Source organism: Nicotiana tabacum, chromosome 12 (genome assembly GCF_000715075.1).
Source record: "Nicotiana tabacum cultivar K326 chromosome 12, ASM71507v2, whole genome shotgun sequence".
Lineage (NCBI taxonomy): Eukaryota > Viridiplantae > Streptophyta > Magnoliopsida > Solanales > Solanaceae > Nicotiana > Nicotiana tabacum.
In genome coordinates this window covers 40,695,298-40,767,386 of record NC_134091.1, presented here as the reverse complement: position 1 = coordinate 40,767,386, position 72,089 = coordinate 40,695,298, and the positions used below count along the sequence as shown (strand labels likewise).

Below are 72,089 nucleotides of genomic sequence, written 5' to 3'. Positions count from 1 at the left end.
TTCTCTTTCAAATATAATTTTCTCAAATAATTATTTTTCAAATATAATTATTTCAATAAATCTTTTCAAATATAATTTTCTCAAATAAATATCTTTCATATAATACTTTCTAAGTAAAAATCCTTCCAAATAAATATTTTGAATATAATCCTTTCAATTAAAAAGTCATCATGTGACACCTCATTTCAAAATCATAAAAATACGGGTCTCAGCCCATTTTCATAATTTTCATAAACACGGGCCTCAGCCCATTTTTCATGTTTCCACGGCACCTCGTGCCCAGAATTAAATCATCATATTTTCCTGGCACCTCGTGCCCTCATTTCATATCACAACTGCACGGACAACTCACGTGCCAAATATCATTATCATTTCATCACAGCACCTCGTGCCCACATTTCATATCTCAACTGCACGGACAATTCACGTGCCAAATATCCTCATTATTTACTCACGGCACATCATGCCCACATTTTATTTTATAATCCTTCTGGCCATAGCCATAGGCTCTCAATTTCAACATAAATCAGATTGTTATCAATTTACCAACAAAAAGATAAATTGCACAAGGTATAAAAATAAACACAAGAAAATCACAACATCACATGAAAATCATCAACACCACAATCCCACATCATCACATATCGTCCCTGACAATAGCCACCCTTATCGCTCCTATTGCCACCCTTATCGCTTCTATAGCCATCCTTATCGCTCTGCCCAGACAATATCAATAGCCACCATCATCGCTCCTATTGCCACCCTTATCGTTCCGCCCAAACAATATTCCAACAACACAATAACAGTGAAATGCCACCCTTATACCCATATAATATCAACGGTGAAATGCCACCCTTATCTCCTCAAAATAATAATTCACACAACATAACAATTTACACGGCAAGCTATCACGGCAACATAACAAAATCAATTCACATTACAGTTTGCTCAATGGCCACAACAAATTTCAAGGATATAACAAAATTAATTAATTTCACAATAAATATCCAAAAGCTCCACACAATGTATACAACACCCAAAAACAACCAATAGAGATAGAAACTACTCAACATAAAGCAAAGTCTTCATTAAATTTAAATTTTTAATAATTATATAAACACCTCTTCTTAAGCTCATTTAATTAATTATTTGCATGGGAAAAAATCCATAATGAAATTCAATTCCAATAATTATCAAACCAACAAATTCACGAAATTACATAAATAATCAAGTAAAAATCACATCAAATTGTCATATAACGACAGATTCAACAACAAGGATTTAGGCACGACAAGTAGATGATTAAATATATGCCAACAATTATCCAATTTACTACACAATATGCTCAAAACTTTAACTCAATAAAATTTGCACATATAAACCAAGTACGTACTCGTCACCTCACGTACATGGTTTTAAATTACACAAATTGCACATAAGACTCAATGCCTAATGAAAAATTCCCCCACTCGAGGTTAAGTAAGACACTTACCATTTTGAAATTATGCCGATATTTCAAAATAGCCTTCTTGCTTGAATTGACCTCCGGACAGCTCAAATCTATCCAAATTAATTGTATAGCTTCATTAAAATTCACCGGAAATAATTCTGGATAATAATATATCGACTTAAAAATTTATTCCAAAAAGTCAACAAAAGTCAACACGGGACCCGCCTCTCGAAACCCCAACACCCATTTCGATACGAGTTCAACCATACCAATTTTATCGAATTCTAATAACAACTCGACTTCCAAATCTTAAATTTTCATTTTTGGAAGATTTTACAAAAAATCTTAATTTTTCCTCCATTAAATCTGAATTAAATGATAGATTCAAAGACATAATCATGAAAATTAATCAAAACTGGATAAGAATCACTTACCCCAAACACTCACGCAATAATCTCTCCAAAAATCGCCTTCTACCGAGCTCCAAATTTGATTTTGAGTTATGAACTCAAACCCCCGTTTTTGGGACTTTGAATTCTCCCCAGATACACCTTCTTCGCGTTCGCGAAGGCCAAAATCCAGCTACCTCAAATCCTTCTTCGCGTTCGCGTGACCAGAGTCGCGTTCGCGAAGGCCAACTGTTCTTGCCCCATCATTTTCTCTTCATGTTCGCAACCTCCTCATCGCGTTCGCGATGACCAGCTGACCAGCTCTTTCGCATTCGCATTCGCATTCGCGTTCGCGTTCGCGAAGGTCACACGGATCTCAGCCCCAACTCTTCCTTTTTTCTTTGCGTTCGCGTTGCCTTGGCCGCATTCGCGAAGGCTTGCCCTGCTCCTTCTTCGTGTTCGCGTTCGCGTTCGCGTTCGCGTCCACGGCTTCGCATTCGTGAAGGCCAAACCATTAGTCTCTCAAATTCCTCTTTGCGAACGCGGGACTCCCTTCGCGTTCGCGAAGAAGGAAACCAGATGACAGAAAACAACAATTCAAAAATAGAAGAAAATGGCCCGTAGCCCATCTGAAACACACCTGAGGCCCCCGGGACCCCATCTAAACATACCAACAAGTTTCATAACCTATCACAGATTCGCTCGAGGTTTCAAATCACATCAAATAATGCCAAAAATACAAATCGCACCACGAATTGAACTTATGAACTTCCAAAACTTCCAACTTCTAAAACTCGTGTCGAAACCTATCAAACCAACCCAGAATAACGTCAAATTTTGCAGGCAAGTCCCAAATAACATAACAGAGCTGTTCCAACTCTCAGAATTGCATTCCGACCCCGATATCAAAAATTCCACTTCCGGTCCAAAACTCCAAAAATTTGATTTTTCGCCATTTCAAGCCTAAATCATCTACAGACCTCAAATTCACAGTCCGGACACGCTTCTAAGCTCAAAATCACCCAACGGAGCTAACAGAACCAACGGAACTCCATTCCGGAGTCGTCTTCACATATTTCTGACTACGATCAAAATCCTAAGACTTAAGCTTCCGTTTTAGGGACTAAGTGTCCCAAATCACTCCGAATCATCCGTAAATCAAACTCGACCACACCCGCGGTCATAATACATATTGCGAAATTGCTCGAGACCTTAAACCACTGAACGAGGTGCTAATTCTTAAAATGACAAGTCGGGTCGTTATATATGCCGAGGTTGTACGGCCCGGTCCAACATAATATTAAATTGTGCACTGCCAGAGCATCGAACAACGCAAACCATAGATGCATCTATTTACTACCGAGGCGCTCTGCCCGATCCACAAATAGCAATTATTTTTAAGGAAACACGAATTCTCATTTTACAATCAAGTATTCTAATAAACTCTTTAAATAGGTGAACTTAGCCCTTTTTCAAATTCTTTTGTCAAATTCTAACATGATTCGAGTAATTGAATTAGCAAGTAAGGGCACAATCATTTCGAATAAAGTATGATACGGTTCCTAAACTACCCGGACAATAGCACAATAGTAGCTACGTACGGACTCTCGTCACCTCGTACGCACGTAGCCCCCCCCCCTCCCTCCCCCTACAAATAGGTACACACATTTATTTAATTCGCCTATGGGGTTAATTCCCTCTTACAAGGTTAGAAAGGAGACTTACCTAGCCTCAAAGCCTACTTTCCAATTCAAGAACGCGCTCAAATGTCCAAATTTGACGCCAAACGACTCGAAGCTAGTCAAACATTACATAAACTAATCAATATATGCTCAAAAATTCATAATTTCACCATTTAAGTGATTATCCAACCTAAATTGCAAGATTCCTAAAATTTACCCCCGAGCCCACATGCTCGGATTTCGGAAATTCTTAAAGAAAGCTGTTACCCATAACCTTAGGAACATAAATATATGATTTTTACTAAATTCCATAACAAATTTTGTGGTTAAATCTCATTTTTATCAAAAACCTAGGTCTTCCTCTAAACCCTTATTTTTCACTAATGTCCACACGTTAATCTACCCATAATCTAAGTATTTAATTCACATTTGGTGAAAATTACTTACCTCCAAAAGTTAGGTGAAAGCCCCTCTCAAGAAGCTCCAAGAATCGCTCAAGAAGTGAGTGAAATGAGTAAAAATTGGTCTAAGTCCCATATTAAATGAATCTCACTGCCTCCAGCTTTTCCGCACCTGCGGTCAAGGGACTGCATCTGTGCCCTCACTTCTGCGGACAAGAGTCTGCTTCTGCGGAAGTTCCTGGACCGGCTGGGCCGCTTCTGCGGGCGTTTTACCGCTTCTGCGAAATTTGGGGTTGCCCTCATTGGCCGCATCTGCGAGGCTTGGCCCGCATCTGCGAGCTCGCATCTGCGGCTAACCAACCGCAGATGCGGTTATGACAGATCTGGTGCACTCAGCTGTAGTTCCAAATTCTCAACTTAGTCTGAGCCTCGTCCGATTGGGCATTCGGGGCCCCCGAGGCCCCGCCCGAACATATCAACAAGTTTGGAATCACAAAACGAACTCGCTCGAACTCACGGAACGCCCGAAACATCATTAAAACTAAGAATCACACCCTAAAACCAATTGAATCAAACTTAAGAACTTCAAGTTCTTTAATTTACTTCCAATATGCCGAAACATACTTATATTACTCGGAATGACACCAAATTTTACGTGCAAGTCTTAAATGATACTACGGAACTATTCCTGATCTAGGAATTCCGTTTGGACCTCGATATCACCAAAACCCGCTCTAAACCAAATTATAAAGAACTTCTAAAACCTTCAAGAACCAACTTTCACTATTAGGCGCCGAAACGCTCCCGGGTCATCCAAAACCCGATCCGAGCATACGCCCAAGTCCGAAATTATTATACGAACTTATTGGAACCGTCAGATCTTGATTCCGAGATCGTTTGCTAAAAATGTTGACCAAAGTCAAACTTAGCATTTCAAGCCAACCTTAAGGAACCAAGTGTTCCGATTTCAATCCAAACTCTTCTAAATCCCGAACCAACCATTCCCGTAAGTCATAAATTAGTAAAAATAAGTACGGAAAGTCTTATTTAGGGGAATGGGGTTCTAGTAAGTAAAGCGACCGGTCGGGTCGTTACATTTTTTGTATGACTTTTTAATTTTTGTCATAAAAATAATATCAATTTCATAAGATATCTCAGAGAAGTCGTCAGAAATCACGATAGAACATCTAAGAACTTTTATGGGACATAATATTTTCCTTTATAGTGCTAGCTAAATGGGATCAATATTCATCGCTTTCAAAGCTTACACTTTTTTTAAAAAAATACTTTATTTTATAACTCAAACACAATATTTATATATGATTGATGTACATAAATTTTATAATACTAAGTATTAAGTGATATGGGTATACGCGCAAAGCGCGTATCTTAAAATAGATTTTATCTATGTATAGTATATTAAAAATACGAAGACCCTTAGCAAAATGTTGTTCGACTTTTTTACTCCTTTAAAATAGAGTTATAAAATAGTGATTTGATATTTTTTTTAACTATTTCCCTAATATTTAGGAATAGCCACTTAATTATCCCTAATATTTAGTACTTTGACTTTTTAGTTCCTTTCGGTTCTAAAATTCTTACGCTTCTCAATTGGAAAGTTTAACCACTTTGTAAGATTTTTTTGTTTTTTAATAAAATTTTCACTTTCAACTCTATTTTGATAAAAAGAAAAGGAACTGGAATTTTACATCCTGTTGGGGTCACTTACTTTTCTACCGCCTTTAAATTTACATAAGGAGCACTAGACATGGACGTATTTGCAATTCAAGAGTTATCAAAACCCTTGTCTTCTTCTTTCCTATAAGTAGTTGTCAAACAAATTTACAGGGTTTGCTAATGAATAGGTGACAATTAGTGGATTAGAATAGTGATGAATAGCTAATTAAAAGCTTTAGATTTTTCTTATGAGATACTTAATCTTCTAATAGACTTTATTCTTAAGTCCAATCTTGATTAATATATCCCAACTCGTGTGATCTATATTTCTTTTGTCATTACTTAATTTCTCTTATGATGTAATAGAATAGTAAGATAAATCTCTATGTCACGACCCAAAATCTCACCACAGGCATCATGATGGTACTTAGTCTCTAATACTCGGTAAGCCGATTAAATTACATTTCTGTCACGACCCGAAATTCTCTCCTTCGGACCGTGATGGCGCCTAACATTTCACTTGCTAGGCAAGCTAACGTTAGAATAATATTAATCATTTTTAAATAATATTTAAATTATTAATAATTAAGAAAACAAAAGCGGAAGCAAAGTTTGAAATATAGTGAAATAATCCATAAAAAAATAACGGTATCTAAATACCATCCCAGAATTGGTGTCACAAGTGCACGAGCTTCTAGAATAAATACAAATAAAGGTCTGAATAAAATAAAGTTATCTGAAAATAAACACACAGCTAAAGTAAAATAGACGGGGACTTCAGAACTGCGGACGCCATGCAGTTATACCTCAAGTCTCCTCTGGTAGCTGGAATCCGAGCAAGTCTATGGTACGCCGCTGGGACCAACTCCAAAATCTGCACAAGAAGTGCAGAGTGTAGTATCAGTACAACCGACCCCATGTACTGGTAAGTGCTGAGCCTAACCTCCACGAAGTAGTAACGAGGCTAAGGCAGTTCACTTACACTAACTCGTACGCGATATTAATAACAACAACAAATAATAGAAATAAATCAGGTAATTTATTTATAATAATTGAAGCCAACTCAGCAGTCATAATCCATTATTATTTCAACCAATTCTGTTGCAACGTGCAACCCGCTCTCACAATATATTCACATTCAATTATGTTTCAGCGTGCAACCCGCTCTCCCAATATATTCCTTTTAATCAAGTCTGTCATATATTTATTTCAATAAAGTATATATATAAAGTTTTAAATAAGTCTGTTGCGGCATGCAATCCGATCCCCCAATATTGACTTTTATAATAGTCTATTGCGGCGTGCAATCCGATCCTCCAATATTGACTTTTTAATAAGTCTGTTGCGGCGTGCAACCCGATCCTCCAATATGGACTTTTTCATAAGTCTGTTGTGGCGTGCAACCCGATCCTCCAATATGGACTTTTTAATAAGTCTACTGCGGCGTGCAACCCGATCCTCCAATATGGACTTTTTAATAAGTCTGTTACGTCGTGCAACCCAATCCTCCAATATATCCATTTCAATCAATTCTTATAGAAGAAATTTCCCCAATAAATGCAACAATTAATATAAAATTATAAGACAACAAGCTTTCAATAATTATGATTTAATTATGAAACAAACAATGACAAATAGCAAATTATTATAGAAATCAGGGAGAAAATAGGCAGTTTAGTATTTAATATGCTAAATGTCAAATAACAATTAAAACATATAATTCAAATAGCATGTAACAATTAATACAGAAATTCAAGAATTAATATATGACAAAGAATAGGAGAGAAATAATTATTATAATAATTAATTTATGATTTAAAATAATTTATGATTTTTCAAGTAAGCAGGCAAACAATTAATTTCACGACGTATAACCACTTGTCACCTCGCCTATACGTCGTTCACATGCTTTTCACATAACAAATAATTTAAGGGTTCTATTCCCTCAAGTCAAGGTTAACCACGACACTTACCTAGCTATGCAAATTCCAATCAATTACTCGACCACAGCTTTTTCTTTTAAATTTGTATCCAAAAGCTTCAAATCTATTCACAAACAATTCGATATACTCAATACGAATCATAGAAATTAATTCCATATGAATTTACAAATTTTCCGGATAAAACTCCAAATATCATTAAAATATTCGGCAGTGGGACCCACGTCTCAAATCTCGGAAAAACTTACAAAATCCGAACACTCATTCCGAGACAAGTCCAACCATACAAAAATTATCCAATTCCGATGTCAAATGGACTTTCAAATCTTAAATTTTCATTTTTGGAAGATTTTATAAAAATATGACTTTTCTTCCATAAATTCACAGATTCATGATATAAATGAGTATGAAATCATGAAACATAATCAATATAGGATAAGGAACACTTACCCCAATATTTTCCCGTAAAAATCGCCCAAAAAGCACCTTACCCGAGCTCAAAAATGAAAAAGGGTTGAAAATGGGACGAATCCCATTTTTCAAAACTTAAGTTCTGTTTCTGGGACTTTTACCCTTCGCGAACGCGGTCAGTGCCTCGCGTTCGCGAAGCACAAATTTGTGATGTCCCATTTTACACTTCGCGAATGCGAGGTCTACTTCGCGAACGCGAAGCTTGCCTAGCTTGGCCTTCGCGAACGCGAGATGCCCAATTATCCTGACCAGCCTTTTTCCCTTCGCGAACGCGAAGCTTTGAACCTCAAGCCTTCGCGAACGCGGTCACTCTGTCATGAACGCAAAGCACAAACATGCCAGTCCCAATTTTCTCTTTGCGTTCGCGAGAGTACCTTCGCGAACGCGAAGAAGAACACACCAGAAGCCTGAAGTCTATAGAAAACCAGATTTCCTAAGTCTGAAATCATCCCGTAGCCCATCCGAAACTCACCCGAGCCCTCGGGGCTCCAAACCAAACATACACCCAAGTCCTAAAACATCATACGAACTTGTTCGGGTGATCAAATTGTCAAACTAACACCTAGAACTACGAATCAGACACCAAATCAAAGGAAATTTTCAAGAAAACTTTAAAACCTTTATTTTTACAACCGGACGTCCGAATCACGTCAAAATCAACTCTATTTCTCACCAAATTCGGCACACAAGTCATAAATATTATAGTGAACCTATGCGGGACTCCGGAACCAAAATACGGACCCGAGATTAATAAATCCAACATCAGAAATTTCTTAGAAATCATTAAGCTTTCAAGCTTTTAATTTTTTTATCAAAATTCCATATCTCGGGCTAGGGACCTCGAAATTCGATTATGGGCATACGCTCAAGTCCCAAATCACGATACGGACCTACCGGAATTGTCAAAAACTGATCCGGGTCTATTTGCTTAAAATATTGACCAAAGTCAACTTAGTTGAGTTTTAAAGCTCTATTTCCCATTTTAATCTATTTTTCACATAAAAACTTTTCGAAAAATTGTACGGACTGCGCGCGCAAGTCGAGGAATGATAAATAGTGCTTTTCGAGGTCTTAGAATACAGAATTACTTATTAAATTTAAAGATGACATTTTGGGTCATCACAATAGTGCTATTTTTTTTAAACATATAATTTAATACAAGTGTCGAAACCAAAAGAGGAAACAAATATAACAACCTCCCAAGACTGATAATACTGAGTCACAAACTCTAACTAAATACATGGAATGATCTCGAGGACCGAATATACAATACTGTTCGAATAAGAAATTAACAGTACAAAAAATCGAAAGACTACAAAGGACTGCGACGACCAAGCAGCTCTACCTTAAGTCCTTGCGATCACACTCTAACTTTGTCCGAGCCCGATATCTCCAATACCTGGCTCTACACAAAAATGTGCAGAAGTGTAGTATGAGTACACCACAGTCGGTACCCAGTAAGTATCAAGACTAACCTCGGTGGAGTAGTAATGAGGTACAGTCAAGACACTCACTAGTTTAATAACCTGTGTAATATAGTATACAAAAGTAATAAAAAAATAAATAGCAGTGATAGCAACAATAATTAACTAGTGATGTAAACAACAAGGCAGCAAGAACACCATAAATATTGCTCAAAAGAATAAGGAACCCAAATACAACCAAATTAATCAAGTCTCTCAAATATACGTCTTTCAAAGATAAGTACTTCAAGTATAAGTCTTTAGAATATACTCATTTCAAATAATATACATTTTGGATATACTCTCTTCAAATAAAAATCTTTCAAATAAATAATTTTAAATATAATTCTTTGAAGTAAAAGTCACCTTGTGACACCTCATTTCATAATCATAAATAATACGGATCTCAACCCACTTTCATATTTTCACGGCACCGCGTGCCCATATTTCTATCACAACCGCACGGACAACTCACGTGCCAATATCATTATCATTTACTCACGGCACCTCGTGCCCATATTTCATATCACAAATGCACGAACAATTCACGTGCCAATATCATCATCATTATATAACCACGATACCTCGTGCTCATATTTCATATCATAACTGCACGGACAATTCATTTGCTAATAATAAATTCATCATATTTCCACGGCACCTCGTGCTTATATCATAATCCGCTCGGCAATATCCACAGGCTCATAATTTCAACATATATTTGACTATTATCAATTCTACTGAATTTATAAAATAAATTACACAATATATTAAAGAAGTCACAAGGAAATCATTACATCATATAAAAATCACCAACACATTAATCCAACATCATCACATATCACCCATGACAATAGCCACCCTTATCTCTCCGCCCTGACAATATCAACTGCTACCCTTATCACTCTTATAGACACCCTTATCACTCCTATAATAGCTTCCCTTATCCCTATGCCCTGACAATATCAATAGCCACCCTTATCGCTCCGTATAATAGCCACCCTTATCACTCCGTTCATACAATATCCCAACATACATAACCACCGTGAAATGCCACCCTTATACCCATACAATATTAACAGTGGAAAGCCACCCTTATCTCCTCATAATAATAACTCAAATCACACAACAATTCATACGGAACATTATAACGACAACACAACACAATCAATTCATATCACAAATTGCCCAATGGCCACAAAAAATTCCAAAGATACAACAAAATCAATAAATTTCACAACAAATAGCTCAAGGCTCCACACAACGTATATAACACCTCAAAAACAACAACAACAACAACAACAACAACAACAACAACAACAACAACAACAGAGATAGAAAAATAACTTAGTATAGGACAATGCCTTCATTAATCCAAATTCTTGATAATTACATTAACACCTCAATTTAAACTTATTTAGTTAATTATTTATAGGTGAAAATCTATAAGGTGATTATTTTCAAGGAATATCAAATCAACAAATACACAGAATTCACATAAAAATCCAAGTAGCAATCACGCCAAATTATCATATAAAAACAAGCTCGGCAAATGAGGAATGAGGTATGACACATAAAGGATTTAATAAGTGCCAATAATTTCCAATTTAATACATAAGGGCGTCTACAAATTTTAACCGATATAATTTACACATATAAACCAAGTACACACTCGTCACCTCGCATACATAATTTTCAATTACACAATTACTACATATGACTCAATGCCTAAGGAGTAATTCCCCCACTCAAGGTTAGGAAAGATACTTACCTTTTTGAAGTTAGGCCGGTATTCCAAAATAGTCTTCTTGCTTGAATTGACCTTCGGACAGCTCAAATCTATCCAAAGTAATTGTATAACTTTATTAAAATTTATCGAAAATAATTTCGGATAATAAAATGTCGACGTAAAATTTTATTCTAAAAAGTCAATGCAAGGCCCGCCTCTCGGAACCCGACAGAATTTTTACGAAATCCGAACACCCATTTCGATACGAGTTCAACCATACCAATTTTATCAAATTTCGATAACGAATCGACCTCCAAATCCTCAATTTATGGTATAAAAATTTCTATCATTTTCAACCCAATTCACTAATTTTATGATAAAAACAATAATAGATTCATGTATTTTAACCAAAATCAAGTTAGAAATTCTTACCCCAATGTTTTCCTAGAAAAACTCTCGAAAAATTGCCTCACCCGAGCTTCCTTCGTCCAAAAATGGAAAAATGAGACTTCCGTCTCATTTTTTGACTTTATTCTGCTGCCCAGAGGTTTGTTCTTCGCGTTCGCGGCCATCCCCTCACGTTCGCGATGAATAAATTCTTCAACAACTATTTTCAAACTCTTCTGAGATAGCCTCTAGTATAATGGTCATAACTTTTTGTACAAAAGTCCAAATGACAAATAGTTTACCTTTTTTAAAACTAGACACCAAGAGCTACAATTTTTTTATTTTGCTCATCTCCCAATTCCTTAAGATTTCGAGATATAAGCTTCCAAAGTCAGCCCTGTGTAGCAGCAATTTCTTCTTCGCGATTTCTAAACTCTACCCGGATAGCCTGAAGTGTATCCACCATAACTTTCACAATTCCAAATTCCAAATGGTTTATATATCTGAAAACTAGACACAAAGGTCTACAACTTTCATTTTTGGATCATCTCCAAATTTCTTATAGATTGCAAAATATAAGTTTTCGAAGTCAGTGACGGACAACATCATTTCTTTCTTTGCGAACGCGAGAGCCTCTTCACGAACGCAAAGAACAGAGTCCCAGAAGCCAAATCCTTCTTCGCGAACGCGAGAGACACCTCGTGAACGCGAAGAATAACACCAGACATCAGAAAACCAACATCAAAAGTAGCCCAAAATGATCGGAAACACACCCGAGGCCCCCGAGGCCCCAACCAAATATACCAACAAGTCCTAAAACACGACACGAACTTAGTCAAGGCCTCAAATCACATCAAACAACATCGAAACTATGAATCGCACCTCAAATCAAACTTATGAGTTTATAAAATTTCCAAATTCTATAACTTGTGCCAAAACATATCAAATCAATCTGGAATGACCCCAAATTCTGTACACTAGTCCTAAATGACATAATGGAACTGTTTCAATTTTCGGAATCGAATTTTGAACTCGATATCAATAAAATTAACTCCCAGTCAAACTTTCTAAAAATCTTCTATTTTCGAACTTTCACCAAAATGCGTCAAATTGCCCTACGGACTTCCAAATCCAAATCTGGACATACGCCTAAGTCCGAAATTACCATACGAAGCTACTGATATCATCAAAATCCTATTTCGAAATCATTTGCTCAAAAATCAAACTACGGTCAACTCTTTTCATTTAAGCTTTAAAAATAAGAATTGTTTTTTAAATTTAATCTCGAATTATCCGAAAATCAAACTTGACCACACACGCAAGTCATTATACATATCACAAAGATGCTCGGGACCTTAAGTCGCTAAACGAGATGCTAATTCACCAAACAACAAGTCGGGTCGTTACACTCTATTATGGCTATCTTTCATATTCCCTTGATTCATCATCTTTTAAACTATAAAAATGTCTAGAGAATATGTATTTTATCGCGCTCTAAATTCTATTAGCGACTCTTACATGATATTTTAAGAAAATTTTACCAAACATTAACCAAACCGTACCGACACCGAAGAGAAATCGAGATGATCGGGACGGTTTCAAAAAGTCTTATTTTTGTTATACAAAATAGAGTAATCGAAAAATTGCTATGATATAAATTTAATAAAATAACCGGCTGAATCGAACTATTAAATTTATCTTGCTTGCTTGGGTTTTTAATAACGTTTTAACTTTTGTATTTTATTGTATAAAGTGAATATAAATATAATACTTAGGTGAATTTTTTTTTTAAATTAAATTTATTAAGGCAGTGTACACACACAAAATACATAGCTTGTTAAAACACCAACGTATGCAAAGTAGCAGTAAAAAACTTTTAAAAAAATTTAATAATAACAAATTGCAACTTTTGAATCTTATTACGATGAGTTGGATCTTAAATACTGATTCCCTTTTGGTTAGCTTTCAAAATGCAATCGATTGATTGTCCTGGGGTTATCATAATATATTCTCGTGTCAATGGCTTTGTGTAGCTTCCATCTATTCCAACTGCTGTTAGATTGTGATTTGCAATTTTAACGAACATAAGTTCATTCATTACAGCACTTATAAATCTCAGTAGATAAGTCTTCCCAAACTCCACCTCTAGCTTGAAAGTTCCTACACAACCATTAAAAACAATCAAGAAAATAAAGTGGCCTAAAACGGGAGATATATATATATATTAGGCTTGATATTATTAGCTTATTTTTAAGTGTTTATTGGCTTTTAAGTATTTTTCTAGTTTTTATGATGTTTAGCACTGATAAAAAGTGTTTAAAAGTACTTACTTTTAGGCATGAAAAGTACAAAAATAAAAATTGGGTATTACTAACTTATGACTTTTGGCTTTTAGCTTATAAGCTACTTTTTAAAAGTCAACCCTCTTACGTATTATTGTTGCAGGTTAACTTAACATGATAGTTGTGAAATTTTATTTTTACTATTAGTGCATAGAACTCTAGTTGATATAGTGAAAGGTCATATCTTAAAAGTTACTTTCAAGTTTCAACTACCTAATAGAATGGAAAAGTTTGAGTTTAATACAAAGATTTCTATTGCCAAATCTGTTATCTAATTTTTGTGGGTAACTAATGACTATGATGCAAGAGGATTGAGAATATAAGTCAATGTCATTTACTCTGCTGATGTATATAGCCAAGGATTTATTTACCATTCTTTGAGCAAGGATAAAGATCACCTGGCTGACCATTGATAGTGAAAGCATCAGAGGTTCAAATAGATAATTTAATTTCCCAATGTTTTTTTTTTCAGTGGGGTAGAATAATGGATACTGTATGTGGAGGTCAGGGGTCGAAAAAGTTATGTGTAATATGTTTTCGAATCCTTTGACGTTGCCGGTTAATTCTCGACGGCAAAATCAAATTAATAGAAGATGTTGATGAACAAGTATCTCCTGATAAATTCAGTCTAACACTTTTAGTTTTGCACTCTCTAATATTTGTTTTATTGTATACATAATTTGTTGCTTAAATAGTTTTGATTTGCCAGTCAAGTAATTATTGGTAAGTTTATGATGGAAGTAATTTCAGGAATCACAAGGATTCGAAGACTGTAATGGAAAAACAAGGAAAATAAGCTTCCTGAGTAATATATTAAACCAAACTAAGGATGCATTTTCATTAATTCGATATCCGGAAGAAAGAATACATAACAGTCAATATAGCAAAGCAAAAAGTAACCATTGTAACCCACTACATCTCATACACAAATGAAACTAACTCAAACTATCTCCTAATTTCTTGCATCAGTGTACAATCAATTTTTGTATTGTTGACAAAAATTACAAAAAGATACATTACCTTCTATTTGGATTTGTTTTTAACAGTTTTTTTGTATGTATCTTTCTCTTATATATTATATGTATATGTCTAATTATCATATATGTTTGTTTCCTTTTGTTGGTATTCTCTATATGTTTGGAAAAGTTTTTAGACTTACAGCAACTTTTTAATGTAAATGTTTGAACTAATTCTATATTTTTTTATGTTAGACCGCGCGAAACTCGGATAAGTTCTCTAGCATATACATATATAAAGAAACTTTCCGGGAAAAATCAGCATGGTGGCATATCTGGGGGAGGAGGCAACATCCGTTCTTCTGGGTACTCGCCATCTTCCACCAGAAACGCAGTCTTCATACCCCATGTTATATGACGTTCAATATGGCAATGCATAAACCAAACTCCTAAAAATTACAAACAACATTATATTTATAATAAAATAAAGTGATAATTAATCACATAATAATAATTAAGCTATGAAAATAAATGTTTATGAAGAAATTAAAACTTACCAGTATTGTCTGCTTTGAATCTAATTGCAGTCCAACCATTTTTAGGAACAGCAATTGTGTTTACTCGAGGAGGATCAACAAGATTATAATTCAAAGGATCCTTTTTTTCGTCGAAATTTCCAAATCCCCATCCGACAACATAGTAATTGTATCCATGTAGATGCATTGGATGGTCTAAGGAACCGACCAAATTAGTATCCTGTAGAACCATTTCAACTGTAGTATTATACTTCAATACTTTCACTTCTGTCCCTAAATCCGATATTTCAAGTTCCAAAGGCATGTAATCAGCAGTGTAATTAAATTTAAATGGCGGAAAACTAGGAAATTTTGTCCCAAAAACACCGTTAATGTGATAATAATAGGCCTCTAATATATCGTACGTTGGCTTGACAAAACTTATGTTGTTCATACTAGCCGCAAATCGTGTCCCGTTAGGCCCTTGGCATGTAGAGTTTGTACCATTTGCAGGACAGGGGAATGCATTAATTGAAATAGTGGAAATCATTCTCTCTTTTATTTCGAGGGGGACAAAAATCGGATGTTTTTTGGAAGCTAAACTTCTTAGGCTACCACTGAAATTCACGGCAGCAGTGGTGTTATAGTAAGAGGGAAGATATGGAAATAAAGGAGGTGATGAAGTTTTGTGATCTTTCCCTTTATACTTCAAAATTGCTGTAGTAGTTGTGTTATCAAAGGTAGTCCCATTGGAATATGCTCTAGCAGCTAAATAGTAATATTGATCACCCTTTTGGTTAGTTTTCAAAATGCAATCGATTGATTGTCCTGGGGTTATCATAATATATTCTCGTGTCAATGGCTTTGTGTAGCTTCCATCTATTCCAACTACTGTTAGATTGTGATTTGCAATTTTAACGAACATAAGTTCATTCATTACAGCACTTATAAATCTCAGTAGATAAGTCTTCCCAAACTCCACCTCTAGCTTGAAAGTTCCTACACAACCATTAAAAACAATCAAGAAAATAAAGTGGCCTAAAACGGGAGATATATATATATACACTGAAAGTGCAATTAATTACATCGTTATTGAATATATTATTATTTTATTTTTCATGTTATTATATATATATATATATATATACACACACACACTATGCTTGATATTATTGGTTTATTTTAAGTGCTTTTCTAGTTTTTTTTGTGTTTAACAATGATAAAAAGTGTTTAAAAGCACTTACTTTTAGGCATGAAAAGTACAAAAATAAAAATTAGGTATTACTAACTTATGACTTTTGGCTTTTAGCTTATAAGCTACTTTTTAAAAGTCAACCCTCTTACGTATTATTGTTGCAGGTTAACTTAACATGATAGTTGTGAACTTTTATTTTTACTATTAGTGCATAGAACTCTAGTTGATATAGTGAAAGGTCATATCTTAAAAGTTACTTTCAAGTTTCAACTACCTAATAGAATGGAAAAGTTTGAGTTTAATACAAAGATTTCTATTGCCAAATCTGTTATCTAATTTTTGTGGGTAACTAATGCCTATGATGCAAGAGGATTGAGAATATAAGTCAATGTCATTTACTCTGCTGATATATATAGCCAAGGATTTACTTACCATTCTTTGAGCAAGGGTAAAGATCACCTGGCTGACCATTGATAGTGAAAGCATCAGAATTTCTAGACTGACCTCCTGATGCTACAAATTCATCCACGAGTTTCTTAATATCTTCCTTCCACCACTCACCTTTAAGCCAAACAAAAATGGAATAAGTAGTAAGTTAGAGTTGGTGACAAATCTAAATAAAACCCACATGCATACAAAATTTGAAGACAATCACTAATTATTAGTCTAAAAATTGTAGATAGAAACGAAACAATAATCTAGAGTTCGTAAGTTCAGAATGAACGTAAATCTTAAAATGTAAGCTATATATATATACATATATATGTGTGTGTATTTCAAGCCTAAAGCAATGAATGAACAAAACTCGATTTAGTTTTGCCTTTGCTTGTACAATCAAATCTATCTATAGCAGTCTTTTGTTATGATATATTTTTTGGTTGTTATAGTGAAGTGTTGTTAAGAAGACATATATTACTCTATAACATTACATAAAAATCGGTTCCAAGAAAAATTTGGCTTTTGTAATGAATGATTGTCAGTGGCGAAGCCACATGGTCACAAGGGTGGTCAAATGACCACCCTTCGACGGAAAATTGCACTGTGTATATAGGTAAAATATTATGTTTTAATTAAAGGTATATAACACATATTGAACACCCTTTGTGGGAAATTTTTTTTCGCTTATTTCAAATTTGAATACCCTTGAAAAAATTTCTAATTTCGCCACTAATAATTGTTATATGGGAATGTTATTATAGAAAGATCTGGTTGTACCTATAATGATGGGTATTTCGCGATGAGGCTTCGGGAAAGGATAAGTAGTCCCTTGTTTGGGATAGACAACAAGTGCACCATGAACTGTTGAACGTTGCCATCCACTGTGTGCATGCCACCATAGTGTCCCTTTCTCATCAGATAATATGATTTTTTGCTTGAATCTACCACCTGCTTGTATTGGACATTGGGTTATATATTCAGGACCATCTGACCATGGATATCGTGGTTGTTTGACTCCATGCCTACAAGTTTTTTATACGTCGTCAGTATATAAAAGTTAAAATCAACGAAAATAAGTTATTTGGCAAACTTCTATTGATCATCGTTGGCAATATATTATATTTCATGTAAAATATAATACGTGTCGAGTCGCTGATACCACTATAGTGACGTGCGAAGCTTATTTATAAGGGGGAAAAAAGAGATAACACCTATACCAGTGAATAGTGACGTTGTATTTCCCTTTGTTGTAAACATCAACTATAATAGTTTCCCCTTTGTGAGCATAGATAGTTGGCCCCGGAAATTGTCCATTGACAGTAAGAATTTTCTTTGATTCACAGAGCCTATTAATAGAAACTTCTCTAACCTGTGGCCACGCAACGTTATTTAGCCAAATCTATATATGATCAGATATTCAGAAGATGAAAAGAAATGCAGATTAGACTGATGGCCTTAACCGAAAAACATTAAAAGTTAAACTCACAATGAAACGATAATGGCGACCATAAGCAACAGAAAGGAAGAAAGTGGCAAGAAGTATGAATGACAAAGTAGATTTTTTCATAACTAATTTTCCAGCCATAAGTTTTTAGACAAGTTTTCTCCTTTTCTTTCTTCCAGTTTTCTCTACCTTGTTGTATTTATAATGGAAAAATATATAGTGAAGCCTCAAGAGTTTTTAGAGTAGCCAACTTAAAGGATTGAAGCTACGTAGTAAAACTAGCAGCAACAAAATGTTAAGACTTTTAACTTAAATGGATATATGATTGTGAAAATTTTAGGGTGTGTTTGGTACTAATAAAAATATTTTTCAAAAATATTTTTTAATTTTTTCATGTTTGGTTGGCTTAAATATTTTAGAAAATATTTTTCTCATGAACTCATTTTCCTCCAATTGGTGTAAAATATTTTCCTTATCAAGAGAAGGAAAAATATTTTCCAAAACTCTTTTTCAACATTCCATACCATATTCCTCATCCCCACCCCCACACCTACCCACCCCCACCTCCACACCTACCCACCCCCATCCCAACCCCCAACCCCTCACCACTGCCCCACCCTAAATAAAAATATTATTAATAGTACATTCTTTCCATATTGTTATAGATAGCTTTTTTTGTCTTTTCAACAAATGAGTATTTTCTTTTCGTGATATAAGAAAGCAGTTTTTTTTATTTTAACAAAAAAAATACTTTTTTTTTATGATGTAGAAAAAATATTTTTTTCATTTCAAGAAAATGATGTTGAGAAGGGATTTTTTTTTATTTCAACAAAGTGAGTATTTTCTTTTCATGATGTAGAAAATGTATTTTTTTTTATTTCAATAAAATGGGTACTTTATTTTGATGTTGTAGAAAGAGTACTTTCTTTTTCAACCAAAAAAAGAGTATTTTCTTTTTAGTTATGGAGCACAAATTTCAATATTATTTTTGCATAAAAAATAAAGCAGCACATTAGTTCCTTTGGGTTTGTGTGAAATTTAGAAGAATTATTAAAGTCTCGAAGAAAATATAGTCCTGAAAATGTTGGGTATTTGGAGGGGGAGAGCACAGAAACATGGGGACTTGGAGTGAGGGAAGTAGCATAAAAAAATATTTTCGGAAAAACTTTTTCACTCACCAACCAAACAAGAAAAAATAAATGATAAAATCACTCATTTTCCATGAAAATATTTTTTAGGAAAACATCTTTAAACCATACGCAAGAAATTAACCCTTTAGAGAGTGGCTTTTCAATTAATAATGCTCCAAAATGTTCCCAAAAGTTGGCCAATAATAGAACGAACCTCGTCACTTTTCGTAGAATGGATAATCAACATTAACGTAACTAACTGATAGTGTGTATTTTTTTTACACAATCGAGTTAAATGATATGTGAAAAACAAATTAAATATATAACTGTCTATAGCTAGTAACCCTAGTTTTGTAACCTAGAAAACAATGATATATGTAAAAAAAAAATTACCCTCTTCATTTTAGATAGTTTTTTGATTAACACATTATATGTTATTATTTAATTGCTTTTTTCTTTTTTCTTTTGTTTCCTCCTGGATTGGACTAGTTGAATGCCAATTCTATTCGGTAATTGTCCTCTGTTTGTTACCTTCATTTTATAATACCGAGTAGATTCAATTTCTTTTTAATCGAGATTGATACCTCAAAAGATAATCATTGGATCAGCACACAAATCTTGATAAGATTATGCGAAGTTTACTGGTGGAAATGACATTAGCTAGCCACTTTTAAGCATGTTATTTAAAATATATTTACAGTTTACAATGTATTTAAAGATTAGCCAATTTCACACAAATTTCAGGACACAATGTCCTAGAGTTTAAAGCTCAAAATTCAAACTTCAGGATATCGTGCCCTAAAGTTCGAAAATTTTGTCCTGAAGTACGAATTTTATGTCCTGAATTTTAAATTAGTAGTTCAGAAATTTAGGACATCGTGTCCTAAAGTTCAAAAATTGTGTTCTGAAATTCGAATCTTATGTCCTGAATTTTAAATTAGTGGTTCACTTAGTCCTGAATTTTAAATTAGATAAAAAATTCAGGACACTAAGTCCTAAATTTTCGGACACTAATAGCGTGTTTGGCCAAGCTTCTCCTAGTTCAAAAGTACTTTTTTCAAATTTGAAGTATATGGTCAAGCTTTTAGGAGGAAAAAAAAAGTGCTTTTGAGGAGAAGCAAGAAGCAGTTTTGAAGAAGCAGAAAAAAGTAGTTTCTTCCCGGAAGCACTTTTTTTAGAAGCACTTTTGAGAAAAATACACTTAGAAGCACTTTTTAAAAGCTGGTCAAACACTAATTGATGCTTAGAAGTACTTTTTAAATTAATTAGCCAAACACAAACTGTTTTTCACCAAAAGTACTTTTGAAAAAAAAAACACTTCTCAAAATAAACTGTTTTTTTCAGCTAGGCCGAATGGGCTATAAGTCCTGAATTTTCAAATCCAGGATACTTAGTCCTGAAATTTGGATGAATTAGTTAATCTTTAAATACATTATAAATTGTGAATATATTTTAAATAGCGGACTTAAAAGTGACTATCTCAATTTACTACACGATATAAAAAGAATTTTGGGAACCACAATGTGGTGCTTAAGGAAAATAACAAGTCTTGCCGAGGCACTAAAATTCCTTAAGTGGAAATTATGAAAATCCATAAATGCGAATATGCGAGTGTTTTTGACGTAAATTTCTCCTACTGAATTTAGACTTTTCTTTATCTCCCATTTAGGAATATTATATGCGTAATAAACTAATCTTTGTTTGAATTTTTTCGAAACTTCTCTTAGAATTGCCAACTCAGTATGAATTTCTTCTTTATCTCTGAGAATTGGATTTAAGACTTCAAAACTCAGGTAACTAAAAAAGGGAGAAAAAAAAGAGAAGAAAAAGTAGCTAGGCGGATTTATCAAGACAAAATAAGTCATAGACGGAATTAATGCTATTACAAATTACATGGTTTGAAAATGTCACTTTAACTGCTAGTTAACATTGGCACAATTAGCATGCATTTGATCACATCATAGTAAAACTAGCTAATATATACATGCGAAATTAGTACTGATTAAATCTGCTTCGGAGCTCAATTCGCTGTTTATGAGGGAAAATGAAAATTAATAACAGAGAATAAATTTTGGATGTCAAAAGAATAATACGTAGTAAACAAGGAAAAGTCTCACCTAGTTTATGAAAACCTGGAAAGCTTGCCGTGAATGGATATTTGACAAATGACTCCAAGTTTATGATCAGGTCACATAAGCCATATATTAACAACTTTGTAAAACAGAGGCAAATAAATTAATGTTTTTGTGAATTAGTATACAAAACAAGGGAGTTGTCTTTTATGAAAAGAAAGGTTTTCTCTGAAGTAGTAAGGGTTGATATACCAAGATTAACTGCAGGTGTAATTTCAAAAATGATTTTGTTTTTTTCAACTAGTAAAAGATTATGCCAGAGGCAAAAAGAATTTATTGGTTCATTGATGTAATTTAAGTTACGGTCAAACTATCACAATTTTCAACACTGATATAATGTGAAACTAAAGTATGAACTTAACTTATAGTGATCTATATACCCCGCGCGCATAGCGGGCACGGGCTGCCTTTTTTTTTAATAGTGATTTATATTTAACTTTTTATTAATTTATTGATTCAGAATAAAGGAACTTTAATTCGAGCCAAATACTAGAAGGTATAGGGCGATACATTTTTAAGCAGATATAAGGTTCTAGGGATCAACTCTCAACCCATACTTATTAACCTTAGTGATGGATGAATTGGATATCCAAGGGAGATGTCATAGTGCATGCTATTTGCAGATAACATAGTATTGATTGACGAGACGTAAGGCAATGTTAATAATAGGCTGGAGGTTTGAAAACAGACCCTAGAGTCTAAAAGTTTCCAGTTGAGCAGGACTAAAATAGAATACTTAGAGTGCAAGCTCAGTGACGTCATGCACGAGGCTGACATAGAAGTCACGTTTGATACACAAGTCATCCCCAAGAGAGGAAATTTCAAGTATCTTGGGTCTATAATTCAAGGCAATGGGAGATTAATAAAGACGCCACACATCGTCTTGGAATGGGGTGGATAAAATGGAGGGTCGCATCCAGATCTTGTGTGATAAGAACATGCCACCAAGACTTAAAGATAAGTTTTACAGAGTTATGATTCGATCGATATTGTATGGGGCGAAGTATTGGCCAGTCAAGAATCTTCATGTCCAGAAGATGAAAGTAGCGGAAATAAGGATACTGAAATGAATGTGTGGGCATACAACAACAACAACCCAGTATAATCCCACTTGTGGGGTCTGGGGAGGGTAGTGTGTACGCAGACCTTACCCCTATCCTGGGGTAGAGAGGCTGTTTCCAATAGACCCTCGACATCCTTCCCTCCAAGAACTCCCCGCCTTGCTCTTGGAGTGACTCGAACTCACAACCTCTTGGTTGGAAATGGAGGGTGCTTACCATCAGAGCAACTCACAACCTCTTGTGTGGGCATACTAGGAGAGATATGATTATGAATGAGGATATTTAGGACAAGGTGGGACCTCTATGGTGGACAAGATGCGGGAGGCAAGGTTGAGGTGGTTCGGACATGTGAAGACTCTAATAAGGTGGTTATTGCGGCGGTTATTTATGCATATAGTGGCGGTTCAAACCGCCATAATCTACCAAAAATAGCGTTCCCAGCACCGCCAAAATCGTTGTCGCCACAAGTATATTGCGGCGGTTATATCGTAATCGCCGTAATTTGTTCAAAAATTGCCGCAATATGCACCTATTGACGTCGCTTTCTAAATCTTTTATTACGGGGGTTGTAACCGCCATTATTGCAATAATGTATCGTTAAAATCCTTTGTTTTTAGTACGGCATTATAACCGCCATTATTGCTTTAATTATATAAAATATTTTTGTAAATATAATATTTTGGCATTTTAAACCTCTATAATTATAATATTGCAGTTTTAACAATTTAATTTTGTAATTCCACATCTAAATCTTTTTTACTGCCTCCTTGTGTAATCAAACATTCATCATTATACTAATTTTAACACAAACAGAGAACTAAATAAACAAAATATATTCATCATATATAAAACACAAGTATCCAAAAATTATATCATCCAGATTGTTACCTTCAAAGAGTTGTTCAACAACAATACCCAGAAAATAAAGTTTATCCTAATAGATTACTAATTGTCATTCGCCCAATTCACATTGTTACTTTCATCAGAGGATCTTCTTGGCCCAATTGGTGATCGAGCTACACTTCCTAAATCGTGTGCCTGCAAAAACAAAATAGTAATTTCAGATTTCAATGCGACGAAGCAAGAATTCACCGACTTATAAAGAATGACTCATCCTCCATGTTCATCATGAAAGAGAATGAGTTCAAAGAATTTACGGCTCAGCAGAGTTATGATTTGCTTGTTGAGAACATGTTTCAACAATGAATGATTGAAATACTCAAGAATAATTTAGGCACAAGCAAAAAATTTAATAAAGACTATATAGAAGAAATTTATTAAACTAGGGAGAGAACGTGGTAGGAGTCTTTTTCACAACTCATAAACTCTTGAATCTCTCTACATCATAGTTATCTCTCTACAATAGAAAATATGTAGTAGCACCCCTATTTATAATATTACAAACCAAATTTAACTAGACTAACAAAACCTATTCCAATATGAATTTGGTAAATAAAACTTAACTAGACATGAATTAAGTAACCTAGTAAATACCAAATCCTAGACAACTTAGGAATAATAATTAATCTTGATTTAATTTCCAGCAGCCTCCCTTAAACTAAGATCTTCAGACTTGAGCATGCCATGAGTAACATCAAACCTGGTAGAAGTTACATACTTTAGGCTATCTATTAATTTTTTAAAATATGTTGCATCAACAAAGTCACGAGTATCATCTTTAGTTAACTTCAATTTCTCTTCAATATTGCTCATGTATGATTTGTCTTTACTCATGGTAAATCCCTTCAAAATATCATCAATATAATTTTCCTTTACTTTGAAATCATCTACTTCTTCAGTTGCCTTGTGGTTGGACTTGTACACCCATTCAACTCCAATTAAACATTCTACAGGTTGTAGAGTAATGCCAACAATAGACATTTCGTCATGCTCTTTAAAACATGAAATTTCGAACAATGGCATAAAATTTATTCCATCTTCAATATCTATTGTCATGCATTGTTGTGGTTCTGAATCCCAAGCTATTTTTGCCTCAAACTTGGGTGGATCATTAGAAACTTTCTCTTGATGAACTATCTTGCTTCTTTCATTACCCGGTTCATCTTCAATACCATCAAATAATTTTTCTTGTGAAATACCAACATTTTTTGGACTGGCATCCTTTGCAACTAAATCATCCTTTTTATCAATCGCTTGAATTTTTGAAAGATCAATTTGAATATTATTTGACTTTCCTTTGCATTCAATATAATCTCTATCACAACAAAAATTACATGTACCTTCTCTTCTTTTCGCCTCTGTTTTTTAATTTTGGCCTTCTTGATTTATCTCCGCCGGATTTGATGTGTCTTCTTTTTCTTTTGGTTGATCATCCTTTTCTTGCGATGCATCCTTCGTTGTCTCATCTTTCTGTTTATTCAATGATCTCTCATATGTCACCAATTCACCTTCTAAATCATCAAGTCTGAGAGTGCTAAGATCTTTGGTAGCCTCATGAGAAACTTTAAACTTAGAGACTGCAATATTTTTTCAATAACTTTAACTTCTTCCAATACTTCTCCATTGGTCCTTAGATCATTGACTATTTTTTCAATTCTTGTAAAGAATTCTTTGATTGACTTTGTTAGTCTCATACGAGCCAACATAAATTGACTCCTAAACTCTTGCAGTTTCTCCTTCTTTATTTCAACAACTTTTCGATATGACTTCACCAAGATTTTTCAAGCCTCCTTTGATGATCTTGCATGCAAATATTTTTTTAGATACATGCAATTCAACCTTGATAACGAGATAGTAGAGTTTAATCTAAATGTCTTTTCTTCTCCAATTTCGTAGTTATATCACCAATCAACGTTGTACCTTCCGGGGGTTCCTCAAATCCTCATCAATGGTGGACCATAATTCAATAGCCTTAAAAAAAGTCTTCATTTGTTGATACCAAGTTTCGAAATTACTTTTGCCATCAAACACAAAAACGGGACAATTAGGTAATAGAGTATCCATATTTATTTTTGTTGGATCTCACACAGGCTCTGACAGAATCTCACACAAGCTCTGATACCAATTTGAAAGATTGAAATACCCCAAGAATAATTTAGGTACAAGCAAAAAATTCAACAAAGACTATATATAAAAAAAATCTATTAAACTAGGGAGATAATGTGATAGGAGGCTTTTTCAAAACTCATAAACTCTTGGATCTCTCTACATCATAGTTATCTCTCTACAATAGAAAATATGTAGTAGCACCTATATTTATAATACTACAAATTAAATTTAACTAGATTAACAAAACCTATTCCAATATGAATTTGGTAAATAAAACCTAACTAGACATGAATTAAGTAACATAGTAAATACCAAATCCTAGACAACTTAGGAATAATAATTAATCTTGGTTTAATTTCCAATAAACAAGACGTGCTATTAGTCCACTACGCAGAAGCGACCAGCCAAAACAAATTCCAAAATATACAAAACTAGCACTAGCAATCTTGATAATCAATCTTCTCTTATCATTTTCTCATGATCTTTTATCCATGCATAGGTATCTCTACCACTAAAAAATACAAAATCATCATTAACCACCTCTCCTTAACCAAAAACCACCGAACAAGAGAATGCCTACAAGAGAATCTCTGACTTCACAACCATTCTTAGAGGAGCTTAGACAAAGAGGACACATAGTGTTGTAACAATTTGCTTATTTCGTTTTAATTCACTTGTAACTCTACCATGAGGCAGGGTACATTTTTATTGGTTTCTAAATCACTATGATCATATGTCATACCATTGAAAACCAGATGTTAAAACTTTAAAAAAGAAACATGATTTCCTTAGACATTCAATTATGACAAACAAGAAGTAGGCTTTAAGCTCCACATGCAATACTAAAAGACAACTTTACAAAACTTAATAGGGGACAAAAAATAGATAATCCTTTTTATTTTAGATAATTAATTATCCCTCTAATCAGAATTTCAAGTACTTGTACATGTGGAGGAGCCGGAAATAAGTGAGCAAACTCCTTAGGGATTAGGGATATTCCCTGTGTTCCTTTGAAATAAGCTTGTTAACGCATTTAATTGTGATCTCATATTCGCCAACTCTTGCTCCCAATGTGGAGGTGGAGCGCTAGTGCTATATGAACCCATATAAGAACAACCACATCGCCTTGATGTTTGCTTGAATACTAGAGTTGGAACCACACCCATGCTTAACCCTCGAACACGGTCAGAGTTCTCGGGACCGAAGACTATACCAAGCGCATCATTAGGTAAAATTTGTGCAGGAGTTTCTGGTCTTTAACTTCGGATTTCTTCTATTCTCTCCTACATAAGAGACAAAAAATAATTTCAAAAGAAGAATGATATAACTTGGAGCCTAGACTAAGGATTAATAGATTAATAGCCAAATGTTGGAGTGTTGTGTATATACATTAGTTAGTATAGGGGTCAATTTGTACATGTTAGAAGTTAGAGGTATACATTAGTTATTTAGCATTGTATTAACAGATTAGTTGGTAGTTAGTTATAAATATCTGTACAAAGCTCCTATTTTCTGTTAATGAGAATAAACGACATTTCTTCTCTCAAGGCACTCTTTGATGGCTGAAATCTAACATGGTATCAGAGCGGAGAAGACCGATCCTCCAAGTTCTCGTTCAAATTTATTAGGTAAAGCTGAGTTTTTACACATAGATTTCTATTAGGTCACAATTTCTCCTCCTATTGTTTGTTAGCTTAATTGCTGCCTCGAATTGTGACGGAGAAGATTGATCACACACATCCATTATTTCTTCAACCTTCGAACACACCAGGCTTGGTGTTAATTCTAATTCTACTCACACACTCTGAAAATTATGTGATGTGGAGCAGATCGATGAAGCTAGCTCTAAAGGCTAAACGAAAATTAGGGTTCATCATAGGGGATTGCAAAAAGGAGTCGTTTGAGAATACTCTCCATGAGGAATGGGAGACCTACAATGCAATAGTGCATTCCTGGATCATGAACTCAGTTTCAAAGGATCTCGTCAGTGGAATCATATACGCGTCTGATGCGCATGCTGTATGGGAAGACCTCAAAGAGCGATTTGATAAAGTGAATCGAGTGAGGATTTCCAGATACACAGAGCAATTTCAAGGTTACCACAAGGAACTAACTCTGTTGCTATTTATTTTACTAAGCTGAAAGAGCTTTGGGCAGAGTATGATGTGTTAGTTACCTTCACAAAGTTGTGGTTGTGTAAGGGCAAAGGAACACATTGTTCATCTGCATCAACAACGATTAATGAAGTTCCGAAATGGGCTCAATGACACATATGATCAAGCACGCATGCAGATTCTGATGAAGACTAATGAACCAACTCTTAATCAGGCATATGCACTGATTTCTCAGGATGAAAGTCAACAAGCCATGGGAAATCTATCGCGACAGAAAAGCTTGATCCTTTGGCTTTTGAGGGGAACCAATGAAAGAAAAAAATGTGCACTAATATTGTAAGGAATACACCACTAGCAGGAATGGTAGAAAAGAAAGAAAAAAGTATTGTTGAAAAGAAAAAAAATATGTAGCAAAAGAAAATAAGAATATCTTGTCCTTACTAGTGGGTATGAATTAAAGTAGTGCTTAAAGAAAGAGGAAATATTTCTGGGGGTGATATTATTTGTGAAATTGAAATTGTGTTGAAGAAAAATGCGCTTAAAGTTAAGTTTGTGATGTGTTAAAGTGCTTAGGAGGGTTAGTCACTATTCCTAAATTTATCCTACTCGTCCTTTAACCCACATTACAACCATAAAAAAGTCCTAATTAATTTTAGATTGAGCAAGCCTACATAAGTAGATGTTTACATAATGGGCAAGCCTATAGTACTTTATGCATGCATGTGACTTCTTTGTGAGAGTGAGGAATTTCTTTGATATATGTGAATCCTTACAATATATTTGAGCATTTGATTCAAATGTGTGGATTCAACTTACTCTTTTGTTCTTGTTGTGAGGGAACATGATTTCACAAAGGATATGTGACATTATTAGATGTCTCTATGATGCTACGTGTTCAAGTCATGAATGCATTGTGATATTGAGTCAGCTTGTGAGGTTATGATTGTTATAAATATGTTGTCTTGTTGTTGAATAAATTTTTGAAGTATGACATGGAGTAAAGGGAAGTGTGTGTTGAAGACACATGCTAAAATTTAATTGTTGCTATCAACCATAGTCATAGGTATGGTGTGATTCGAATATGCTAGCCGATAATAAGGTGCTCTAGGAATTGGTGGTTGACTCGAGGACGAGCAACGTTTAAGTGTGGGGTGGTGATGTTGGGCCAAAATGCTATACTTTTAGTACATTACTCACCTTACATGTTGTTAGTTTAGTGGTTAATTGTGTGACGTTTGAGCTAAATTATGTTGTTTTATGTGTAGGAGCATCGGAAGACAAAGACGAGTGAAGATTGCACAAAAAGAGGACGAAAATGCAAGAAAAAAGCACAAAAATGGCAAGTACCCAAGCCATGCTATAGACCAGGCTTCGCGAGGTTTATAGCCAGCTTGACTGCACTATAGATCAGGCTTCGCGAGGTCTATAGCTCGGTAATTCAAAGTTGCGCGTTAAAAGTCTCCAACCCGAATTTGGACTCAAGGACTTCAACCCTAGCCTATAAATACTCCCTAAACATGTCTAAGAGGCGCAGACGGTTTTAGAGAAAATTCGACCTAAATATAGACGTTTTTGGAGAGGGGATTCGACCTAAGGAGGCAAGAACAAGCTAGGAGCAAGGCGGAGAATTCTTCTACGAGTTTTTCACTTCCTTCTTCCTATTTCCATTATTGGTTATGAATTCTAGTATTGTAGTTTTGTATACTATTATGAATAGCTAATTTGTTATCTAGGATTTTGATGGAACCTTTTGTAGGATAAATTTTTGTTATATTTTTATATAATTGAGTCGTTGGATTTCTCTACTTGTTCAACTACGTATTTATTGTTGTTGATTGAATGACCATCAATTGACTGTACCTATTTAATATATATTGCTCGAGACAGAGAGAGTACATATTTAGGTAGTTGTTGAACAACATCACTCCTAACGTATGTGAGAGATCAATACGGAGGGTTTAAAGGCAGGATTAGAGATAACGAAACCTTGGTGCGATCGTAGTGAGCAGTGAATTAGTGCCAGCTAGCGTAGTTCGAGAGAATGCGTCTAGTAAATTATGGTAGTTGCTCGAGAGAGAGTTACGACACCCAAAGTACTCACGATCGGTAGAGAATACTTAAGCAAAATTATACAAGACGTCGCGGGAAGGATTCCGACAATTGGGGAAATTATAACTCTAGACCTCCTTAATCTATTCTCCCCTCGTATCTTTACTTGTTAATCTAATATTTTAATTTGTTAGTTAATTAGTTTAACATAAGAATCTTTATATTTATAACTTAGGGATTGTTTGAACTTGTCTTCTTAGTGATACTTAACAATTATAGTGAAGCCTTATGTAATGACCCGGCCGGTCATTTTGATAATTTAAGCTCTGATCGGCGGCATAAGACCTTGAGCAGCTTCACATTATGTATATCGACTTGTGTGTATGGTTAGATTCAGTTGCCGGATGATTCAGAGTCAAATTGGTAGAAGGATTCTAGTTTTGGAAGCTTAAGCGGTGAGAATTTGACTTTTTGTGTAAACGGCTCCGGAATGAGTTATGGATGTTGTCAGCAGCTTCGTATGCTGATTTTGGGCATAGGAGCGCATCCGGAATGTGTTTTGGAGGTCTGTAGTAGATTTATGCTTGAATTGGTGAAAGTTGGACTTTTGACGATTTCGGTCGGCAGTGGAAATTTTGATATCGAGCCCAGAATGGAATTCTGGAAGTAGCTGTAGTTTTGTAGTGTCATTTGTGACATGTGTGTGAAATTTGAAGTCATTCGGACTAGGTTTGATATGTTTCGGCGTCATTTGTAGAATTTGGAAAATTCAAAATTCCTTATGCTTCAATCCGTGCTCCATCCATGTTTTTGATGTTGTTCAATGTTGTTTGAAGGCTCGACTCAGATCGTATAGTGTTATAGGATTGGTTGGTATGTTTGGTTGAGCTCCCGGGGACCTCGGGTGTATCTCGGATGCTTAACGGATGAATTTTTGGACTTAGGCCATTGCTGTAGGTTTTCTGGTGTCTGGTGTTTCCCACCTGAGGAGTGGGAACCGCAGGTGCGGACTCGCACGTGTGGAGATGGAAGCACAGATACGAGAATTGAGAGTTGGCCTGGGGTCGCAGGTGCGAGGAGGTTCCGCATCTGCGATGCCCGCAGATGCGTAGAAGTCTCGCAGGTGCGGAGACTGTGGAAGTTATTGACTTCCGCAGGTGCAACTGGTTAGATCGCAGGTGCGAGGATCGCTGGGGCAGAAAAGGGGTTGGAATCGAGGGTTAGTTCATTTTGACTCCATTTTTTATTTTGAGCTCGGGAGAAGGCGATTCTTTGAGGGATTTTCAGAGGAATCTTATGGGTAACGATTTCTTACTCGAATTTGGTTTTATTGCATTAATCTATTGTTATTTTCCTCATTTAATCAAGGTAATTGGGTGAGAAATGGGGGGAAAAGTTCTCCAACCGAAAATCTGAGTTTTGATCGAGTTCTAGGCATCAGATTTAGATGATTTTTGTACGAGTGGTCTCGTGAGTAAATGAGTGTTCTAAATTGGTAATTTTACCCGATTCCGAGTCGTGGGCCCGGGGAGACGTTTTGTGAGTTTTTCCTATTTTCTTGCCTTAGCTTCGAATTCATTAGCTAAAGTAGTTACTTGTAGTATTATTTACATTATGCAATTGATTTGATTAGATTTGGGTCATTCGAAGTTAGATACTCGTGGCAAGAGCATGGTTTCGGATTGAATCGAGCGATTCGAGGTAAGTATCTTGCCTAACCTTGTGTGGGGGAACTACCCCTTAGGATTTGATTCATCTATGTTGATTGTAGTCTGTGTACGCGAGGTGACGAGTGCGTGCTCGGACTTATTTGTGGAAAGTTGGCCTTTTAGGGTTCTTCTGTCCTTATATTCACCGTGTATGATGTTGTTCTTGATACGCTTGAATTCCTATTTGCTAGTTTCACCTCTACATGCTTTGATTAGAGATAATTGCTTTAGGATTCACTCTTACTTTCAATTTGACCCTTATTCGACTTAACCAAAAAATTTACCTCTTCTATCGTCGTGCTATATTTTTTCATAACTGCTTATCTTTAATTGAAATCATTGTTTTCTCATCCTATAATTGTTTAGTCTCAATTGGAGTTATGATTATCTTCCGCTGCTTATCCTTACTTGAATTGTTGAATATTCCTCGTAATTGCTCAACCTCCAAAAGAGTTTAGATAACCTATATCTTAGTTGACTTGCCATTATTTGGAACTAATTGACTCGTGTTGGCTTCTTATTGTTGACTTGAATATTGTGGAATAGTTGCTACATTTTGTTTTGTTTTCCCTTGTTAAGATGTTCTCCTTGTGCCTAGCATTCTTTACTGTGGTTATTTCTTGTGAATGAGTTCTACCGTTCTTGTGATTTAAGTTCTTGAGTTGATTTGCTCGTCGTACTTTGCATCTCTGTCATTGCTGCTTTTGTACTTGTTGCGGTGATGTACGAGATTTCTATCGTGTTATAGTTGTTATCTTTGTTGTTTGCGCTGCATATTTAAATTGGGACTACGGACGTATTCCGGGAGATCCCTCTGTCTTGCATATTTACTTTGGGTCTACAGACGTATTCTGGGAGATCCCCCAGCACCGCATATTTAAATTGGGACTATAGACATATTGTGGGAGATCCCCATGTCTTGCATATTTACTTTGGGACTACGGACGTATTCCGGGAGATCTCCCATCACCGCATATTTAAATTGGGACTACGGACGTATTCCGGGAGATCCCCCTGTCTTGCATATTTACTTTGGGACTACAGACGTATTCCGGGAGATCCCCCCGTACTACATAATTAATTCGGGACTACGGGACGGCATCCTGGTAGATTCCCCTGTGGTTATATATGTGTTCGGAGCTGCTAATCTTTCATGCTTATGTGTCACAGGGTGACTTATACTCGAAGGATATTACTTGAAATATTTATATTTGAAAAGTATTTATCTTGAAGGAACTATGTTTGAAGGATATTTATTTGAAAGGGTTATACTTGAAAAGTATTTATCTTGAAAGAACTATGTTTGAAGGCTAATTATTTGAAAAGTTTATATTTGAAAGGTTTTTATCTTGAAAGAACTACATTTGAAAGATATTTATTTGAAAGGATTATATTTCAAAAAATAATTTCTTATTGGAAAGTATTATATTCTAATGACCTCAATAAAAAATTAAAAAAAACTTACGAGTGAAAGTTTACACTTGAAGGATTTGACTAATTTATTGAGGTTTGTTGGCTGAGACCATATGTGAAAACTATTGCAGTTGCTGAGTTACTACTTGCCTTTACTGTATTAAGGTTTTCGAATTTGGGTTGTGTTTCCGTTCATTCTTCTGTGTCTTATTCTGGTGTTCCGCTGTTACTTGTTGTTTTTCCTTCCTTATTGCAGTTGCTATGTCGTTAGCCATATCACGGGGTCCTTAGATAGATGTCATGTTATGTCATACCTATACTTATGCTTGTTCAGTTTATTAGAATAGTGGGTGTCTTGACTAGTCCTTATCACTACTTCACCGAGGTTAGTCTTGATACTTACTAGGCAACTCTATGGTGTGCTCATACTACACTTCTGCACGTTTGTGCAGATCCAAGTATCGATCGTTAGTAGATGTGCAGATCATTGCTGAGGAGACTCAAGGTAAACCTGCCGCTGCGTTTGCAAGCTTCGGAGTCACCTTCCTATTTTGTATTTACACTATTTTTACTTACTTCCGAACAATTGTATTTAGAAGTTGTAGTAAACTCTATAGAGCTTATGACTTATACTACCAGTTTTGGGAAATTATAAATTTTGTAAAGATTTCTATTTCAAGACTGTTAGATTTCCTTTGTTATTGTTATTACTCGGTAAATGTTAGGCTTACCTAGTCCCTAAGACTAGGTGCCATCACGATACCCAACTGAGGGGAAATTGGGTCGTGACAAGTTGGTATCAGAGCTCTAGGTTCATAGGTGCTACGAGTCATAAGCGAGTTTAGCAGAGTCTTGCGGATCAGTACGGAGACGTGTGTACTTATCTTCGAGAGGCTACGAAACTATTAGGACAATTTCACTTCCTCCATTCCTATCGTGTGAGTTCATTGATCTTGAAGTTTGAAATTTACCATTCCATTCTCTCACAAATGGTGAGGACACGAGTTGCGGTTCCTGATGATGTTACCTCCGGAGTAGATGCCGCTATGGTCAGAGGCAGAGGCCGACGAGGAGCACGTGCTGCAGCTAGGGCACCTACCAGAGCAGCAGTTGGGTAGCCGTCAGTAGTTCCAATTGGGGGCAAGTACCGGAGGCGCCTGTTGTTACCCCCGGACTTCAGGAGACTTTAGCACAGTTCCTGAGCATGTTTGGTATATTGGCTCAGGCGGGGTTATTTCCGGTTGCACCGGTTACTTCACAGACAGGGGGAGGAGACCAGACTCCCGCCGCCCACACTCCAGAGCAGGAGTTCACGTTGGTTAGGTTCTAGGTGTCATGGTGACACATGTTGAGGTTCCAGTTTAGCTTATGGTCAGAACAGCAACATCCGAGGAAGGGCAGCTTAGATTTGCAAGGTTCAAGAGATATAACCCTCCTACATTCAGCGGTTTGGCTTCAGAGAGTGCACAAAGTTTTCTGGAGGAGTGCCATAGCATCCTCCGCACTATGGATATTGTTGAGACGAGTGGGGTTGCTTTTACTACGTTCCAGCTTAAGAGAGAAGCTCATCAGAGGTGGCGGGCAGCTTCACTTACATGGGTTCAGTTTTCAAAGATGTTTTTGAGAAAGTTTGTACCTCAGTCCCTTCGGGATGCATGGCACGTGGAGTTTGAGCAGTTGCGTCTGGGCACTATGTCAGTATTAGGGTATGCCATCAGATTCAAGGATTTGGCCAGGCATGTACCTGCCTTGGTCGCTTCAGTTAGAGGGCGAGTCCATAGATTCATTGAGGGGCTCATGCGTGATATTCGGTTCAGCATGGCTCGAGAGTTGGAGTCATATGTTTCGTTTCAGCATGTGGTAGGGATCGCTCGTCGGTTAGAGGGCATGTGGGACCGGGAGCGAGAGAACATACGAGATCAGAAGAGAAAGTACAGGGAGACGAGGAGTCCTCGTAGACCGGAGAGATCTACTGGTCCTTATTTTGGAGGCAGGGTACGACATGGTAGGAGTTTTGTGGGTCAGCCAATTCAGTTGCACTTCTGGCTTTGCGTAGTGTTTCAGGTGCTCATGGGTCTCAGAAAACTCGTACTGCTCAGTTTCCACAACCACATCAGCAGAGAGGTTGCTTTGAGTGTGGAGATATCATCCACATGGTGAGAGATTGTCCTAGGCTTCGGGTAGGTGTGTCACAACGAGTTATTCAGGTCAGTAGAGGGCGCCCAAGGGGGGAGGCCTAACCCGTTGATGTGTTTCATATAGTAGGCTGGAGGCCGTTGTGCCAGATATTATCATACAGGTATGTTTTGATCTGTTACAGAGGGGCACCATTTGTATTTCATTATAGTTCTGCTGGTCGAGATGAATCCCTTATTTGTTGCTTCATTTATGAGTGAGTTTCATGCTTTGCACTCTATTTTTGTGTTTGCTCCTGTTGGGAGATTCTATGAGTGGTAGCCTGTGTCTATCGTTGTTTTTATTCATCATTGAGAGTGGTGAGACTAAAAGTGAGTCCTTGTTGTTCATCATGGTAATCTTGATGTGATTTTTTATGAGTATTTTGGTTACGAGCTATGATTTGATACTCTACCGGGGTGAGAGTTCAGCGAGTGTTGTGATTTATTGGCAGAGATGAGTTAGTGGAAGATTTCAATTGGTATGATATATATTCGATATGTGATTTAGAGTTGAGGGTGAGACCCTCGTGATCTCTTGTGATTCGATATGTTTGAACTGGGCTGAGTACCGCGGTGGAAGTTATATCAGGATGGGACCCTTGTGATTGTTCATATGCTTTAATTCTTTCCTTGTTATATTGTTTTGTAGGTTAGTATTGATAGATAGTTGTGCATGTCGGGCTTGTTTGATAGTTTCCTTATGTGTTTCTCTTTTCATCTTCAGTCAATTTCGTTCTGTGCTTCTTGAGTTTTAGCTTGCGGTGTGTGTGCCTAGTGGTGTTAATATGTCTTGGTGATTCGGATTATGAGGTATTCATGTTTCTTGCATTATTATCAGTGTTATGGAGGTTTAAAACAGAGTTCTATCGGATATGAGGCTAATTGTCGGTGCTGGGTTGATTTCGGGCCGCTATTGGGATCAGAAGTGTTATTAAGGGCCTATGTGTGGTGTGTTATATTGTGTGGTCGTACCTTGTGGGTATAGGCGTCAGTTGGTGCAGCTGGTTGAGACTGATACCGGATATGGATTTAGAATCGGGTATTTTGTAAATGAATAGAAGGTGAGAATTTGGGGTATGAGGCTTATCGGTGCTGGTAGAAAGGCTAATTGTAGTTGATATAAAGTCTTCATGCTTATGTAGATTGGGGTGACGTGGGATCACCCGCGGGTGTATGTTGGAAGTGTGCTTTCAGTGATTTGATGAGTTCGAGGCGAATCTTGGCACGTTTGAGGACGAACGTTTATTTTAAGAGGGGGAGAATGTAACGACCCGACCGGTCCTTTTGATAATTTAAGCTCTGATCGGCGACATAAGGCCTTGAGCAGCTTCACATTATGTATATCGACTTACGTGCATGGTTGGATTCAGTTGCCGGATGATTCAGAGTCAAATTGGAAGAAGGATTCTAGTTTTGGAAGCTTAAGCGGTGAGAGTTGACCGGTTATGTAAACGACTCCGGAATGAGTTATGGATGATATCAGCAGCTTCGTATGGTGAATTTGGGCTTAGGAGCGCGTTCAGAATGTGTTTTGGAGGTCCGTAGTAGATTTAGGATTGAATTGGCGAAAGTTGGATTTTTTGCGATTTCGGTCGGCATTGGAAATTTTGATATCGATCCCAGAATGGAATTTCGGAAGTGGCTGTAGTTTCGTAGTGTCATTTGTGACCTGTGTGTGAAATTTGAAGTCATTCGGACTAGGTTTGATATGTTTCGGTGTCATTTGTAGAATTTGGAAAATTCAAAGTTCCTTAGGCTTGAATCCGTGCTCCATTCATGTTTTTGATGTTGTTCAATGTGGTTTGAAGGCTCGACTCAGATCGTATGGTATTATAGGATTGGTTGGTATGTTTGGTTGAGGTCTCGGGGGCCTCGGGTGTGTTTCAGATGCTTAACAGATGAATTTTTGGACTTAGGCCATTGCTGTAGTTTTTCTGGTGTCTGGTGTTTCGCACCTGCGGAGTGGGAAGCGCATGTGCAGACTCGCACGTGCGGAGATGGTAGCGCAGATGCGAGAATTGAGAGTTGGCCTGGGGTCGCAGGTGCGAGTAGGTTTCGCATCTGCGATGCCCGCAGATGCGCTGAAGGCTCGCAGGTGCGGAGACTGTGGGAGTTAGTGACTTCCACAAGTGCGACTGGTTAGACTGCAGGTGCGGTAGGTGCAGGTGCGAAAAATGGTCGCATGTGCGAGGATCGCTGGTCAGAAAAGGGGTTGGAATCAAGGGTTAGTTCATTTTCAATCCATTTTTGATTTTGAGCTCGGGAGAAGGCGATTCTTTGAGGGATTTTCAGAGAAATCTTGTGGGTAACGATTTCTTACTCGAATTTGGTTTTATTGCATTAATCTATTGTAGTTTTCCTCATTTAATCAAGATAATTGGGTGAGAAATGTAAGAAATGGGGGGAAAAGTTCCCCAACCGAAATTCTGAGTTTTGATCGAATTCTAGGAATCAGATTCAGATAATTTTTGTACGAGTGGTCTCGTGAGTGAATGAGTGTTCTAAATTGGTAATTTTATCGGATTCTGAGTCGTGGGCCCGGGGAGACTTTTTGGGCGTTTTTCCTATTTTCTTGCCTTAGCTTCGAATTCATTAGCTAAAGTAGTTACTTGTAGTATTGTTTACATTATGCAATTGATTTGATTAGATTTGGGCCATTCAGAGTTAGATACTTGTGGCAAGAGCATGGTTTCGGATTGAGTCGAGCGATTCGAGGTAAGTATCTTGCCTAACCTTGTGTGGGGGAACTACCCCTTAGGATTTGATTCATCTATATTGATTGTAGTCTGTGTATGCGAGGTGACGAGTGCGTGCTCGGACTTATTTGTGAAAAGTTGGCCTTTTAGGGTTCTTATGTCCTTATATTCACCGTGTATGATGTTGTTCTTGATACGCTTGAATTCCTATTTGCTAGTTTCACCTCTACATGCTTTGATTAGAGATAATTGCTTTAGGATTCACTCTTACTTTCAATTTGACCCTTATTCGACTTAACCAAAAAATTTACCTCTTCTATCGTCGTGCTATATTTTTTCATAACTGCTTATCTTTAATTGAAATCATTATTTTCTCATCCTATAATTATTTAGTCTCAATTGGAGTTATGATTATCTTCCGCTGCTTATCCTTACTTGAATTGTTAAATATTTCTCGTAATTGCTCAACCTCAAAAGGAGTTTAGATAACCTATATCTTAGTTGACTTGCCATTATTTGGAACTAATTTACTCGTGTTGGCTTCTTATTGTTGACTTGAATATTGTGGAATCGTTGCTACATTTTGTTTTGTTTTCCCTTGTTAAGCTGTTCTCCTTGTGCCTAGCATTCTTTACTGTGGTTATTTCTTGTGAATGAGTTCTACCGTTCTTGTGGTTTAAGTTCTTGAGTTGATTTGCTCGCCGTACTTTGCATCTCTGTCATTGTTGCTTTTGTACTTGTTGTGGTGATGTACGAGATTTTTTGTCGTGTTATAGTTGTTATCTCTATTGTTTGCGCTGCATATTTAAATTGGGACTACGGACGTATTTCGGAAGATCCCCATATCTTGCATATTTACTTTGAGACTACGGACGTATTTCGGGAGATCCCCCAGCCCCGCATATTTAAATTGGGACTACAGACGTATTCCAGGAGACCCCCCTGTCTTGCATATTTACTTTGGGACTACGGACGTATTCCGGGAGATCCCCCAACACCGCATATTTAAATTGGGACTACGGACATATTCCGGGAGATCCCCCTGTCTTGCATATTTACTTTGGGACTACGGACGTATTCCGGGAGATCCCCCCGTACTGCATAATTAATTCGGGACTACGGGACGGTATCCCGATAGATTCCCCTGTGGTTATATCTGTATTCGGAGCTGCTAATCTTCCATGCTTAGGTGTCACAGGGTGACTTATACTCGAAGGATATTACTTGAAAAGTATTTATCTTGAAGGAACTATGTTTGAAGTATATTTATTTGAAAGGGTTATACTTGAAAAGTATTTATTTTAAACCAATGAAATCGACAGCTAAAATTAGTGAATTAAATTAATCCACATCCAAAATGCACACATGCATGCCTAAAATCATTGAATTTGACGGGTAACCAGTAAAATTAATGGCGAAAATCAGTAAAATCAACGGCTAAATCAGCGAAATTGACGGCTTAAATCAATAATTTAAACTGATCTCCATCTAATAAACACATATGCATGCTATAAATCAATGAAAACAACGGCTAATTTAGCAAAATCCAACGAGTGAAACGAATCTGAAGTCGACACTTTACCAAAAGCTAAAGGAATTCTATGAGGTGAATAAAGTATATGAGGAGAGAAGGCAGGAAAGAAGTCGAATTCTTAAGGGAAAGAAGGATTTGGATTCTGGAGGAAGAGAGATGAGGAAGTTCAAAAAGGATTGGGATGCTTATACAAATGACGGGAGTTCTAAAATAAGTATGGCGGAAAAGAGTTTTTAGTTGTAAAAAGAAGTTAAAAAAGATAGCGGCGGTTCGAACTGCCATAAATTACAAAGAATCGTCGTTATAAACTATTAATTAATGGCGTTTGACCATATTGACGTAATATGTTCCATTTTGTGGCGGTTCGCTAAAACCACCATAATGTAACCACCGCAATAACCTCTTTTTTGTAGTGAGAAGAGATGCACAAATGTTCCAGTGAGTATGTGTGAGAGGTTGACAGTGGTGGGTCTAAGGATAGGCAGAGGTAGACCGAAGAAGTATTGGGAAGAGGTGTGTATGGGGTAAAATTGGTTAGTGATAGTTGGGCGAATGACGGAATGACACGTAGAACTAAATACTAGTGAGACGTGAGTAAGTAAATAGCTGGCACCGAATGTAAACAAGCAATCGGTGTTGAATGAATCCTGAATACAGAGTAGCCGGTAACAAAGATTCAAAGCATTGTCATCGGATAACATTCAATGGGCAGTCGTTACAGAGAATATCTGCATTTATAACCAATTCTTGTGCATCCATCAATAACTGTTTTATTCTCATTTAAGAAGAGCTTGATTTGGGGATCTTGTCTCCCTGAATAGAGCTATAAATAGGAGGATTAGTATCCATTGTAGACACGAAATATTCTGCACAAAAAAGAAGAAGCTATAATCTACTTTCATATTACGCTCAGTCATAGTTCTTGAACATTGTTCTCACTCTTGCCATCGAAAGACTAAGTTCTTAGTCAGACTTATAATCTTCTTTAATTTTATTTGATAATCTTATTTCTGTTCTTATTTATTTATTATTTTTGGGTCAAATCGATTCGCTTGTCTATAGAAAATGCTATAAATTCAACCGTACCATTTTACAAGTAAACAAGGTGATTGGGCAAGACATGACACATCTTCAGCTTACAGAGGACATGACCCCCGATATGAGAGTGTAAATATTGAGAATTAAGGTAGTAGGTTAGTAGGTAGTCACGTGTTTCTCTTCTGCATACCTGTAGTATTATAGTATTACCCCCGTACTTTCTTAGTTCTTAGTTTTCTATTATTATCTGTTAGTTTTTTGCTTCAATTATCTTATTTTTCTTGCTATTGTTATTGCTTCTTTGCTTCTCCTCTATCGTTTTTCCTTTTAGTGATTGCTAAGATTATGCTTTCTTTAAGCCGAGGGTCTATCTGAACATTCTTTCTACCTTCACAAATGTCGAGATAAGGCATGCGTACATAGTACTCTTCCTAGACTCCACTTATGTGATTTCGCTGGATATGTTGTATAAGCTGCTATGATAGTATTCCATAAATTTAAAAGGCATTAGTTGATATAAGGAATATTTTTTGTGAATACCTACTCAAGTTTTTGCTATAACAATTAATTTTTTTTAATTCTTTACAAGTATGATGCAAGAATCTATATCAATTTTTTAGTGTTATAATTAAATGAAATTTATCTAAGTTAAGAAAGCATCTATATGCGAGATAGATTGCTTAACAAAAAACGTAAAAATAGTACGGGTTAGTCAGTTTTCGGACTGGTCATTTAAAAATAGCCAGTGTTTGCAAAGTCATTGAAAAATAGTCACTATTTTGCTGCAATACGGAAAGCTCCAGCATAATATACTGGAGATCGGTGCACCTGTGTATGAACTTCCAGCATATTATGCTGGAACTCTAACACGCGGAAAGTTCCAGTATAATATACTTGGAGATTGGAGCACATGTGTATGAACTTCCAACATATTATGCTGGAACTCCAGTATAATATACTGGAATACTGGAGTTCCAGTATATTATGCTGGAGTATTTTCTGGATTTTGAACAGTATTTTCGTTCAGATTTATCTTTACATGAAAAGTGGCTAAATTTCGATTATTTTTGAAACTGTGGCTATTTTTGAATGACCACTTATAAATCGAATATTTTTGAATTTCTCCCGCAAAAAACGGTTAAGTTAGAGGTAGTTGCGTTAACTAGTGAAAAAAACGAGAAAGCAAGAAAAATCACTTTGCTTAACATTTTTGGAGTAGTTTTTATCAAAAGTGGAAAAAGAGCAATGAATGCACAACTTTGATATGTAATCTAATCGCCTGGTGTCTTTTTCCAACGCTAAATTTTAATTGCATGTAGGATAAAAATATTGATACTAGCTACTACCTTAGTCCTTACGCTGGCATAAAAAAACTAGGGCTTTATATAGTAATAAAGGAAGCTATATATGAAATCTCAATTAATAAGGTGAGGGTCATTTATATATTTCTTTAACTAAATTAGCAACTATAACAAAAATATTATATACTCTCCAAATTAAATAGGCGTCGTATCTCTATTCACTATTTGATCGGCCATTCAATTCCATTAATTTATAATTTGTCTTTTAAGAAAAATGAAGAGTTCTCTAAGGCTCACACATGTATGATGTACCTACTATGTCATTAGTCTATAGCTAAAGTTAAGAAGACTAATCAAACACCGAATATATGTAAATGTGCCGATAATGACAAACATTAATCTCATCTAATCTCTCCTCTCATATTATTTGTCATGATTCTATTTTACACGCCCTTTAAGAAAAATTAGTTAGGATAGAATTTTGACTACTTTATCCTTATTTATGTCTTAATATTTAATCTTTCTTTATTGGTATTTGAACAAAGTTATCCATAATTGAGATGTTTGTAGTTTTCAAGGATAATTATTATTAAGGGTAAAAAAGGAAAAAAAAATAATTTTATCTTGAACTTCTAAAATGACATATAATTTGAGACAACTATTTTTAGTAATTACAACTGATAATATGAGACAGAGGGAGTAATAAATATTACAAATATTAATACTTTGCTTCCATTATGAATGTTGTTCTTCGTTAAGTCAACTTAAGTGTTACGATTATAATATTTTTAGACGACTTGCGTCAAGTGATTTTACATGTAATCCGCCCACATCAAGTTTGAACTGCATTGAAGTTTGATTTTGAGACGGCTAGACTTTAAATACTTTACAAATTTCAGCTATATTTTAAGTAGCAATTCTAAAACTAAAAGTGGCTATTTGTGCACCTCAAATATTTTTTAATTTCTAATAGTCTGTTTGGCCAAATTTATAAAATCAGCTTATTTTGAAAAATATTTTTTTCTCTAAAAGTACTTTTTAAAAAAGTACTTTTGATAAAAAATAATTTATGTTTGACTAATTAATTTAAAAAGTATTTTTTTAAGCAAGCTTTTAGAAATTATTTCAAAATTTTTGGGAAGAAAATATTTTTTAAAAACTGCTTCCGTTCAAAATCACTTTTTTTGACCAAACATGCAAACACCTCAACTATAAGCCAATCCGACCCAGTACCTGAAACCCGACCCACTTCGAGAGCTCCATTGAAAAATCGAGCTGATTGCTTACACTCTTTGAATCAACGTTTTGAAGGTCTTCTCCCTCGAGATCTCTATAGACTTCATCCTCAATTTCAATTGTAAGAAATAAAAAATTCGTCAAAATTTTGCAGGTTTTGTCAATAAATTAAATTGAGCAGTTAGATTTGTAAATAATTTCAACTTAGAAAAATGATGGCCGAAGATCTTGGCGTTGAGGCTAAGGAAGCCTCCGTTCGTGAGGTCGCTAAGCTTTTGCCTTTACCGGAGCTTTTACAGTCTATTTCGTCAATCAAAGCCGATTACATTGCTCGTCAACAGGTTTCACATAGATCCGCTGCTTCTTTCCTTTTGTTTGTTTATAGTGAATTTTTGTATAATTTGGAAATTTTGTTGTATTTAGAGAACATGTTGTCACTTTGTAATTCAATTGTATGAAGGAACTGTTATGAGAATAGTTGAAGAGTGTTTTCAAGTAGAAAATAGTAGAGCAATTTCTAATTTTAGGAGACTAGCATGATTATTTCTTAATTCAAGTTTAAATGATTTTATTTGATGAAGAATCAATTGTGATCATGTAAATTCCTAGAGCTGGTTGCTTTTTTCGCCACATAAGTGTGTCGTTTTGAACTTTTAAGTTTAGTCACTAAGTCATTATCCCTATTTCAGTTGCTTTTCTCTCTTGTTACTTTGTTGAAAATCTAACAGTATCCTAGAAAATTCCATAAAAACAATGAATTTAAATTTAGCTTTTGATACTTTGTGGTAATTTGTTAAAGTGATTTGGTTCCCGCTACATGCAGTAGGATGTCATGATTATACCGAGTTGCTAATGGATCTTAACTGGCCTGCTTAGACTTGCTTTGTTTATCATACCTTGTAACATTTCCTTGTAGTTCTACTTAGTGGTCTGAACTTAAATTGAATGCACTACAGTAATCATGGTCTGCTACTGTTTCATGTTGGACCAGGCAAATGATGCACAACTTAGTACGATGGTCGCTGAACAGGTATATGGATTCTTCCACTTGATGTTTAGACAACTCATTTCTTATGTCGTGGAAAATGTTTTTGTGATTTCTTTGGTTTCTGCTGTATTTTGACTTAGAAAGCTTTTGAAGCTCTACTTCCATCATGTAACCTTTCATTATGGTGAGAGAAATATTTGCTATGAGAAAATTCAGATACTAAACTCTATCTGCTGCATAATTTTCTGGAATGCAGGTTGAACAAGCACAAGCTGGTCTGCAATCACTTAACTTATCTCAGAAGACTATAAACCAGCTCCGAGAAAACTTCCTTTCTATTGAAAAGTATAATAAGATTCGCTATTTTTAGCAATGTCATGATTGCATTTCAAGCGTAAAATATGCATTTTCAGTTACGTATGGCATTCTGTCTTGAGCTTGATCTGAGTTCTTTCTTCTTGAACCAGGCTTTGTCAAGAGTGCCAAAACTTAATCGAAAATCATGACCAGATAAAGCTTCTCAGCAACACCAGGAATAATTTGAACACTACTCTGAAGGTATATCTTGCTCATATCTTTTTGTTCCGAGCTTTCTATTAAAGCATACAAGTGCTTAATTTTTATATGTCCTTTTTGCACCTAACTTTTATTTCTTTCATGGTTAAATACTGCACATAGGTTTATAGCAGTGACTTAGTTTAGTCCAAAAGGTGGGAGTTTTTTGTTGCTTCACTGATTGTCAATCAATATAATTGGTTCATCTCTTGTAGGATGTGGAAGGAATGATGTCAATTTCGGTAGAGGCTTCTGAAGCACGGGATTCTCTTAGAGATGATAAGGAACTAATTAACACTTATGAAGTAGGCTCTTCTCAGATTTCTGACTTTCTTAGTCATCAACACTCCCCTAGTCTTCTGCTGATAGTCTGATGCTTCTAACTTAAATTGGTTACAGAGGTTAACAGCTCTTGATGGAAAGAGAAGGTTTGCGCTAGCCGCTGCAGGGTCTCATAAAGAAGAGGTTGGTAGACTAAGGTCAGTATCTTACAATTTTTTTTAAATTTTTTTAGTTCATTTAGGTATGAATGAATAAGGTCCTCTTTCTTGACGCCCAAAAGTTTAAATTTTTTTGACTGTTCACATCTTACCTGTTGCTGCTTTTGGTTCTTGAGTATAATATATATTCAGTGCAAAAACATCAAATTGAACCGACTTCATGTTGGATAAACACATTCAAAGTTTGCTGCAGTCGAGGGCTTGCAGCTCTCTTTATGGTTAAAAATAGTGACTATCAGCCTAAATATGCTGGCTTCAATTTCTCAATAGCTGATGCAGAAAATTATGAAGACGACTGATGACAGGACATTACAACAAGATACTATATCAAAGGAAAAAAAAAAAAGAACAGTGCAGCAACATCCAGTTGCACTCTGTCTTAATCTCATCTGAACAGTTGCATGCTTTAAACTGTGTCTGCTATGAATTGATAATTACTATAGTGGAATATATAAAAATCTTTTAGTCTGCTGATATTCAGATGACCTCTGCCTCTTTGTTGGCTTTGGAATTTGACCATTTTGATTTGGAACTTTTGAAATTTGTCAGAGAGTATTTTGAAGATGTGGATCAAACATGGGAGACCTTTGAGAAGACACTATGGGCCCATATTGCAAATTTCTCTAAACTGGCTAAGGAGAGGTAGTCTTGATTTTTTGAAGATTTATTTGTCAAGCTGTCAAATCATGCTGCCTGCATTATCATAATCATGTCCTTTTGGGGAGTTCAGACTAATATTTTGTTGCATGATTACAAAGGTACATAATTTTGTTAAGTTTTCTTCAAACTTCAGTCTCTGGTGTGGTTGTTGGAACTTGGAGTGCCTTTTTGCTTCTTCCTTTTCTTCTTTGTATTATTTTTGTTAGATAAATGGTGTTATTGGGATGCATCTAATGCTGAAATCAATATATACAAACATATAGCATCCAAGATTAGAAGAGGCTGAAAAATAAAAGAGAAAAGTAATCTCAAAACTTTTCTTGCACAATGAGACCAAGTCACCAAGCTAAATCTTTAGGTAACCTTATGAGTCAAATTGCATGATTTTCCTTCTCCCTTTCTTTCTCAAACATCGTTGGATAGCTCATCCTAATGTTGATAATATTATGCTGAGTATACCTATCTGGACTACATATGTGAAGATTGGGGCAGTGGTACTCATATTGGAAATCGTCAGAGTTCCTCAATTTGATTCATATGCAAAGCAGGTGACTGCTGGACTGGTATATTTGTAAAGGGATATGTTAATTCAATAAGCAGAAATAACAATGTAAATGGTAAAGTAAAAGAGTCCTTTCTTTGGTGGAATATATTATGTTTTTGTTTTCCTTGATAAGTTTTTTGGTGGAGTACCTTCTTTAGTATTTAGAACAGATGCAAGCTTCTCCTTTTGTTTTGTGTAGGGGGTTCCCGTAATTTGTACATGCACCTGCAAGCATCTTCGTAGTGCTTCTGCTATTTATTTTAATATATACTTACCTTTAAAAAAAATTGGAGTATACAATTTCCCAAACACTTAATTCTTTTGACAATGATACACATATAGACAGCATCATGGATCTGCACTACACTACTGCAACCGTGTAACTCTCTAGTTCTATGAGGAGGGCTGAGGGAATTAAAATATGGTATTGTTAAAGTTCTCTGGGTAATGATAAGCTCTTTTTCTTTTCTTTTCTTGTGAAAATACTTGAAAGGGGAGCATAGAAATTTGATATTTAAGAGAGAGAAAACACTCCGATTTAAAGAACAAAAAATAGGCCTGTTTATTCTTCTTCTTAGGTATTTAAAACTTAGGCTGCCTCCTAACGATTCTCCATTTTTTTGTTGTTCCCCATTGAATGGACATATCCTATAGATATTCTCCAAGGTATCTTTGAATACTGGTGGGTGACCAATCATTTCGAGTTGTTGGATGCCTGTTACACCTGGCGTATCATTTTCCGGTGCAAGTTTAGGGAGCACCTTTCAAGTTGGATGGCCGACCATATAAAGTATTAAAAAAAAAGCATGAAAGAATCAAACTGGAAAGAACACACAGTGCAATATTACTGCCTTTGTCTGCATATTAGTCTGTGATTTCCTTGTCGACATTATTCTATTAGATTTTGGAAGTTTGTTACTAGGTCGAGGATTTTCCTCTATAATGTGAAATCATCATGTTGGAGGCATAAGATAGCTCATCAGACCAATGAATCAGTGGCCTCTTCCTAAAGTTAGAGCTTTTAGACGGCTGAAGGACGCAGAAGTTCATGGCTAGGATCTCAAGACTGACTTTGGTGTCCAAGTTCTTTTTGTTTCTATGTTCGTGAAAGGGTGCATAAATAGACGAGTGAACTAATGAACGAATAAATGATAATAGATAAGAAATTGTATTCGCGTCTCTCAAATCTTAATCTTAAGAGACTGAGTGCAGAATTAATAATGCACCTAGGAATCTAGGCTAGATAATACCATGTAATATGTATGTTGCTGTTATTCAGATCTTACATATATGTCCACATACAATCAGTTATATCAGAAGCTACAATATCACTTTAAGCTTCTTGTTTTTCCTTCATTTTTTTAATTCTTGGTCGGTGTCCAAAATTGTTTGTTCCATAACCATTTTCATAGGCCTAGTTAGCTTTCCGTCTATTTATTGAAGTATTTTGATTTATGCATGTCATTTATAATTTCAAGTATTAAATTTATTCTTCATGTTTTAATTGACTTCTTCTAGTTTGCGCTGAATTTCTTGTATTCATTCATTTATTTTATTTTTTTGAACTAATAATGCTATTTGTTTTTTTGGCATAATTTGCAGCCCACAAACACTCGTCCGTGCTATAAGGTATGTTAACTTAAATGGAAATTTTCATGACCAAAGCTGATTAAGACAAGTCATTTTTTTCATTTCTATTTAGTGTAGTTGTACAGTAGCAGAGCTGCCACTGTTATGCCCACAATCTTGGTCTATGTTGCATACTTACAGTGTAATACCTTCTTGCGCATCAATGTATTTCATGAATCCGGGATCTAGATTGTTATTTGTTCACCCTTCTCCAGGGTTGTTGAAATGCAAGAAATCTTAGATCAGCAACTCGCAGAAGAAGCAGCTGAGGCTGAGGGAGGTGGTGCTATGGCTTCAATCGCAAATCCTCGAAGAAATGCCAAGTAGGTGCTAAACCTTGCCTGGTTTTTGTTCTGTTTAACTTTCTGCATGCCTCACGTGTCAAAGTATATCAATGTATATTCTGCTTAATGTTTTGGCCTGCAGAAAAACACCTTCTTCAAAAAATCTCACACAACAGAAGTTGAAGGTTCAGGGAAAAGGCTACAAGGACAAATGCTATGAAAGTATAAGGAAGTCCGTTGAAGCACGTTTTGACAAACTGCTCAATGAGGAAGAGCTTAAAACAGCTATAGAGGAAGCTAGAGTGGTTAGCATATCTGCTCTACACCTGCTTTTAGATGTTAGAATTTTTTACTTATCCAAAAACACTTTTTATAGGCAACAAACTGAAAGAGACTGATTTTAAGATATAATTCATTATTGTAAAAAAAAAAAAGTTTCATCTTTCATGAAATCTTTCTTGATGAAATTATTGATGCTTGTCAAGGACCTCCTGGCCCGTTGTCTGTCAGGTATAGTCATTCATATTGACAAGAATTTCCCCCATTTCCCTTCATCTTGCTGATAGAATACCATGTTTTCCTGAGCACGTGCTCCATTTTAGTTGCTGATATCATCCCTTCCTAACTAACTTTTGGTCAACAACTGGACAAGATTTTTGATGAAGTAGACACTGAGTGATTTTGACACATTTGGTACCTGTAGGTTTTAGCCTGTCATTCCTCCCCAACTCGGTAAAGTTTGCCACCTTTGGTTATCTTGTATCTTTTGAGTGTAACTGCCGTCATGCCAAAGGACTGCTTGAATTGAAAGGCTGTTGTCTCACCTAGTTAGCTGCACAGAATGGTCAAGGAACACCTTTAAGTATTTACAAGGAATGCAGCAAATGAGAAGAAAATTAAAGAGAAACGAAACTCGGGGGAATGACGCACAGTTAGCTAATGCTCTTAAAATAATGAAAATGCAAACAATCAAAGAACAAGGTGGATGTGATGAGACAAATAAATCATATGTTATGAGAATGAGTTCTTATCTGTGTAATTAAAAATTAGAACCCTTTTTCATGGAGGTGCATGTCATGATTTTCTTTTTAAAGTTTTTTGTTTTGAACAAATCAGGACACTTTTTTCCAGTAAGACATGTCATGTTGGGTTTTAACATATTAGATTAACCCTTAAACTTGTTGAGAAGATGACTAGATAAAGCATTTATGGAATTGATCCCCTTGCTTGATTAAAAAAAGAAAATTTGTAAACAGTAGGAGGAAGAATTTAAGGTTAGGAGATACATCCTTCTGTCGGAGATAAATGACAGTAGAGGAAAATAACTTTGCTGTGATGTATGTTTATTTTCATAATCCAGATATCCTTTCCTATATTTGCATTGACATATAATCTCATCAATTTCAGATGGGAGAAGAGCTTGGAGAGATATATGACTATGTGGCTCCTTGCTTTCCTCCAAGGTCTGTCCTCTGCTCTTTACACCTCTGTAATGCCATTTTCTTTTCCATTTATCGGGATCAACTAGTTTTAGCGATAGATGAACAAAACATTACATGTCTAGAAAGGGTAGTCTCCTACTCATACCCTTAAGATTGCCTCACTATCTCAAATTTCGGCTATGCTGGATCCATTAGAGATTGCATTGGAATTTTCTCCTCCATTTGGGAATTTTGCTCGGCAAAATAACTCTTTTCTCCAACATTAATCACAAGCTGAAATGCTCCTTATTGCTATTAATTGCTTTCTACTACTGATAAAGTATAATATTATATATAACTCATTGAATGTTAGATAGTCAAGTAGATACCTGTTGAATGGAGGTGGAGTACGATGGTCCCTTTGTACAAAAATAAGGGTGATATCCAGAATTGCAACAATTATCAGGGTAGCAAGCTGAGGGTGAGGAGGAGTGTATCTATTTCTGAGAATCAGTTCGGATTTATGTCGGGGACTTCGACTACGGAAGCCATTCACTTTGTTAGGAGATTAATGGATCTATATAGGGAAAGGAAGAGAGACTTACATATGGGGTTCATCGACCTTGAGAAGGCCTACAATAAAGTACCTAAGGAAGTGCTATGGAGATGTTTGGAGGCTAGAGGCGTTCCTGTTGCTTACATTAGGGCGATTAAGGATATGTATGATGGAGCTAAGACTCGGATGAGGTCCATGGGAGGGGAATCATACCATTTCCCAATTGAGATGAGGTTACATGGGGTTACATCAGGGGTCAGCTTTAAGCCCATTTTTATTTGCACTGGCTATGGATGTGCTGCCGTGCCACATTCAAGGGGAGGTGCCATGGTGCATGTTATTCGCAGATGACATTGTTTTGATTGATGAGACGCGAGGCGGTGTTAACGCAAGACTAGGGGTTTGGAGGCAAACCCTAGAGTTTAAAGGTTTCAAGTTGAGCAGGACCAAGACAGAATAATTGGAGTGCAAGTTCAGTGGTGCGGATCGGGAAGTGGACGGGGATGTGAGGTTGGATTCACTAGTCATTCCTAGGAGAGAGAGTTTCAAGTGCCTTGGGTCAGTTATGGGGAGATTGACGAGGATGTCACACATCATATTGGGGCGGGGTGGATGAAGCGGAGGCTTGCTTCCGGTGTTTTGTGTGGTAAGAATGTGCCACCAAAATTTAAAGGTAAAGTTCTACATAGCGGTGGTTAGACCGACTATGTTGTATGTGGCTGAATGTTGGCCAGTCAAGAACTAGCGAGAGGAAGCATCCTCTCTCAACATCTAGGGCCATGTCAGATTTTTCTGATTTTATTGAATACTTGAATTTGATTGATCCTCCTCTAGAGGGTGGTAAGTTTACATGGCAAAAAAATTGAACTCGAACATTGCCTCTAGGATTGATCGGTTTCTTTTCTCTACGGAGTTGGATGATAGATTTGGTTGTATCAAACAATCTTTGTTACCCAAAGTGCTCTCTGATCACTCTCCACTTTTGCTTCAATGCAGTCAGTGGGGACACAGGCGTAGCTCATATTTCAAATTCGAGCACATGTGGCTTCATACAGAAGGTTTCTTGGACCGTATCAAGGGCTGGTGGAATTCTTTTATTATTCAGGGCAGTCCAGATCATATTTTTGCTATAAAACTCAAGTTGCTTAAATCCAAGCTTAAGGATTGGAATGTTTCATCCTTTGGTCAGTTGGAAAACAGGAAATCACACATTCTGAATGATATTTTACACCTTGATAAACTGGTAGAAGATCGGATCCTCCTTGAAGGAGAACTAGTTCAGAGAGCGGGTTTACAGATGGAACTTGCAGACATAGCCAAGCAGGAAGAGGTTTTTTGGAGACAGAAATCCCGTTGTCTTTGGCTTAAGGAAGGCGACAGGAACACAAGTTTCTTCCACAAAATGGCAAACTCTAATCGTAGATACAATCATATTGACATGCTGGTGATCAATGGTGAGGAGATAAAGGAAGAAGATGCAATCAATGCTGAAATTGTCAGATTTTATACCAACCTATACTCGGAGCAAGACACTGGGAGACCTAGCTGGCACAATGATGCTCTGCCAGTCATATCTGAGGAAGAAAATGATGCTCTACAAAAACCTTTTATGGAAGAAGAAGTATTGGGGGTCATCAAAGAATGTGTAGGGGACAAAGCTCCGGGTCCGGATGGTTTTACAATGGGATTCTATCAACACTGTTGGGAGGTGATCAAAAGAGACCTTCTTGCTGCTCTGAATCACTTCCACAATCATGAACATTTCCAAAGAAGCCTCAACGCTTCCTTCATTGCTTTAGTTCCTAAAAAGAACGGGGCCAAGGTTTTGAGGGACTTTAGGCCAATCAGTTTGGTTGGTAGCTTCTATAAAGTCCTGTCCAAACTACTTGCAGGAAGATTAAAGTGTGTTATCAGCAAGTTGGTTTCTCAACATCAGTTAGCTTTTATTAAAGGGAGGCAAATCACTGATGCATCTTTAATTGCCAATGAATGTATTGATACAAGAAAGAGGCAGGGTATACCAGGTATACTTTGCAAATTGGATATTGAGAAAGCCTTTGATCATGTGCACTGGAATTTCCTTTTAAACATTCTAAAGGATATGGGTTTCGGTAGCAAGTGGACCAATTGGATTTATTTTTGCATTTCCACTGTCAGATTCTCAGTACTTGTCAATGGATCTCCTCAGGGATTCTTCCCCCTCAAAAAGAGGCCTTAGGTAAGGAGACTCTCTTTTTCCCTTTCTTTTTATTTTGGTAATGGAAGGTTTAAGCAGGATGATAGCTGTGGCAATGCAAAACAACTGGATCAGGGGATTCTCTACTTGTGTAAATGGGCCTTCCACTATTGACATCTCACATATTTTATACGCGGATGACACTTTGATTCTATGTGATGCTGCTGTTGATCAAGTTCTTTATCTTAGAGTGATTCTTTTGGCTTTCGAGGCAGTGTCGGGTTTGCATATCAATTATCTAAAGAGCCATTTGTTTGCTATCAATGTGGTTCCTAATATGTAACTTCTGGCTGATATTATGGGTTGCAACATCGGTTCTCTTCCTGCAAATTATTTGGGCCTTCCTCTTGGGGCCAAATCTAATGCTATATCTATCTGGAGTGATGTGTTAGAGAAATGCGAGAGAAAGTTGTCTACTTGGAAAAGACAATATCTCTCACTGGGAGGGAGAGTGGTGTTGATCAACAGTGTTCTGGATTCTTTACCCACTTACACCATGGCTCTTTTTCCAATGCCTGTAAGTGTCTCCAAAAGGTTGGATAAATTTCGTAGGGACTTCCTTTGGCAAGGTAACAAAGATAGGAGATCCTTTAACTTAGTCAAGTGGAACACAGTCATCAGAAGTAAGAAGTTTGGAGGACTGGGGATTAGGGATTTGAAGGCGCATAACAGTAGCCTAATGTGTAAGTGGATCTGGCGTTTCAATCAAGAAGAAAACTCTCTCTGGAGGGCTGTAATTAGCTCCAAGTATGGTTTTCTAGATCCCTGGACCACCAAACCTACTCCTACTCCTTTAGGACTTGGTATCTGGAAACATATCAGGATGCTATGGGATTTCTTCATGTTGCACTCTTCAATAAAAGTGGGCGATGGTAGAAAGACTAAATTCTGGCATGATATTTGGCATGGCAACTCTCCTATTAAAGACAACTTCCCAGACCTTTACAGAATCACTTCCTCGACAAATGCTCTCGTTTCAGACTTCAGATTGGATCATGGTTGGCACATTAAAACGACTGGAGGTGGATAGGTATCTGAGTCTCTTGGACTTTCTCCATAGATCCTCTTCTTCTTCTCCTGCGCCTGATTGCCTCATCTGGACATCAAATTGGAAAGGCACATTCTCGGTGAAATCATGTTATGTTATTCTGACACAATCTAACCCACTAAATACTCCTTGGCCTTGGAAACCCATCTGGAAGGGGCTGGCCCCTCCCAAGGTTAAATGTTTTTCTTGGTTGGTATCTAGAGAAGCTTGTCTCACACAAAGCAACCTACAGAGAAGGGGTATGCAACTTGTCAACAAATGTGTGTTATGTGAAGAGCAGCTGGAGGATGTCAACCATCTTTTTCTCCACTGTAAATTTACCTCCCAAATTTGGGACCTTTTCCTCAATATCTTGGGCATTTTTTGGTGTATGCCCTTTTCAACTCTTCGGCTGTTGCAAGGGTGGCACAAATTAGATATTCAACGACCTTCTATCAAAATTTGGAATACTATACCGGCTGCAATTTGGTGGTGCATCTGGAAAGAGAGAAATGATAGGTTGTTTGATAGTAGGAAGAATAGAGTCATTGATATTAAACTCAACTGTATTGTTTTGCTTAGTTTTTGGTGTAACATGGCAGATGTACGTGTTTCTGACACTTGTGCCATGATTGACTTTATTAGCACATTACACAATTTGTAACGTAGTTTCATTTCTGTAACCCATCCATCCAGCAACTTCTTCTTGCTGGTTTTATTATATATAATGCTCTTTACCGATCAAAAAAAAAAAACAATATAAGAGGTCCCTATGGCAGAAATAAAAATGTTGAGATGGATGTGCGAGCACACCAGGTTGGATTGGATTAGGAATGAAGTTATTCGGGACAAGGTGGGAGTGGCTCCGACGGAGGACAAGATGCGGGAAGCGAGACTTAGATGGTTCGGACATGTGAAGAAGAGAGGCGCTGGTGCCCCAGTAAGGAGCTATGAGAGGTTGGTTGTGGAGGGCCCAAGAAGAGGTAAGGATAGACCGAAGAAGTATTGGGGAGAAGTGATTAGGCAAAATATGGCGGTGCTCCAGCTCACCATTGACATGATCCTTGATAGGAAGGTGTGGAGGTCGAGAATTAAGGTAGAGGGTTAGGTAGCCGAGCGGCTTCTTCGTAGAGGGTTAGGTCGAGAAGTGATTAGGCAAAATATGGCGGTGCTCCAGCTCACCATTGACATGATCCTTGATAGGAAGGTGTGGAGGTCGAGAATTAAGGTAGAGGGTTAGGTAGCCGAGCGGCTTCTTCGTACCAGTAGTTTTAGTGCACCATTTAGTGCTAGTCTTGTATTTCTTGTTCCCAGATTTCTATTATTACCGGTTGGTTCTTGCGCTTTGGTTTTCTGCTTGCTTTGCTGGTATTGCTGCTTATTGTTATTTCCTGCTTTTACCTTTACTGAGACTTTTTATCCGCTTTACTTTTGTATCTTTTCTAAGCCGAGGGTCTTCTAGAAACAACCTCTCTACTTTCTCAAGGCAGGGGTAAGGACTGTGCATGCACTACCCTCCCCAGACCCCACATGATCCCATTGCATTTGTTGTTGTCGTATTTGGAAAATTTACTCGGGAAAATAACTCTTATCTCTAAAATTAGTCACAAGCTGAAATGTTCCTTATTGCTATTAATTGCGTTCTACTACTGATAAAGTATAATATTATATATAACTCACTCAATGTTAGATAGTCAACCAGCATGACGTTCCTAATACTTAGGATGATCTAGATGTTTCACATGTATCTTGTTGATATGATTTTCTTCAAAAAGCTTTTGTTAGCTGTAAAGCTCCTTCTTGTGCTAAATAGGCGTGATTGTTTGGTCTTAATCATGCAACACTTTCAAGTCAGTGGCATCTATACCTTAATATCTGTTTCCACTTGGTCAACTTCTGTTTCTCTTCTGTACGTTGTTATGTCCATTCTAATTTATACTTTATATGGTCTCAGGTATGAAATTTTCCAGCTCATGGTAAACCTTTATACGGAGAGATTTGTCCAGTGGCTGAGAAAGCTGAGTGACCAAGCTAATAATATGACGAATATAGAGATTTTAAAGGTAATGCAACTTTAATCATATTGGCATTTTCTTTCTGTTCGATAACTGAGGGATTATATTGGCATCAGAAACCGTTGTTTGTTTGATTAAAAGCTAGAGAATATGAAAATCTTATAAACTATTGATATGGAAGTCATGAAAGAGCACCTCCATCACCTTTTTTAATCTAAAAAAAATTTGATATTAATTCCTATGCTATGATGATAGGCTCATCGCTTTGAGGTTAGATTTTAAAGGCAATACAACTTTAATCATATCAGCATTTTCTTTCTTTTGGATAGGTGAAGGATTATTTAGAAATCGTTGTTTGTTTGATTAAAAGCTAGAAAATATGGAATTTTATATACTATAGAATATGGAAGTCACAAAAAACCATTTCAACCAGTTATTCCTTATCTAAAGGATATATGATATTAATCCCTATGCTGTGGTCGTAGGCTCAAAGCTTTGAGGTAAAAAAATTGGTCAAATATGATTGTTTCTTTTACTACTTGCTGTGGCTTCTTTCTTTCTTTCTTTCTTTCTTTCTTTCTATTATACCTTCTTATCCCTGCTTTTAATTAATCTCAATGTTACCGAATTGTGCACTCCTCGTAAACTTTCAGGAATAGTGGTATAGCATCCTTTATGCTGAGAAACATATCTATGTTAGTACTTCCTAATAGGCTCATGGCCCCGTTGTGGTTCTTCTTTCAACCAGTAACAAATTTTCATGAAGAGAAAGGCAGTCATGTCTGAGGGCTTTGATTTAGTTTCCTATCTCCCTTTCTGATTCTTTTGATAACTGTGCTTTTGTGTCCATGAGCTACATAGTTCTGCAAAAACGAAGTGCCGCTTCCTGACTTACCGATAATTAACTTTAATTACTCCCCCTCATCATCTCTCAGCATTATGTTCATCTTCCCAATAATTCTTTTCTATATGGGTGTGTAAATGCGCTCTCTCTCTCCCCCCCTTTGCAAGAGATGTTGTCGTGATTCGGAATTGAGATGTTTTCCCAATCCATGAATTAGGTAACAGGTTGGGTGGTCGACTACCAAGAAAGTCTAATTGGACTTGGAGTTGATGATTCTTTGGCTCAAGTTTGCTCTGAGAGTGGTGCAATGGATCCCCTCATGAATGCATATGTTGAGAGAATGCAAGCTACGACAAAGGTTTAAACTCAATCTATTATCATAACTGCTTTTCATATTATTTTAGGACATACATGATGCTGACTTTTCATCTTATTTCGTAACATAGAAATGGTACTTGAACATCCTTGAGGCAGACAAAGTACAGCCACCTAAAAAGACGGACGATGGGAAACTTTATACGCCTGCTGCTGTTGACTTATTTAGGATCCTGGGGGAGCAGGTGCAAATTGTACGAGAAAATAGCACTGATGTCATGTTATACAGGATTGCTCTGGCTCTCATTCAGGTAAGTTCTTTTGTTTCATTATATACATCTACAAGGAAAAATCTCCAATGCTTTCTGTTCCGGTGGCATCATTTCTTATCCCTTAATAATCATGCTTGTGTTACAACAAAACAGACTCAATTTTCCCTGGACTCTTAGTTAACATTTTCCTTTGAAGTAGGGGGTTAATGGTGCATGGCATGGTGCATGGTTGTCCTCAGTATTTTTTGTGAAGTATTTTTCCTCAACAAAAATGTGTATCAAGTGATGTTCAAGTACTTGAGTTCTTGTAGAAAATAGTTCACGAGTATTTGAAGCATTTTTGGACTTTGTTCTTTGAGAGAAGCAGTTATTCTGAAATGCTTCATCTTCTATATCCTTGCTCAAGGAGGAATTTTTGTCTTTCCAGTTTTAATCTAAGCTACCCTTTAATGAAAAGAGGGAAAAAGAAGGAATATAATCTTGTGTTTACATGATAACTGTTTTCCCTCTCTTTTATGAGTGTGTTTATATGATAGCCTGCTTGATCAGATGTCCAAAAACTTGTTCAGAGACTGAAAGGACTTAATTTTATTTCTTTCCCGTTCTGATATATTTCTTGTAATCTATTCCATATAAATTCATGAGTTTTTGATTGGTAACAGCTTGATTTTCAGGTTTCTGAAAAGAAACTTTTGCTGGTTACTTGATAATGTTTCATTCCAGGTAATGATTGATTTTCAAGCAGCTGAGAGGAAGAGATTGGAGGAACCTGCTTCCGAAATCGGTCTGGAATCCCTATGTGCAATGGTTTGTAAACTTTTGAAATCTAAACTGTTTATTGTGAAGTAGAAATATCTTTAAATCATGTTGGTGCTATACAACTATGCTAAGATCTAGACACTATGGCAGATTAACAACAATCTTCGCTGTTATGATCTCGCGATGGAGCTAAGTTCTAGTACTCTTGAAGCTCTCCCACAGAACTATGCCGAGCAGGTGCTTATTAGTTTCTTCTCTTCCCCGTAACTTCTGCGTGCATCTTCTGTGCTTTATCCTGATTGCTGTTACTGCCTTTTTTCCCATCAGTCGTCTTGTTTTTAAGTTTACGTCTAGGATGAGTCTGATAAACTTTTTATTTTGTATGTGATATGTCAGACTGTCAGATTTGATTAGAAAGATGTTAGACGGATGGTTTATATGTCCATATATTTAGTTCTTACTGTTGCTGTAATATTTCTGTGGATCTTGCTGGTCTTTTTGTTGTTATCATATCTTTACTTCATCTCCTTTTACTTTTTACTATTTGGGTAAGAAAATAGAGTCTCATTTATAAGGTAGAAGGGTGTATAGGAGGACGAATGTCCTCAACTATAAGAAATGTTACTTCTAATAAACTAAACCGTCAATCTCGCTGAAGATTGATTAAATATTTATCAATAAAAAGGATACCTTGTAGAAGATTGAAAATACAATATTCTAAACATGTTCTGCAAGAAACTTATCTTAGAGCATATTGACATTGGGATCTAACCAAGTACTTGATATGACAGCCAATAACGTATGTTGCCAGAGAAAATTTTACCCTTTTTCAGCAATGAAAGCCCAATGCTTTCCAGTTATAGATTCAAAAAGTGAAGTGGAAGCACATAAGATTTGTGAAACAACCGGATAATCTCCGCCACAACTCTGGCAAAGAAAAAGTAGAAATGTGAAAAGGGTCACATTGCTCTTCTATCACAAATGTAATGATATGGATTACTAATCCACAAAGGACCCATCATCAGAAGATATAGCTCGCTTTATGTGAGTTAAGCATGAGGAAATTTAGCATAGAAGAATCAGAAGTTGGGTGCGGAAGTATGAAAGTTTCAATTTTGATGCATGTGTGTGTCTTTTGATAAAAGATTCTCTTTCATCAGCCTCCACATTCATTCAAGCAACTCCTTTTCCCCCCCTTCATTCTCGGTGAGATTGAAGTTATGCAACTGCAACACTGGTACAACCTTTATGGCTCAATTCTACCGTATTATACTATAAGATAATATAATACATAGACTCACTAATGCCTGGTGTATACCAGAAAGTATTGCTGTTCTTTGATGTTGTGGGATAAAATGATTTAAAGGGCAGCCCGGTGCACAGGGCATTCCGCGTTCACGCAGGGTTCGGGGAATGGCCGCGCACCTCATGGGGTGTGATGTAGACAGCCTAACCTAATGCACGCATTAGTGGCTGCTTCCACCGCTTGAACCCGTTACCTATAGGTCACACGGAGATAACTTTACCGTTGCTCCAAGGCTCACCTTCTGGGACAAAATGATTTGTTTTGAATATATGGGTGTCAGAGATGGTGAATGAGTTCTGCATCTAATGCTTCTTGTCAAGTCCTAGTTGTTTGGCCTAGAAGTTGGTTCTGGCACTTGCATCTAACTCTTGTCAATGTGATTATTGTTAAGTCCTAGTTATTTGGCCTAGAAGTTGCATTGCTGGCATTTAATTTCCTTTTATGTTAAGTTCTTTGATTGCTTCTCAGGTTAATTTCGAGGACACCTGCAAAGGTTTTTTAGAGGTTGCAAAGGTAAGTACTGGCTTGGTTTTACGGATGGTGACTTTCTTATTATTATTATAATTAAGTGTGCAACGTATCTCTATTTACTGTGGAGTTAATTCCCCACTCAATTTTATGGATAACTTAAGGGACAACTAAGCAACCTAACTCCAAGCGGAAGCCCAGAACATCTCCAAACTTGCAGATTTGGGTCAAGCCAAAACCCATGGCCAACCAGTAATGCTAGCTACCTAAACACGAAACCACAACTAAAAAGTCTGTACCAAGTACCCAACAGCAAAAATCCAAAACCCTTTTTTGCGTAACCCCAAATTGAACAACCATTGGAGGTGATCCAAGAAGATGCATTTTGTGCCTTCAGGGACCGTTATTGTGAGTGCTCATTACTTAGAGGTCTCAAGTCTTGTGTGATCAAACAATCTTTGAGAAGGGGAAGAATAGTGGACTTGGAGCTGGGGATGGCAAGAAAGGGGGTACACTATAGACCATAGTTACCTTTTACCAGTACTTCGTATCTGACTTTTTTTTATTGGTGATACTTCATTACTTTGTACCTGAGTTGCTCTCACTAATTTCAGGAAGCTGTTCATCAAACTGTCAGTGTCATCTTTGAAGATCCAGGAGTAGAGGAATTGCTCGTTAAGTTGTATCAGAAAGGTGAGATGTTCCTCAGATTTCTTTCTGTTGCTAGGAGCTCTCGTCCCATATGTTAGAAGCATCTATCTTAGAACTGTTACTGCCTATTATTTACTGGTGAAGTGTTGGATCTATTCTGTCCTTGTGCTATGTTCACAAAGTGATTCTAATCAATCTGCACCGTTGCTTCTATGCTATTTTACTTTTCTGTCCCATTTGGATTGTTTTGATTGTATACATGTATTTTCATCTTTATTATTTTTATAATAACGTCATCATAACTACCCCTATATTGAAGTATCTACTCAAATCTGACGAGAAGAAAGTCTGACTCGACTAATAGTCCCTCCATTCCCAACACAATTTCCACCTTTCCTTCTTGCGTCTAAATATAATGTCAAATGTTCTTAAAAAGAAATGTTTGGTGTATTTTATGATAATTTTTTTAACCAAGAAATCCCTGAGGTTAGCGATGGTTCGAATGGGTCCCCCCTCCTCCACGTGAACCCCGTGCTTTTGTCTGTTGCAGGGTTCGAATCTGTGACATGTGCCTCACCACACATTGTTCTCGTAACAAGGTTATCAATGGCACAATATTTTATTACACAAGGTTATAGATAACACACATTTTCTCCTCTCGTAACAAACCTTTTCTATTTTTATTTTGGAAGACAAAAGCTGATGTGTGGTTTCACATGACAATTTACAGTTTCAACCTTTTTTCTAAATGAAATTTAGACTTTCCATTTTGAGCGAAGGAGGTATATTAGAGTATGAGAAGTGTTTAATTAGTACTAGTAAATGTTAACTGGAAATTATAGGATAATTATTTTGAAAATACATCACATCAACATTAAGGTAATATAATTATTACTTATGTAGTTTGAATTGGTATTTTTTAAAACGAATGAGAAAAGTTGGACAAGTAATTTAAAATGGAGTAATAACACATTAAGATACTACTAGTGAAATTTAACTTCATAATTTTGTGTGGAGTCATTAGCTGTGCGGCATGGCTTAGAATGACATTCATTTCTTTGAATAACTAAAGAAAAACCAAAATAGAATCGAAAAGGCACCTACAGTGCAAATATTGTCCAATTTCAGCTCTTACAATGTAGAAGTTTCATCATCTGTATTCATTTACCTTTGCTGGTACATTAGTTGCCTGTCTTTAGGAGGAATAAGAAAATCTCCCTCCATCTCAGTTCCCATGATTGTCTCCCTTCCATTCACAGTTGTCATAAAGTTAATGTTCAGCTTCCTAATGTGGTACCTTCTGGAATTTGTTTTTAATTACCAAAACTTAAGTTAACTCTACCTCCTCTACTATTCTAAAGGCAGAAAGTATCATGGTCCTTTTATATTCCCTCATTCAATCAATATCAGCTCCTATTCTAGCAACATGGCAAGGGCATTCGACGCATCTTATTAGATTCCCAGTTCGCCCTCTCTTTCACAGTCTAGGAGTATCCATCGATGATCTTAGGTAAGGATTTTTGGCTATTGCACTTTGTTGATTCAACGAACAATCACCTCTAATCTTAATAGTCAAACAGGGATATTGATTTGGGATTAAGGGAATGCAAGAAAAGATAGATGTTACCAATTGAAACTAACTTTTGGAATTTTATAATGGTTGAATCTATCATTGGACAACCTAGCAATGGTTGACATTAGAAACGAGATCTGCAACCGATATGTACTCTTCTGCAACCTCGCAACGGACATTTGAAGCAATATAATTCTAGCCACAGAGAAACGAGTCTAACCATTATGTACTGTACAACATGTGAAGCATTCTATCTTCTTCTTGCCAATCAAGAAAAATGTGAAGCATTCTGTGAATAAATTAGTTCAAGTCAGAAATTATGCAAATGTGTTAGGTTGCCATGATTCTAAAACTCTAGTCTTCACTTGGAAATTCGTTGTTTCATGTCTCAGATTGGTTGGAAGGACAGGTTACCGAGTTTCTAGTTGCAACATTTTCAGACTACTTCACCGATGTTAAAATGTGAGTTCTCTTTTGTACTTAGCTGAATGACATCATCTGTTGTTTTTTTCCTTCCTCCCTTGGAATGTTCTTTATCCTATTTATGTGAGTTCATTATATTCTATATTCATATGCTGCAGCAGCAACACTTTCTAATTGAGGAATATCCTAGAATGAATGACACGTATATCCTTAACTTTTGTTTGTTTCACAATTTGGGAAAAAGGTACATTGAAGAAAGATCATTTAGGCGTTTTGTCGAGGCTTGCCTGGAGGAGACTGTTGTTGTATATGTGGATCATCTACTTACCCAGGTTTATTTGAAAAGTTCCTCACAGTTCATTTAATTGACACTAGTTTTTTTTGGGTTATAACACAATTTATTTGACTATTTCTATGTCTCTCGCATGGTAGAAAAACTACATTAAAGAAGAAACGATTGAGAGGATGAGGCTCGATGAAGAGGTTCTCATGGATTTCTTTCGGGAGTACATTAGTGTTTCTGTAAGCCCAACAACTTTCTTTTTGAACTCTTACTATTACCTGAGGTATATTTTTAATTGGGGGAATTTTGAAACTCATGTACCGATTGCACTTCTCTTATTCTTTGGGGAGGGTGGTAAATAGATAATCAGCTCAACTTATGTGCACATCTTTTACATCATTTCTTATCCCATTTACTTCTGATTTAAGATTTGTGTTAGTATTGCCTTTCTGTCTTTAGAAAGTTTGCCAAATCCTTTTTCTGAATTTCCTGTTCAAACTTATGAGTTTAATGCCTTCAAATAACAAAAAGTCTCTATAATCACAAATTACGATACCACTCTCTTCTATTATTATTTTGGCTTAATCTAACTTAAACTCCAATTTTGCTGCAAGAACACTACTTTTATTTACTTTTTTTACAAGGTCTACTAAATTAATTTACTATAGCAAAGTGTCAATCTAAGGCTATTTTTTTAAATTTTCTTAAGGCTAAAATGGTGGCAATTTATTTATCCGGTATTCAATCTGGTAGCAATCAAATAGAAAATAAGAATGAAAAATGCCAGACTTATTGTTAATCTAACTTGATGGTTATGTACAACAAATTTTTTAAGAAAGGATTTGAATCCGCTTTTTGTCCCTACATGTAAAAAGAATAAATAGATTGCATCAAATCTCTTAACTTTTTAAGTTTTAGCTTGTAACCTTATTTAATACTAATAGGGAGAACATTGGATAAGTTAGCACCAATTTTTCAGCAAGAGATTTGTAAAAGATTTTGCAAACAGGAGAAAATACTTTGCTAAAAATATTGACAAAAGTGATTATGTGATCCTTGATAATGAGTGTAAGAGCTTTGTTGTGATTTAAAATTGTATCAGGGTATTACACCTATGACTTTTTTTAAAAATGGTTTGAAACATTATGAATCTTAAGTAGTATTTTAAAAAAATGAATTGTAAAACATTAAATATAGTATACGGCCTTTATTTCATGTATGTTATTGCTAGATTATAGTCCCTCATTTACATACCATATCGAGGTATTTGGAGACCAAAGTTCAATTTTTACGATAATATCATGTGATAAGCATGTGATTGTTAATAAATCACATTTGATTTGCAACATTTTAGATATGCGAAGGCCATATATATTCTTTAATATATCTTCCATAGATCTTGAAGGATCGAGTGAATATTATATTACTGAATTTAAATACTAGAAATATTTTGTTGCTTGCCTAGATATGGCCAGGCCCGAATATCAAGGTATTGTCCGCTTTGGCCCCACCCCTTTAGGTTATGGTAGGTGGTATCAGAGCCGGTACCTCGTCTAGTACGAGGGTAGGGCAAACCTTAGCGAGGACGCTGAGTTCCTATTGGAGGTGAATGTAACAACATGGTTCAACTCTGTTCGTTGCGACACTTGTCTTAGGCAAATCCCACATCGGAATGAGAGAGGAAAGTTTGAGCCATATAAGGTTAGGATTCAAGTGTTAAGGCGCCTTAAAGCCCAAGGGGACAAACTCGTGATGTCCCAAAGATTGGTTCAGAGCGGACAATACCTTGAAACTGGATTTTGGGTTGGTATAGACGTACCAAACTCTACCAAATGTGAATGAAATGCAGAAATTAATGGCCAAAGGAAAGGCAAAGTAAGTCGGCAACTAGCAAGAGATTTGGGGAGATCGGAAATTTTCCGTAGTAAGAAGAATTAAAGAAAAATACTGCACTGCGTCCAGTAAGTCCATGGCGTTAGGTGTCTTTTTAATTGTTGGACTAGTCACTTATCACTGAGGGCCTCAAAAAAAGGGGGTGGGCGGGTTTTTTGGTTCACGGAAAAATGGAAATGGGTGGAGAGTGCTTCTCCGCTAGAGTTGGGGGTGGCTTTGCTATAGTGGCTGGGGTGAGTCTTCCTAAATGGCTGGGCGCCCAGTCCTAAAAAGCTGCAGGGTTTACTATTCAACAGAAAAATAAGGTGACTTCTAAAATATCATTAGGATATGAATTCAATCTTCAAGCTAGTTAATGAAATCATAACATAATTTAATTGATCCTACTGGACGCTGAACTTTGCTCTAATGGTAAGAACGCAATGCGTGATGACCTATCCATGAGAAAGAGAGCATTGCGCGTGATTTGTAGATTAGGCGCACGGCACGAGTTTGAATCCTACCGCACACGTAAGCGCCTGGATATAAGTGGAATAGGTAGAGGGGAGGGGTCACTATCCACCGAGCTTGGAACCATCTGCTAGCTGGCGCCTAAGTTGCTCGGACACGGATGCGGGTGTTCGACAGGGGTGCGGATCTAGAGGTCGGATCCTTCGAGATGTAAATTCTAAGATCCGGGGATATGGATCCTAGTACGGATACGGGTGCGGGGATCCGGCTCAAAATAATTCAAAAAAATAAAAATATCTCTAAATTATGAAATTTTTTGTGGAATACTTACATACAACTTGTAAAGTGGGGATTGCTTTTTTATTCTCAAGTTGTATTCAAGTTGTAGATAAGTAAATGATTGATTTCCTAGATAAGGTGTGCTATTTTCTTCATATTTACCCTAGTTTTGGTTTTAATTTCGGGAATCAAATTGTATCTCGTCTCTAGTTTTTCCGTCCCTCGTGGTCAAAGCACCCAAAACTATTTGACCAAATCCGGTACGGATCCCATATCCACACCCATACTAGTGTCGTGTCGACACGGGTGTGTCACCTAAACTGCCGTGTCGGAGCAACTTAGGCTGGCGTTCCGGAATTTCTCAGTTATAGAAATTTTTTTTAACTGATCCTATTTTTTCTATTGAAATTTATAGATCTGCCTTACTGGTGCTTTAAATTATCTACACAAAGCATATGTATGCACATACACTTGTGTTATGTTGTCTTAACTTTGGTAACTTCCAAGTTGTCTTTTGATGGCTAAGATGTTGTATGTCAATGGAGAAGGAGTACATGATCTCTCTTTATAATCTCAAATTTTCACTTCCACTGCAGAAAGTAGAGAACAGAGTAAGGATACTCAGTGACTTGAGAGAACTTGCTTCATCTGAGAGCCCTGATTCCTTCACACTGGTTTACACAAATATTTTAGAACAGCAACCGGACTGTCCAGTAAGTTTTCTTATCTGCTCTTGTCCATGCAAAGAAATCTCAAAACCGAGTTATGAATCATTATGAATCTAAATGTCAGTTAAAAATTGAATCTACCGTGTGGAAGCTGGTGGTTAAAATCATTATCTTGTTGTTCTATTGTGTCTCTTGATAATCCCTATTATTGAGCATTGTTACTCTCAACTGCAGCCAGAAGTGGTTGAAAAGATTGTGGGTCTGCGAGAAGGCATACCGCGAAAAGATGCAAAAGAGGTATACATGTGTTATCTAAGTGGTCACGTGCTCAAAATTTTAGTTCAAAATTTGAACTATCTGAGAAAAGGATATTGCTACTCATTAGTAGTTCTTTTGTTCGCACTTTCTACATTACATCCTGCCAATGCATTAGTGAAGTGGTTAACATGTTGTTTTAGTAAGTTGCCATTATTTGCCATGCTTTGAGGCTACAAGATTTAATGTTTCTTTTTTCGCCATTAAAAATCAAAAGTCATTGTTTCGCCATTACTTTTGATAATATATTTACTCAATATAAATATATTCATTCCATATAAAAGCAGAAGCTTGTCGATGTCAGGCTTCTTTATGACCAAACCATGTTAGAGACTTCTCCAAATTATTTGTCGATCCCTTCTAAACATCTATTGCAAGAGCTCTGGTGTTGTGCTTCGGTTTTGTTTTACTTTTCTGCTGCACCTGTTTCTAAATTAAATGAACTTGTGTCAAGACTCATTTACCTGTAAAAATATCTAAAGCATTAAGCTCTTGAATCTCATGCATTTGCAGCGGCTCCTTATATTAGTGAGCCCTCTAAGGCTGTTCATTATCTTTGAGATGATAACTTTGGTTTCTCTTTATTGCTTTCTTGATGGGGATTTCTTTGTGAAATAGGTTGTTCAAGAATGCAAAGAAATCTATGAACATTCTCTGGTGGATGGAAATCCCCCAAAGACAGGTTTTGTTTTCCCCAGGGTGAAGTGCTTATCAGCTACAAAACACTCCATATGGCGAAAGCTGACATAATCCAACTGCTGCAACAAGTCGTTTGTTGCAATCTGAAGAAAATTTCCTGTACATGCCTTAATCATAAATGTACAGATTGGGACTATAGTTTCTACGTATTTATATGTTCTGATTAATTAGCCCATTTATACGGATGGTAGTTGCCTTTGCCAAATATGTATTCATTCTATTGTCCAGTATCAATTTTGCAACTGTTGTAGTTTCAGCATTGTCACTCTGGTTGTACGTGTGATGATTGTTTGATAATAGGTCAGTTGAGTTCATGTAGTCTCTATCTCTCTCTATCTCTCGCGCGTGTGTAGATTCTTAAAATGTTTCAACAATGATGAAATTCCTTCTTGTATCGTCGCCTTCTCCCTATTGTTGTAGCATAAGGACTTGTAAATTTTTTAATGCAAATTTCTGTAAGATATTTATTCAAGGAAATGCCAATTAGGCGATCAACTAGTTAGCCACTGCCACGCTGGTTTAACAACTGCAAATGTGGACACGAATAAAATTTTATACACAATTTAGAAACTCAAATCATAGATGGGGTGATTCTTCACTCTTTTAACCTTGAGAACTGTAAAGAGAAAAAGACAGTTTTCGTTCTCATTCGTAAGAATACCAAGTAACTGTAGCTGTCATGAGCAATTTTCTTCTCAGCTTTGGACTGATTCAAAGGATTATTTCTACTAAAAGTTTTACTTGGTTAACTCCAAACACAAAAGAAGATAAAATAGAGGTAAAGTAGGGATGGAGGAAATAAGTATTCTATTCATTCCAAATCACGTATTTTTCATGCAACTGTTAGTTTTTTGTATAAACATATGCGAGTTTACGTTACGAGTTTCAAAGGTGATAGACTAGAGCTACTGGTTTGTATTAGAAAATAAATTATTTATTATTGTCATGAGATTGTTCAGATGGAGCGTAATGAATATTGAAGATTAATATAGTCGGTTTTAACTAGTTTAGGATTAAGATGTTACTGTTGTTTCATAAACAAATAAAACTCTTGCCTCTGAACATGTAAAAGAGGAAACAAATGATAGGGTGACAGGGGAGGCACTAGGCAGAGAGATCAAATTTGAGCGAAAAAATTAACAAACAAAAAATATGAAATTCAGAAATTCCGGATTATGCTTGCTCTAATCATGTCAAATAGAGGAAATTAAGGATAAAGTTTGACTCCAACAATCGTCAAAGGAATAATGCAATTTGTACTTAACACTTTCCCACTTGCTCCACTTGACCAAACCACAAATAAGAACAGAACACTCATCTTAACTCATTTTTTATTAATTAGCTTATCTTAGTGCTAATCAGTGGTGTCTTATTTTATTAATAAACACCATTAAGCTTCCGTCATTTCACAAGTATATAAATCCCATCTCATTTCCATCCCTCCATAGTCAAGAAAACTTTTTGAAACCTCAACACCATTTAAAAGCAAAAAAAAAACAAAAAAAACAAAAAAAAACATGGATAATATTATTCCTCAATTGCATGTTAGAAATTTAAGTAGAAGAAGCTCAAGACATTCAACAAAATATCATGGTGTAAGAAGAAGGCCATGGGGTAGATATGCAGCTGAGATTAGAAATCCAAACACAAAACAAAGGCATTGGCTTGGCACTTTTGATACTGCTGAAGAAGCTGCTTTGGCTTATGATATTTCCTCTATTGCTTTTTGTGGTATTGAAAATGCACGTACTAATTTTGTTTACCCATCCATGTCTTTTCCTTCACCTTATTCTCAACCACCACCACCTCCTCCGCCGCCGCCACCACCGTCAACACCGGAGTTGGAAGTGGTTGAAAATGAAGAAGATGATAATGATAATGAGTCTCTTGTTATTGCTTCTATTTTACAAAGTTTTCGCCATTCAAACACATTAGACAAACTAGTTCTTTGAGGATATCTTCAATTAACAGTTTTGAACTTATTTTTCTTCTTTTAGCTTTTTCCCTTTTTCTTTTGTATTATTTCTCGAGGGTCAATGAAAAAAAAGTTTATGCTCTTTTATCTTTTAAATATCAAACTATATTTTCTTCATTGACAAATAATTCCAACAACTTTCACGAACTATTTATTAACTGGTGAACACTTTTCCAGTGTGCCTTATGCTAGGTGGAGATTATTAGATTTTTTTACTCCATATTATGGAACAACAACAACAATTCAGTAAAATTCCAATAATCGGGTCTGGGGAGGGTAGTGTGTATGCAGACCTTCCGAAAGACCCTCGGCTCAAAAAAAAAAAAAGACAAAATGTCAAAAAGGAAATAATATTAGTATCACAACAACAATCATAGGATAAATAGGAACACCATGAAATCCAGAAGAAAGATGCAAAGCAAAGGGAGACAATATTAGTAAATATTAGTATCACCACAACAATCATAAATTACTCCATATTATGGAAGTAACTATAAATGATATGATAAAATTTGAAGTGATGATTTTCAAAACTAGTATACCTTCTACGGCGTTCCCGTAAGATGTGCAAATATGAAAGCACACATAATTGGTAGTCGATAATCCAATAAATTTGTAATAGTCGATAGTGAGCCAAACAAGTACATGTTAATTAATGGAAAGTTGAATTTTACTCTCTGCAGAATTTTGTCACGATTAATGGAGGCAGTGACCAATTCAAGATTTAAACACTGTAGGATTTTAATTGAAAGTGTGAGTTCCACAATTAGATATGTAGTTAATTAGTTCTATCAATACTTGTTTATATATAAAGAGAAAGAGATCAAAGCAAGAATAATAATTTTAGTTAAATCTGCAGAACTCACACTACATCCGCCATTGATTGAAGGTCCAAAGCCACTATTTCCCTACATCCGCCATTGGTTAAATTCGGAAGAGTAATAAGGCACTTAAATATATTCGAAAGAGTAATAAGGCATTTATTGTGTTCCACAATGACCTGAATGAGAGAAGAGTCAACAGTCAAGCAATTACCACTATTTTAAATATGCCCAATATTAATGGCGATGGTCCATATCATAATGTTTTTGAAGATCTTGAATCTTTTGAAGGGACCCAAGGAGTTATTGCCAGTCATATGAATGACAAATGAAGCACTAATTAATTCATGCTTTCTAAATGATATTACTATTTACCGCCCATATTATTTGTCGTTTAAAGATTTTATATAAATAATACATATTTTTTTATTTTTCTAAAGCATCAAATATTTTGAAACAAATTTCTTCTGTCAAAACAACTAATATTTCTAACTGGAGGGGGCAGAATGGAACATATAAGTTCTATTTACTTTTACTAAACAATAATATTTTCATTAATTGTAATGACATTTTTTATTAATGATGACTGATGAGTCAAAGGATGTTTAAAATTTTGGAAATTCAGTAGACAATGTTTTAGTCATGCAATATGAATAATAACAGTCCAGTGGTCATCAAGTTAGAATTAGAAAATTCAGTCAAAAATTGGAGATAAACATCAACGTTAAGCGCATTACAGAATTGGCAAAGAAAATTCGACAAATAAGTTGTAGATTATGTACTATTAACTTTCACATATATGATCCTTATATCTTACAATATGTATAAACAAATAATGGACCTAAAACAACATAAAACAATTAACATGTACGAAAATCAAACCAAGATAAAAGACCAGCAAAACTTAGTCTTGAAAGTTGACCCGATCTATCTATCTATATATATATATATATATATATAACAAACTTCAATAAAACCCTAGCCAAAGTATGAAAATGGGTCCTAGATTTTAAGAGGATGTAATTTAAATTAATTGTTCTGAGGAGGACTTCCTCTGCTAACTCCAGGTCTTGGTAGTGTTCTTCCCCTCCTTGTTGCTGCTTCTATCTGTTTACACCAAATAAAACGAGTGACATGACTTTAATTTGTGGGCTTTTTTCTTAATACTATAAAACGATATACACCGATCCAATTTACTTCTCATTTTAGCCTTGTGCACACCTTTTAAGAATATTATAATTGGAGTTATATATTTGATTGAGTTACCTACCTTTGTTCAAGAACATTTACTCCTATAAGATTAGAAAAAGTAAATTTGAAATGAAAATTATTAATTCTTTATCGATTCTCTACAACGATAAGTATTTTAAAACAATTATTTTTAGCAAAAGGGACACAAGTAAATAGGACCATGTAGTAAATTTGCAAACAATATATCACTAAAAAAAATATTAGATTTAGCTACGAACCTCATCGCTAATTTATCGCTAAATAGAATTAGTAACAGATTTTTCTGTTTAGCTATAAAATATGTCCATCGCTAACTCCTATTTTTTTTTTAAGTAAGGAGAAAATAATAGAATACAAGAGTCTTATAACTTAGAAAGCGAACACAGTAACCACAAAGTTACATGAAAAAATAAAAAATAAAGAAGAAACCGTAGACTAAGTTATAACTGAACTCAAAAGTCAAAACCCTGATGAGTAGTCTCAAGACGCTATCGGCATACTTAATGGATTTTAATGGAGTCTATTCACGATTTCAGCTTGTTTAACTTCGTATTTTCTTTTTGCTAAGAGAGAGAGAAGCAGAAAGAAGAACTATTTACAATTTTTTAGATTATTTAATAACCCGAATGAAATATATCTGATAGCACAGAAGTGTTTTAATTTCTTTTTTTTTTTTAATAACAGAAACAAAATTCAGTTCCTCATTATGTTCATTTTTACTACGTAACATTTTTCATGACTTGGATCTCTCATTTAATTAGCCTATCTTGATAGTCTGAATACGAGAAGGGTTAAGCTGCTTGCGAAGGGCTGTTTGTTTGAAAAGGAGACAAAAATAAATCGAAAACATCTAGTTAAGCAAAGTTACCACTTCTAATGGAGCTAGCAAGCGAGATATATATATGCGGATTTAGGATTCCAAAAAGATAGGTGCACCACTAACGACGAGATTGAGACAAGTCATAAATGCAGGATATTGAGTATGTAGTTCCAATAGTTGCTAAGCTATGGTTTGAGAGTTGTAGGTGATGAGGTAGGGATTAGACAAGAGATATTGGAGGATAAAGATTTTTTTAACAAGTTCTGTTAAGTGATTAACTACACAACAAGTGTGAAAGTATTTTTTCTCTATCTACTTAGAAGTCAATTACCGATAATTACATGTAACGTAACAAACTATTGATTTACAACCTCTAAAAGACATAAATGACAAATTAAAATAGATAAAAGTTCTTTACACTTAATATGCTAGAACATATATAATCCAAATCTTTAATAAATGGGAGCAGCAAATTTGAAAAAATGAAACAAGAAAAAAGAAAATAAGAAACAAGAGGGAATAACATATCTAACTTGGAAAATGACAAAAATA

The 72,089-nt window shown here is 36.1% G+C and overlaps 4 protein-coding genes across 7 annotated transcripts; 3 read left to right on the top strand and 1 right to left on the bottom strand.

Moving 5' to 3' along the window:
* Positions 1–14,788: 14,788 nt before the first annotated feature.
* Positions 14,789–18,620, bottom strand: LOC107823927 (laccase-15-like). Its single transcript, XM_016650640.2, has 6 exons — positions 18,522–18,620; positions 18,253–18,434; positions 17,813–18,057; positions 17,030–17,158; positions 15,445–16,401; positions 14,789–15,336 (listed from the first exon to the last, which is right to left on the bottom strand). Exons 1-6 carry the CDS (start codon positions 18,618–18,620, stop codon positions 15,206–15,208), a joined length of 1,743 nt encoding a protein of 580 aa, XP_016506126.2. The 3' UTR covers positions 14,789–15,205.
* A 9,024-nt stretch (positions 18,621–27,644) lies between these two features.
* Positions 27,645–28,265, top strand: LOC142167113 (uncharacterized). The gene is made up of 2 exons (XM_075227269.1): positions 27,645–27,928; positions 28,013–28,265. Exons 1-2 carry the CDS (start codon positions 27,645–27,647, stop codon positions 28,263–28,265), a joined length of 537 nt encoding a protein of 178 aa, XP_075083370.1.
* Positions 28,266–43,028: 14,763 nt separating this feature from the next.
* On the top strand, positions 43,029–67,009 carry LOC107801946 (exocyst complex component SEC6). Of its 4 annotated transcripts, none has more exons than XM_075226382.1 (25): positions 43,029–43,153; positions 43,233–43,419; positions 44,070–44,108; positions 44,323–44,411; positions 44,534–44,624; positions 44,837–44,926; positions 45,021–45,100; positions 45,671–45,763; positions 47,928–47,954; positions 48,170–48,277; positions 48,381–48,543; positions 49,646–49,701; positions 55,433–55,541; positions 56,555–56,695; positions 56,784–56,963; positions 57,648–57,731; positions 57,834–57,920; positions 59,458–59,502; positions 60,072–60,150; positions 62,074–62,143; positions 62,349–62,436; positions 62,537–62,626; positions 65,606–65,722; positions 65,912–65,974; positions 66,611–67,009. In XM_075226382.1, the coding sequence occupies exons 2-25, from the start codon at positions 43,291–43,293 to the stop codon at positions 66,740–66,742; spliced, it is 2,250 nt and encodes a 749-aa protein (XP_075082483.1). In that variant the 5' UTR covers positions 43,029–43,153; positions 43,233–43,290; the 3' UTR covers positions 66,743–67,009. The 4 variants fall into 4 exon arrangements, with proteins under 4 accessions (XP_075082483.1, XP_075082485.1, XP_075082482.1 ...); XM_075226384.1 differs by having other exon boundaries at positions 44,035–44,108; XM_075226381.1 differs by having other exon boundaries at positions 43,045–43,419.
* A 1,199-nt stretch (positions 67,010–68,208) lies between these two features.
* Positions 68,209–68,643, top strand: LOC107801945 (ethylene-responsive transcription factor FZP-like). Its single transcript, XM_016625363.1, has one exon. It carries the CDS (start codon positions 68,209–68,211, stop codon positions 68,641–68,643), a length of 435 nt encoding a protein of 144 aa, XP_016480849.1.
* Positions 68,644–72,089: the final 3,446 nt, after the last annotated feature.

Coding starts and splice junctions, on each gene's coding strand:
- LOC107823927 (XM_016650640.2), bottom strand. CDS start 18,620: ATGGCTGGAAAATTAGTTATGAAAAAATCTACTTTGTCATTCATACTT. Junction 18,058..18,252: donor TACAACGTCACTATTCACTG/GTATAGGTGTTA, acceptor AAAAACTTGTAG/GCATGGAGTCAAACAACCAC. Junction 17,159..17,812: donor CGAAATACCCATCATTATAG/GTACAACCAGAT, acceptor TTTGGCTTAAAG/GTGAGTGGTGGAAGGAAGAT.
- LOC142167113 (XM_075227269.1), top strand. CDS start 27,645: ATGAAGCTAGCTCTAAAGGCTAAACGAAAATTAGGGTTCATCATAGGG. Junction 27,929..28,012: donor TACCACAAGGAACTAACTCT/GTTGCTATTTAT, acceptor TGGTTGTGTAAG/GGCAAAGGAACACATTGTTC.
- LOC107801946 (XM_075226382.1), top strand. CDS start 43,291: ATGATGGCCGAAGATCTTGGCGTTGAGGCTAAGGAAGCCTCCGTTCGT. Junction 48,544..49,645: donor CTATAGAGGAAGCTAGAGTG/GTTAGCATATCT, acceptor CATCAATTTCAG/ATGGGAGAAGAGCTTGGAGA. Junction 56,696..56,783: donor GAATGCAAGCTACGACAAAG/GTTTAAACTCAA, acceptor TTCGTAACATAG/AAATGGTACTTGAACATCCT.
- LOC107801945 (XM_016625363.1), top strand. CDS start 68,209: ATGGATAATATTATTCCTCAATTGCATGTTAGAAATTTAAGTAGAAGA.